Source organism: Falco cherrug, chromosome 2, assembly GCF_023634085.1.
Source record: "Falco cherrug isolate bFalChe1 chromosome 2, bFalChe1.pri, whole genome shotgun sequence".
Lineage (NCBI taxonomy): Eukaryota > Metazoa > Chordata > Aves > Falconiformes > Falconidae > Falco > Falco cherrug.
Genome location: NC_073698.1, coordinates 6,336,667 through 6,408,755, shown reverse-complemented (window position 1 = coordinate 6,408,755; position 72,089 = coordinate 6,336,667).

Genomic DNA, 72,089 nt, shown 5'->3' with positions numbered 1-72,089 from the left:
CATTGTCCTTTCCTTAGTTCCATGCACCAACCTTTGAGCCTGTAGCAAAATCCTGTGTCATGTGTCTTTCCTGTGGTTCAAGACACATTTCTAGGACCATAAAGCAAACCCCTTCAAGGTCAGTGGTCATCTGTCGCTTTATTTCCATGCACCATGAATCACTGCCCTGGGGAGTCCCTACCAACCCAGCTGATATCCTGAAGCCTTGGCTTTGATTCCGTGTAGTCCATTGTTCTTTTTTAAAAGTGCATACAAGATTCAGGTTATTAAAAATAAAGTCCAATCTCACTGCTTTGAGCTAGGACAATATGTCAGCTAATTTATAAAATAAACACTGATTGATAAAAGTAATAAATAAACTGGAGATAATTGGTCTCTGTTTCTATCTTATTTGAACCATAAAATCCAATTTACCATTTGCGATTTCAAATTAAACTGGGGAAATGAGACTGTATGCAATCACAACTGCTCGTGTTCTATGGCCGGCATGCAGCCTGAAACTCTATTTTCTTATCTAAAATATGACTGGTGTCTAAGAAAGACCCTTTGACAGCTGTCACTGAAAATTAAAAGTCCTTGACAACCATGTCCCTGTTTATTCCAGCAGCAGTGACATGGTTCAAAGAAGATTAGGTCCAGTAAATATGACTTGAAAGTAAGACAACTTTGTTAGGATTGCTTCAGGTGTCTTAACGGAGGTGCACCAGTGACCTTTAGCCATAAGGAGACAATATATTACTTTGTGTGTGCTTGATATGGCTTATTACAAGTTTGAATGAGTGCAGAATAAATCTGTCCTAACACCTCTGTGCGAAACTCCTCTGTGGACTGTAATGAATGTTGTTCACTGTCATAATCTAAGACAATAGGTTTGGAAACCTTGCGGTAATGCATGTTTAGTGACTCCCTGAAACTTTGCACTTTGAAAACAGTTTTATAACAGGATCTTACAGTAAAAATCAAGGGTCTCTCAAGGGTCCTCTGTATTAATTATAGCCTCCTCACCCCACCCCAAAGAACATGGCAAACAGTATCCTATTAAGTACTGCAAAATTTAACAACTGGATTATTCTGAGCACCAGGCCATAGGTGTGGCTTTGCAGACTTCCATGAGCACAAGGGCATTGTGCCCTTATTCAGAACGGATGGATAATTTACAGTGATAGCAGTATGCTACTTTTTTTAGCTTAAGCGTAGCTTTGTGCTGACTATACACCTTCTGGTCACCTCAGTGAAAAGCCTGAACTAGTCTCTGCCTGCTCACAAAAGCTGATGTGAACATATTCACAGAGACGCATCTGAAGGCAGCAACAAGCCATGTGACAAAGCGGGGCAAGTTTCTTGTAGCCTATTGCACAGCAAGGGAAATTGAGTGTTGATTGTTCTGCTCTAAAAATAAAAAATAATCTGCATTAGTGAAATATTTAAATATTGTTTTTTAATAAAGGAGCATCAAAGCTGGCATACTACATTTTAAGCCTTTCTTTTTGAAAACCTGCATTTTCCAGAAAGGAGAGGAATTTATTTTTTTTTTAACCTCATCTCCCCCTCATCTTTATTGCCCTTCCAGCTCTCCACTGTTGGGAAGTATCTGAAGATGACTCGTGAATCTGAGCTATCCAAAATACGATTACAGTATCTACTGTTTTTAAAAGTAAACAGTAAAGATGTGTTTCTGAAAATCTCCAAGTATACAATGTGTATGAAGTTCAAACTACATACAATAGATCAAAGCAAATCAGAACAGTGATTTTCTCTTTGCTATTTTATATATTTTAGTTTTAGTTATATGTTTTAACTATCAGCCAGCAACTCTGAGCATTGCAAAACTATAAAGATATAAAAGCACCCAGACCATTTCTTGCAAATTCACACTGGTAAGTAAAGTCACTTCATAAGGCAAGAGATATTGATATCTCTACCTTTAGCTTTGTAAAGAATGTGGTTAAATTTCAGTGACATTGTATTGAAAGGCTTCTTCAGACTTTCCCTAAGTATTTTAGAAAAAGCAGTTTAGCAAATGCATCTCACTTTCTTATAATGAGGCTATAAGAAAGTAAGAGGACATTTGAAATAGAGATAGGACAGGAGTGTACTCAGCTATTACATTTGAGCTTAAATTAAAAAAGAAATTGTTCAAGTACAATGGTGAATCATATGTCTTTCTGAAAACCAGGTTTCTTCTTAGAGGCATTCATCACATGCTTAAGGATCCTTATAATCAAAATGGTGAAGAAATTAAATTCTCACTAAAGTATATGGAAATGTAATATCCCCAACATACTGTATTATTTCTTTCCACTCCATATTTTCCTATGATATTTTAGTACATACATTGACTGGAGGCAATAATTTCTCATTGACTTAATAGTTTTTGTAAGAATATGTGACTCGGCCAAACCATGATGTTGACCTGAAAATATATGGCTATTAGAATATTCTGGTTTTAAAAGTTTCGTTAACTTCATAAGTGTTGGCAGCCTGAAAAGAAACACATAGATTTTTCTGTCTCCCTCAGAAACACCTTCCTTGGACACTCACTTGTTCATTGTTTGAATAAAAACTCATTTTCATACCATTGCACAAAAATATCTTGAATATTTTCTTTACTGGTGTCACTGCTTTTGGTTCTTTGACCTTAGATTTACTTTGGCATTGTGTAGCAGGTAGTACCATTGTTTCAGACCAACAACCACTGCCATTTCTTGGAATAATGTACAGGCATGTTGCTCGTTACTGACAGTATATATATCTTTCCAGCAGGGTACAGGGTTTCTACTGTGGAATTCACCATTATTGGATATTTTCAAGACTTGGCTAGATGGAAGCATGCTTACCTAGTCTTGTGTTGGGAATAGCTCTGCTTTTATCAGGAGGCTGGGCTAGGTGACCCCTGGTTGCCTGTTTTAACCAACATTTCAATGGCTGTTACCTGTTTTCCTTTTGGTTCTATCACTGTTGGTTAGACAGTCTCCTAGAGGCACATTCAGACACCTCTAGCTGACCAGCTTCGCCAGGTCATTCAGCTGGCTCATCTCCTTCAGCTCCATCTTACTGGTGAAGATAAGTGGGATTTACCAGAGCAATTCATCGAGTTAAATTTTGGATGCTGAATCTGGAAGTCTCTGAACCCCCTGTTAACTATAAACTGTAGGAATATTAGGCAGGCAACATAGCTAGATTAGATCCTTCAATTTCAATGTTGCGAATATTTCCCATGTCTTCAAGTACATCCATTCCCTGCCTTTATATTCCTAGGACAAGAGGAAATGGCCTCAAGAAGAAATAAAAATGAAGAAATAAAATGTGCCAGGGGAGGTTTAGATTAGATATTAGGAAAAATTCTTCACCAAAAAGGTTGTCAAGCACTGGAACAGGCTGCCCAGGGAAGTGGAGGCATCACCATCCCTGGAGGGATTTCAAAGACATGTAGGTGTGCCAGCTAGGGACATGGTTTAGTGGTAGGCTTGGCAGTGCTGAGTCAGCAGTTGGACTTGATGATCTTAAGGGTCTTTTCCAGCCTAAATGATTTTATGGTTCTACGATTCTATGTAATAGGAACAAGAAACCTGCCACAAAGATACTAATTTTATCACACCATAAGACTGTCATGGGGCTGGAAGTTCTAGTGACATAAAGAAAACCGTTTGTAACAACATTTTCCCATGCCTGTCTCCCCTTGAGTCAGATCTCAGAAAAGAAATTTTTTGTTTGTTTGTTTGTTTGTTTTGTTTAAAAGTATATCAGGAAGTCCTGCACAATCTTTAAAAACATATCCACAAAACATCAGATTTCCCTGGTAGAGTACTACTGGTTTCATCAGGTAAAAGAAGTTATAGTTAATGACTTATCTGGCAGCACCTTATTATTTTTTTTTTTCCAATAGGTACATTGCTCAGTTATCAGAGCTTAATTTTTCTGGCAATAGAAGAATCACAACACATGGCATAAAATTTCAGTGATACTGAATGGGTTGACATAAAAGCTGACCAGAAGTTATCTGCAACAGTTACAGGAACTTAGCACCTCAGGAAGAGTTATGAAAATGAATAAAAAGTTGCTGCCACTGGAAAATACATTTATCTAGGGATTTGCTACTATTTCAGTGTCTGGGGACAAACTGTGAAGTCTTCCAGTTATAAAGCTTTGTACGTGCCTGACTGCCAGGCATGCTGACTATGGCATAAAACCTATCTATAGATGTTTTTTTCCCAAGTTCTCATAAAGCCTGAAGACAGCACTTTTCCAGCTGATGGTGCTTATGCCCTAGAGGAGGCATCCATCATACCATAATATGCTTTTCCTGCCTGATTTATTTCTTATTCATCTGGCAATTCATTCAATCTAAACTTCCATACTTTAGTAAACAAATTACTATCTTTTAGCCTGTCATGGCAAATTTGTTTCACTGTCCTGGACAATTAGTTGATTTGGACAGTATTCAGGCTAGTGGCCTTGAACATCCAAAACACTATGTCTTACAAACGTATTTTCTGCTTCCCAAAGGGCAGCCTCAGACGTCTATCAGAATTAACAGCTTTCTTCATGTTTGATACAGATTTCTCTCATATATTTCCTAAATTTCATATACAAATCATTAATGTGGCATCATTGTGAAGCTTATATTTGTCTGTGCTGCAGCAATCACTACAGGTTCCCATTCACCCGAGAGTGTATCCAGCAGAGAATTTATATAGCCACAGGATAAATCATATTTCCTGCAGAGCAGTCTCTGCAACACAAAACTTCTTTAAAAACATCAGCAGATGAATAACTTGCAGCTTTGCTCTGAAAAAGCCCATAGCAACTGCAGCGACATGCAACCTGCGCTATAAAAGTGCTGTATTTCAGCACTTCCCTGTATTCCCAGGGATTTCCTAAATACTCCAGGGGAAAATGATGTGGGATACCAAGATGGTGATATTTCCTTGTAGAAGATATTCAGTGTCTTCAAAAGGTGATACATAATTTTGCCAAAGCAGGCAGAAACAGAATCTGAACAAGAATTGAAGTATCTTGATTTCCCTCATTTCATCTTTGTTATTCTCTAAGAACTGACACGGCAATCTCATCCCAACACGAGTGAGAGTTGGTTCAGAATATACACAAGCAGCAGAGCTAATAAAACACTGTTTCAGGTGGAATTATATAACGATTTACCAGATTTTCCCTTCCTGACTGCAATATCCCCAGCTTTCCCAGCACCTCCTTTCTCCATTACGTTATCAGTCCCTGAATACCTCTGCTCCCCTGAGGCACCCCTGTGCAGCAGCACAGCAAATGCCGTCACAGGCTCTGAGATAAGCTGATGGGTCAGCTACCTATTGACGGGCTTGATAGGAAACAAAATATCTAAGCATCAAGCTTCTTTTGCGACTTTTCCCCCATTGCAGTCATTTCAGAGGTACAAAAGCTGAGGTAAACGATCGCAAACTTGCATCTTTCTTCACAGCTGCACTTCTCCCCCAGACCTAAATATGTACGAACTCTCCACTTTGAGACTGAATAATTCGAGGGAGAAGACTGGCCCTGAGCAGACAGTGCAATTGAACCCGTCACACTTCCTTATGCAATGTGGCTCATGGTAGCAAATCCTTGATTAGTTTGTCCATCCCCCTGTAGCTATTCTTATCCTTTTTTTTTGTTTGTTTGTTTTTTTCATGCCGAGTACAAAGAATCAGTCATTATGAGCTACATTGCACTAAGTGTCAGACAAGAAACATGTATTTTCCTTAATTCTACATTTTATCACTCATTTCCAAGATGTTTGCCTTACTGAGTTTTAAGAGGAAACTTCAAGCAACTTCCTAGTAAGCAAAGAGGAAATCTGAAAGACTGTAATTATATCCATTTCTAATCACTTAAAATATACCTTGATGTCAGTTTAGGAGGGGTTTGGCTTGGTTTTTTTTTTAGTGTGGGTTTTTTTACCAGTTCTTTTTTGACAAATATCTGTGAATTGCACAGCTCAGATCCTGAAATAGTTCAGACCCACTGTTTTACACTTGTCCTAGTTCCTATTGCAGACCCTGTCACTTCTCCCTGAAGTTCTCACTTAGCGCATCAGTTTGGCTTTTGGCAGGTTTTAGCTGCTGCCAAACAGTCACTGAGAACTACTTTCAAGTGTGGGACTGATGTCTAACTGAGAGCATTCAGGAAAGCAATTGATGCAAGGCGTTGAATCTTTGTTACATCTGTGTAAAGACTTACAAATCTTATAAATTTTACAGTGAGAGATAAACTAAAGGAGAAAAAATCAGGCAAAAGTCAAGATCTGGAAAATCTGAGGTTCATGCGTACAAGCAATTTATATGAGGGGGGCTAGGTATACTCTTTAATTTTTGTACTTGCCCAACAGTACAAGGGAAAACCACCTGGAGATGTAAGAAAAATCCAGCCAGACTGCCTGAGGTCAGCACTAGAATGTAAATATTAAGAAAGAAGGGATAAAGAATGAATGCAGATACCAAATTGGATCTGACACTTGGTGTAGGAACTTCTGACTTAAAGAAACAATTAGCACATTCAGTAAGATTAGCAAGGTAGTGTTTAGAATTGTCAAGGAAAAGAAGAAACTCAGAAAACACAAGCAGTGACCAGAAGCTATTTAAAATGAATACAAATAAATTCCTGCGCACAAGAGCTGATCCATTTCGTAAAAAATGTCCTGAAGGCATGATACAGACCATGAGCTATAAATTATATTTAACTGCTGCGAAGATCATTTATACAAACACATCTGCAGGCAATTTCACCCTCAGCGCCAAGAGGGAGAGACCTTTGAAGAAGGATCAGATTCATGTCCATGTTCCCATTTGAGAAGGAAGATGCTGCAGCATCGCACTGCAGTGTTCAGAAGGGACATCATTACTGTACATGGGGATGCAGCTGCATCCCCAAAGCTGAGGTCTATATCAGCCATAGTTCAAGAGGGCAACCAAAGCTGAGGTCTGTATCAACATGGTTCAAGAGGGCAACAAAAGCTGAGGTCTATATGAGCCACAGTTCAAGAGGGCAACCAAAGCTGAGGTCTATCAACCATGGTTCAAGAGGGCAGCTCTTCTCTACGCTAGGTTGGCCTGTTCTCACAAGTCAGTCTTGGGCATGTTGAGTTATGGCTGTGCAAGCTTTTCCTAAACAAACATGGGCTTTCTCTTTTCTCCCTCCTGGATTTGTCCCTAAATCAAGCAAGTATACTACAGCACTGGAAAGCGAAGCTAATGCATTCTCTTTCAACAAGCGTATTACTTCAGACTCAGTGCTGTATTGGCCAAGGTTAGACAAATTCCAGTTCAGAGCAAGCTACAGTGGATGTACTTTTTCTGGATTTTAGTAAGGCTTTTGACACTGTCCCTCACAGCATCCTTCTGGACAAGTTGTCCAGCTGTGGGCTGAATGGGTTCACAGAGTGCTGTGTGAAGAACTGACTGAAGAGCAGAGCTCAAAGGGATGTAGTGAACAGGGCTACATCTGGCTGGTGAGCGGTCACCAGTGGTGGTGTTCTAGAGTCATTTTTGTTCAATATTTTTATCAGTTATCTGGATGCAGGAGTTGAATGCACCATTAGCAAATTTGCTGCTGATACCAAACTGGGAGATGCTGTTGACTCTCTTGAGGGATAAGAGGCCTTGTGGAGGGATCTAGATAGGCTGGATCACTGGGCAATTATTAATGGCATGAAATTTAACAAGAACAAATGGTGGATTCTGCACCTGGGATAGAGTAATGCCAGGTCCAAGGATAAACTGGGAGAGGAATTGGGGTGCTGGCAGACAGCAGGTTCAATATGAGCAACCAAGAGGGCAAACCAACATGGTATAACCAGCCAGTCAAAAGAGGTGATTATTCTGTAGTTAGTGTTGATGCAGCTTCACCTGGAGTGCTGTGTGCAGTTCTGGACCTCACACTTTAAAAAGAGGGTTAAGGTCCTTAAATGTGTCCAGAGGAGGGCAACAGAGCTGGTGACAGCACTGGAAGGCATGTCCTGTGAGGAGCAGCTAAGGGCTTTGGGTTGGTCTGGTTTGGAGAAAAGGAGGCTGAAGGGTGACCTCGAGGAAGAAGCAGAGAGGGAGGTGCTGACCGCTTATCCCTGGTACCCAGTGATAGAACATGTGGGAATGGCTCAAAGCTGCTTCAGGGAAGATTCAGGCTAGATATTAGGAAACTTTTCCTTACCAAGACAATGGTCACATCCTGTAACAGGGCTCCTAGAGAGGTGACCAATGCCTCAAGCCTGCTAGTCTATAGAGGCATTTGGACAATGCCCTTAATAACATGCTTTAACTTTTGGTCAGCCCTGACGTGGTCAGGCAGTTGGACTAGCTGATCGTTGTAGGTCCCTTCCAACTAGAACTATTCTATTCTAGGCAAGAGACACGTATCAAAGCACCTTGCAAGGGATATTTGTCCACTCTGCAGAAGTGAATGCAAGAACAGCATAGATTAAAAAATCCTTTGTGCAAAAATATTTGAAAAGCAATAGAACAGCATATCACAAACCTTGCCCTCATCTGATTCTGGCCCAATGTATGTGAGGTAATCCACTTCTAAGAGCATTTAGTCACCAAAGGTGATTTTATGTTAATGCTTTGGGAATATAAAAAGGCAACGTTTGAAAATAATGATAATAAAAAAAAACAACCCAAAACAGAAAACCCAAACCACCCCAAAATCAAATTATGGGAGCATGATTATAAACCCTTAAAAAAATCAGAAGCTATGGATATGATGACCGATCTGCTGGGGGGCAGGGGGCTCTGCAGGTGGTCTGGGCAGGCCGGGCCGAGGGGCCGAGGCCAGTTGTATGAGGCCCAACAGGGCTGAGTGCCGGGCCCTGCCCGTGGGTCACACCAGCCCCCCACAGCGCTGCGGGCTGGGGGCAGGGGGCTGGGAACTGCCCGGCGGGGAAGGGCCTGGGGGGGCTGGTCGGCAGCCGGCTGGGCATGAGCCCCCAGTGTGCCCAGGTGGCCACAGCGGCCAGCAGCGCCCTGGCCGGTGTCAGCAGCAGCGTGGCCAGCAGGGCCGGGCAGTGCCCGTCCCCCTGTGCCGGGCCCTGGTGCGGCCGCCCCTCGAGCCCTGGGCTCAGCGTTGGGCCCCTCACCCCCAGACAGACCCGGAGGGGCTGGAGCGTGTCCAGAGCCGGGCAGGGGCTGGGGAAGGGGCTGCGGCACAGCTCGGGGGGGGCAGCTGATGGAACTGGGGGCGTTTAACCCAGAGAAAAGGAGGCTCGGGGGGGACCTTATCGCTCTCTACAGCTGCCTGACAGGAGGCTGTGGCCAGGTGGGGGTCGGTCTCTTCTCCCAGTAACAAGCGATAGGACAAGAGGAAATGGCCTCAAGTTGTGCCTGGGAAGTTTATGTCGGATATTAGTAAAAATTTCTTCCCTGAAAGGGTTGTTGAGCATCAGAACAGGCTGCCCAGGGAAGTGCTTGAGTCCCTGTCCCTGGAGGGATTTCAAAGACACGTAGATGTGACGTGTAGGGACATGGTTTAGTGGTGACTTGACACTCCTGGGTTAAAGGTTGGACTTGATGATCTTAGGGGTCTTTTCCAACTCTGTGAGTCTAAGATTCTATGAACAAGGATATGATTTGAACCAATGATCTAGCAATCCAGTTTATTTAACAACACAGACGCAGAACCACTATGTAAGTTGGCATTTCAAAAAATGTTTGCATCCCACTACTCACATGGCAAATATTCAGTTGATGAACTTAGGGAATAATTAGGAAATAAGTTAATTTTTTTTTTTTTACTCTGCTTAAATCTGCACTGTAATATGCAGAGTTTTTCAGTCTCTCAGTAATGTGGCTTCTGAAACAGCTTCCCTCTGTTTACCCAGTAACTAATCCTTTGCATTTTATTCCAGATTTCTTCCTGTATTTTCTATGACATGTTCCTTCAATGCAATTTTCACCTCCAAAGCACTGAAGTTCTTAGAAACCTGTATGGTGTAATTTATGTCTCAGGGCTGCGAGCGACATTGAGAGAAATATCTAGCATTAATAATACAATCATGTTCAGCAGGTTAACGGCTCAGACAGAAACACAGATGAGTGCTTCGGTACAGAAACCCACTGTATTTCATGTTCTCCTGATTGTTAATAATCAGATGCAGCCTCGGTTTGTGAATCTTGTGATTTAGTGTTCAAGCCTAGAGGAAGAATCATATCTACAAGGAGAAATCTGTGAACCTATCTTTCCTCTTTGGTATAGTATAGAGTATTTTAAATTTTCTGTAAAGCTATTCTCTTGGGATTTTATGTTTAGAATTGCTTTGTCCTCAGTGAAAACAATGCCTTTTCCATATAATCTGCAGTTCTGACTATAAGAATCTTGAAGTAGTTGTGAAAGGAGTGTAATATGCACTTTCTTGCACAAAGATTCCAGCAGTCATTCCCTGTGATCTTGCTCTCTGGATACAGTTTTTATCCCCCTATTATAAAGTGCATATACTCCCTCTGTGTATTATGGATACAATCTAAAGCCCATTGAAATGGAAAAACTCTCACTTGGCTTCAGACAGGTCCTCTATCTATAAAGAAAAAAGCAACTACAAAAGAAAATGGCTTTATACGCTCATTTCTGTGCAGATTTTAAAACTCCACAATTCCAGATTGTATCTCCAGTTTCAAATGTAGGTGTGGGTTTCAAATTAAAATTATATATGCTGCCCTGCTTTATTTACGTGGTGAACCTATTTGCTGCTGTTGATTTGAGCAAAGGTGTGTGGAATGGAAAAGCTGCAAAAATACTGTTTACAGAAACTGCTCCTTTGCTAGTACAGCCTGCAAACCTTTGCCCATCACTGCGGGTTTATTGGTACAAACTGCTTGGCTGTGCCTCGCTAAGGCACAGACTCTGAAATATCTCTGCATTCCTGTGAGTTAGATTCACTGGCAAAAATGACATGGTTGGCTGTCATTCAAGATGGACACCAGTAGAAGTTGGTCTCCTCTGCAGGTTTTAACTGACAGGGTGGAAAATGCACTAAAAGGTGAAGAATTTTTCCCTGGAAGGTCTGCCACAGATTAAATCCTCTGTGATGGAGGCTGACCAAACTGCTTCATTTGGGCATCAGTCCATCATGTTTGCAGCTATTATATTCTATGGATCTCAGCAAGTTCCAGTGAGCATCTCTGGCTGATCTGCAGCTGGTTCTGGGTAGAAGCTCAGGATGCTACTTCTGCATGGAACTGGGATGCTGCACGCCAACCCACAAATGTCTCATGCCCAGACATGACCACAGAGACTGGATAGGAGTTTTACTGAATCTCCAAGTCTCTAGATGCTTTGGTTTACCATTCAGCTCTGACTGGCTGAAATGGAAAGGACAGAAAGATTTTGCAATTTTTCTTAACAAAGCTCTTTAAAGGTATGAGAAAAAGTGTATAGGTCTGGACAAAAATAATAAACTCTTTGCCTGCAGTTCCATGCCTTAATTTCCTCACTGCTGTGAAGTCTTCAGTAGGTGTGACCACAATCCAGCAAGCAATCTCTAATTTTGGTTTATACAAATGGCTACTCCTCCAAATCATGGATGCTTTTGCCTTCTCATAGTACTGTTTTCCCCAGCTAATCTCATAATGAAATAGAAGCCTAATCTGTAAAAACATCCTTATAGTCCTCTGTCCTAGGTATTTTTTTTCATTATTTGTGCGTAATTCTGAGCTTTCTTCTCACTGATCAACCTCAGATTTTTCTAAGATCTAATATATATATATATGTAAAATATATTTCAATGGGGGGATTTTTTGCACTCTCCAGGCCTTTTAGATGGACTCAGCTTTCCTATTTTTACATGGACTTCACCCAGTTTGTTGTCCCAGAGTGATCCTGAGGAGTCATTATGGCTTAATACCCTCACATTACCCCTGGTCTTAGAGACATCACATAGTCATGATGGAAAATGATGGGCTGCTACAAGGTCTGTTCAGGCGTGTAAACCATTACATTCCCCAGACTATTTGCATTAGAGGTATATTTTATAAAGCTTTTCAAAGGTATTGTAAATACAGAATAGTACTTTTGGAAGATTTTTATTTAAAATTTTTCTTTAGATGTAGCCAAAAGAAGTTGAATGTTTATGATAGTTTGGTATCTGAGTGAGAAATGATGGAATGGAAAGAAAATTTAAGTGCAGTATCCTGCAAATTATTGTCTTTCTAGTTCTTGGATAGGGGTATAGCTTTTGCTTTGTTTGGCTTTAGTGTAGCATTTAGACCTGGTAATAAACAGACACATAGTTGAATGAAAGCAAACTTTCACCATGCTGATCTACTACATTACATTTTTTTTTCAGTAAAGCTGTATCTCCTCAGATGCTCACAGATGCTTTCCAGGCTATCTGCTGTAACTTATAGCATTAGTAGTTTGGGCGAATTAAGTTTAGAGGGTAAAATATAGCACATATTTTTCCAGAATAGAACAGTATTGACCTTGGATGGCTTTCAGACTCAACACATTGATGGCACAGTGCCACGGACAATCATACTCCTCTAAAGCAAGGCAACACTAGGAAACTTGGAAAAATGCCTTCACAGAGGGATGCATAAACTGGAGTGGTATCTACGGAGGTTTTACCTCTTTTTAACTCCTGCTTTCTCAAAAATATGAAACTCACTCTGCCTTTGAAATCCACAAAAGAGAGACTTAAAAGAAACACACCACCACCCCTCTCCCACCAGAAAAAAACAGCCTGGAGAAACACACAGTAGCAAATAGGAAAAATGTACAATTATAGACAAAAATACAGTTAAAGCTGGATTTTGATGGGTTCCTCATAGCATTTTTGCTCCCTGCTTCCCTTGGCCAGCTTTCTAGGTATCTTTGGTGACCACACCTGCAATCTGGATTACAGTAACAGCAAAGATCCCTAGTTGTGGAGGTATAATCACATGTTTGGGTGGTATTTTGTAGTCACATATCTACATGACCAATGATGCTGATACCCCTGTAGTAAAGAAACCTTTTCACACTACAAGGTGTAGTGTGTATATCCCATCCACTACCACTGCAGCTGCCTCAATTCCTGGACATGTAGCATAGCTGTCGATGCATGGGCAAATGGCAAGACAAGACACTGTACTTCACACTGCCCTTAGGAAGGAGGACCCTAAACAAATAGCTTCTATTTCCCTACAAAAGCTCAGCTATTCAGGTTTCAACTGAGTGAATGTAGGCTACTTTTCCTTTAGGACACAGTCAAAAAGTACTTCAACTTAATTATATTTAACAGAGTAACAATAAAATGTTGAGCAAGCCTGCCCTTCATACAGAAGGGTAACAACAATTCTTCTGGCAGCTGATGTCTCTTCAGTTAGTTAGGGCAGAGCTGCTCCACCCAAGAAGTCTTCCTAGCTATATATTTAACTCAGCCTGGGAGTTCTTCTTAGCAGTTCCTAGATCTAGGCATACATCCTACCTATGTCCAGCTTTCGTATCAGGGCAATACCAGAGCATCAAACCTTCTCCCTTTCCCCATCCTCAGGTTTTCAAACCAAAGACGCCTAGACCCAAACGACATACAAAAGAATTATCATCCTCCAGAAGGGCTTCAAACTGGCCAGCATCCCAAAGCATGCCATTGTGCCTCCCAGGTATTCCTGAAATGGACCCCCTTTTGGGACACTTCTTCAATGCGATGAAATAGGTCATGCTGTGCCACATCCAACTCCCTCACCCTGAGCTGGGACACACAGACAGTTAATTTCCTGAGGTGAAAATCATACCCTTTGGCCATTTCGCTAAAGAGCTGAGCCAGCTGCTTTCCTGATCCCTAAAGTCTATATACTCCATTAGAGTGAACTGGATATCTCCTAATGAGAAATGTTGTATTCATACTTTAACTATAAAAGGTCATGGCTGATAACTTTGACAGCTTCTGCTATTCTACCATTAAATCTCATTGAAGATTGATCTACATGCAAGATAAGAAAGTTTCTAATCAAACTCCTGAGTTTTTTAGGGGATTTTTTTTATTATTATTTATTTGATTTGTTGATTTTTTTGTTGTTGGTCTTTTTTTTTTTTTTTTTTTTTTCTTCAGGGAACCTGTTGCCAAGAATAATTCATTTATCATGAGATCTTTAGAGCAGTGTCTCATTTCTAGTCCCTGCCAATCTGCATAAGTCATGCAGCAACTCAGAGCATGAATCAAGGGGCAATAGGCACTGTAGTGACGCTGTGAGGAAAAGAAAAATGTATTGGGCATGCTCAGTGGATGTCTTTCACGCAACTGTGAACAAACAAATCAAGCAGGACACTTGATTAAACAGCACAAGTGTGCACTGCAAAGCAAATTATGATAAATTGCTAATATTGATTACTTTTAACCACAAGGATGAGATTGTCTGTTGTTTAAATTTAGGAATGCAGCCAAAAGATACCTTGACCTCACCTCTGCACAAGGTACCAATACAAAATTAATTGGAGCTGTCATTCAGGTAGAAGTCACAATTATGTGACAGTTGATTTATTAATTTAAGAGCTAGCTACAAGCCAGATGCGTTCTCCACTGGTACGTGATTTTTTGTGGCTTAGTTTGTTAATGCGGAAAACCTCCAGGATGTTGAAAGTGTTTGTTTAGTGCCTGTAAAAAATCTATATTTTATATATATATATATATATAAAATTTATATTTTTATATATGCATTTTCATTTGAATTAATACACTTCTGATCAGCAATAAACCTTTTCAGCTTGGTTTTTGCAATTACATTTCGTCTTTATTTAATTCTGCTTTTATTTTGCTAAGTAGCTTGTCCTACTGAATTCATAAGCACATAACCAACTGGGAGCTGTTCGAGTGCTTCTGCAGTACGGCATTTGCAGCAGTCATCTGAAGTCACAAATACTGTGCCTGCTGGTACTGTTTACTGTATGTGTTGCACTCTAAACAAAAGCATGTACTGTCTGACCTGAATTCTCAGGAGTCTTGAGCTGCTCTGTTTCTTTTCTGATTTTGCCCCAGAAAACTGATCTGTTGTGGCTACTCCTAATCTGCTATGTGTGGACACAGATACTGCAGCGTAGGTGGCAGAGCTTACTCTTATAGATATTTCCATGTGCATATATGCATATATATACACCTAATGTGTCTAAAGGCAAATTATAAACGTTTTTATTTCATTAACTAGTCATCATTCTTTTTTTCTCCAAACTCTTTGCAGTCTTTGACTGATGTCTTTTGTCTATATTCACACAGATAGACACATTTTATCTGGAATTAATGGAGAATTTAGATTATGTAGACTAATAAAATTGCTCATGCATGAAGAAATATCACACAAGAGGCTGCCTATCAAAACCGAAGTCACGGAACCCCTTTTCTGACAGATAGGATTTTAGATATTTAAATAAAGGCATTTTAAACATGTCTCCTCTTTTTTCCTTCGTTTTGTTTTGTCTGGACATGTAGGACATTGGCATGATGATATACAACTTGGTCCACAGTGTTTCTATAGGGCATTTCGTTATGTGCTTAGCACCAGGACAACAGGACTGTAGTGCTGCTGTGTGTGGAGTATGATTGTCAATGGCCCCTACCAGATCATACAGCCATGCCTGCTGATATATCAGAGTTGCATTGAAAGCAAGGCTCTAGTGCACGCAGGACTCAGGGTATCTTCATTTCGGTCCGGTGTTTCAGGTCACGTGCCTGAAACATTGAATCCTGTGTTTTTAAGAACCTTATGTGATCTCAGTTTCAGGAATTAGATTGGGGATCTACTGGGTCACTGCACCTGCTGCTGGTGTCTTTTCCTCAACTTCAGTGGTTTGTAGCATCTTAGATATTTATGCACTGTCATATGAATTTCTCATTGAAATACTGGTAGGCTACAAACAACGTTGTATAATGAAACCTCTGGGACCTCCTGAAGAAAAAAATAAAATAAGGTAAAACACTACAGAGTACAATGCCTTAACATACTGTAATGTACATCATACTAATGCCAAGGCTCCACAGCAGAATATAGTGGTTCTGCCTTCAGGCCAAGAGAAATGCTGGACCTCCCCAAACCACATTTCCCCCCCCTGATCTTAGAAAAAGAAACTAAAAAAAAACCAAAGAAAAAACCACAAAACCCAATCCAGCACTGAAATAAATGCTTGGGGAAGGGATCCTACCCTAAAACTCAGTTGAATAGAAATGTATAGCTAAATGTGAAAGACTAGCTGGCAAAAGACAAATCAAAGGAACATTATATAAACTAATAATTTTCCACCTTCTTTTCCTTTTGTTCAACTCATTCTTGTGCTATCATGTACAACCATCTCTCTGTAATGCAGCACTTTGCATATTTTAGTACCTGAACATTAAAAAAACCCAACAAAAATGTTACATCTGAAAACCTACACTATTTCTGCCCCTTTGTCTGCCAATGTACCTCCCCTATTAAAAAGTATCATATGTGTACAACCACAGATATAGTTCAGATTTTCAAAATGCATCTCCCGAGTTTTTAATATGAGGGTGGGGGTGGTAGGTTTTTTTTCTTATTCTTTTTTACCCATCTCTTTCCCTTGCTCCCCTTTTCTTTCCTCAGTGGTGGGTCTACTAAAAGTAGAGCTTGGCAATTACAGTGCTAAAAATTCTATTAATGCAGTATTCAGCTCTGTTCTACTGATAATTTTAAGGTTCAAACTCCTGAGAATTGTCAGGGTTAGAAATAGGTTTTCTGTTTCATTTGAGAGCTCGGAATTTCAGCTTTTCAGATATATCAACTGTTATGCAGCATTTATTTAGAAAGCTGGCAGGTGATGAAATATTGAACCTTAAAACAGGAGTGACATTTTGCTTTATATTAAAAAGGACTGATCCTTCTATTTTTTCCACTCTTCACCAATACCCTTCTGTCGACATGAGGAGCATTATTTCTCTATTTACACCACAATGATAGCATAGAATCTGGCCTAAGTGGTTTTAAATGTTTTCTATAGGTTTTTAAAAAAATCAATACCTGGTTTTTTTTTTTTTTTTCTTTCTTATTGACAGTAGAGTTAGATGCATGATATCAAGGTAGCCTGGATTTTACAGGCATAGAAATACAAATTATGGTGCCAATACATTTTTAAAGACTCTACAAAAAAATTCTAAAATAGCTTTTCTATAAAATGTGAAACTTAAGCAAAATACAGGGTGGGGTTATGAAGCTTTTTATTGGAGGAATTTTGGTCTGGCCAGGGTAATTCACTTGGCCATTTCAAATTTGTTCTGATAAAACTTTTATGTCATCACATAACATTGTTTTCTGCACAGAGAACCAGATCTGTGAAAACAGTTTAAGATGCAAGCTATTCTTGATGAAGGATTATAGGTGCTATGTATCTGTAAACTGGTGTGATGTTGTTTTATTATCATAGCTATTAATTATGTGAGGAATTCAAACTTGGATCAAGGCAAAAGTTTTCTTGTTTGGAAGATTTTTTTTTCCTAAATTAGTATATCCAAAGGTACTTTTGAGCTACTTTGAAGACTGTATACATATATTCCCCTATTTGCAAATGGGATGGGAAAAAATAAGAAAACAGACAAACCCCAGGTCTGACACTAAAAGGAAGGAAAATGTACTCGGATACAGCCCTTCAGTTCAGTTCCAGGTCTCTTTTTGTGGAGTTAATCTAATTCTGTCACCTGTCTGACAAGCAACTTCACCTTCATAGATTTATGTCCATCCTCCCATCTAAGTCTCTTTAATCTGTCCATGTTTTCATAGAGCTCAAGGGCTCATTCCTGGGGTCTTTACCGCCACAGTTAATAATAATAATAAAAAAAAATTGTTCACACTATGAAAAATAATAATAATAATAAAAAATTGTTTCACACTATGAGTGTGAAATAATGAGTAAGATATATAACCTGTACAACAGGACAGAATTTACTGTTAGTAGGACAAAACTCATTTACGGTGGATGTCTCACATCTTGGCTTGATTAAATACTTTTTAAAAATAACGGTGATTTCACATTGATTCACTGTTTGCAAATCTAATTCAATCAGCTGCAAAAGAAAGGGTTCTGATAACTCAGAGGGAAAGATATATAAACTATCTACATTGTTAGAAGCAGAGATGTGAATCCAAGTTCCCCTTTCAGTAATATTAACATTAATGGGCTTCAGCAAACTCACTCTTGTTTTGCCCAAACAGACAAGTAAGTGCAATTCTGGCCTTTCATGTTGTGTTTCAGCCTGTCGTAGATATCTTTTATGAATCCAGATCATCTGTGATAGCAGCTTATCTAACATCTAAATCTTGGCTGTTGTTTTTATTTTCAAGGCTGAATAATGCCATTCACCAACTCTGTCTCTTTAGATATTTGTTCATCTTAAATTTGTTTCTTTTTTAAATCTTCCTGTTGCGCAGAAAATTGTGTAGCTGGTGAGATGTGGTATGTGTTGTCGTCTGCAAGCATGCAGCAGAACCAGTGAACAATGGCAGGCTCCAGAGCAAGTGGCATAATACAGTTTTAGCACATAACTTTGAATTACTTTGTCAAAAATCGATTTGAGAAAGTCAGCCACAGTATGAGCTCCAGATAGTTTTGAAACATTAAATCATTTTCACACTCTGTTATATACAGCCATAGATATGGTCTTCTATCAGTGGCATTTAACAAACATTAAGAGGCAGTTTATTCCCTGGAACAATTGCAACGAAGGGTCATTTGGGCCAAAATATCAAAACAGATCTCATTCATCCAGCATTATAATTGCAAGTTTTTACTCCTCATAATCTCTTGAGCACAGAAGGATCTTGGAAAAAAATAAATGAAATCTGTAGAAGCATGATGCTGAAATGAATAATACTGGTGTGAAAGCCATCTAATGAAGGGGAGGGTCAGATCCATTCAAGGAGGCTATGAACATTTTTAGCAGTGAAAACTCAGTGCTCTCCAAGGAAAGAGGTAATCATGAGAAACGACAGAACTCTTGAGAAATGTTTGCTTGTTGTAACTGTTTTGTGTGTGTTTGGGCAATTATATGTTATAATAAAGGCAAGGTTTCTGCCTTGAGAAGGTCTAGGGCATCCGCTTTTCCTGTTTTTGACTGCTCCTGGAAGCTTCTGAACTGCCTCCTCCAGCAGCAGTTCCCAGGGACAAGTGTATGCAAGCTGACCTTCAGCTGTGCTTCATTCATTATTTCCTCTCCCATTTTTAGCCTTGTCACTTCCTGAAGTACCGGAGATCATCTGGATGCTCCAGACAGATTGCTACCAAAGAGGACAGTTTGTGTACTTCATGGATAGTCAAAGGCTATGCAAAAATACTGGCAATGTGGTCGCTCAGAATTGCCGTTTTCCATGTTTTGGAGGAAATGCTGTAGGATGAATGACCTTGATGAAAAGGAAGTATTGCATGTTGTCACATTGCTTGAGAGTATCCTGCTGTTGTTTACAAAATAGGGTCTCAGTACTGAGGTGCTGTGGTACATGACACCTCTTGTGGGTCCTACAGTATTGGATCCCTTTCCCGTCTGAGAGTCTAAGAACGGTTGTCTTGAGGTAAGTGCTTAAATATACAGGCAACTGGGGTTATTTTAATACTTAGGCATTTTTGTGAAATTCACTATGTATTTTGTGGATTTCATTAGCGCTATTTCACAGGGTCACAGAATCACAGTTAGGGTTGGAAGAGGCCTCTGGACACCATCTAGTCCAACCCCTGCTAAAGCAGGTTCTCCTGGAGCAGGCTGCACAGAGCCACGTCCAGGTGGGTTCTGAATGTCTCCAGAGAAGGAGACCCTACAGCCTTTCTGGGCAGCCTGTGCCAGGGCTCTGGTCACCCTCAGGGTAAAGAAGCTTTTCCTCATATTCAGATGGAACTTGTTGTGTTGCAGTTTGTGCCTGTTGCTGCTTGTCCTGTGTCTGGGCACCACTGAAAAGAGCCTGGCCCCGTCCTCCTGAAAACCATCCTTGAGATGTTTGTAGGCATTGATGAGATCCCCCCTCAGCCATCTCTCCTCCAGGCTGAACAGCCTCAGCTCCCTCAGCCTTCCCTCACCAGGGAGATGCTCCAGTCCCCTCACCATCTCTGTAGCTTCCGCTGGCTCCTCCCCAGTAGCTCCCAGTCTCTGTGGAGCTGGGGAGCCCAGCACTGGACCCAGCACTCCAGGTGCGGCCCCACCAGGGCAGAGCAGAGGGGGAGGACCCCCTCCCTCGACCTGCTGGCCACCACGCTCCTCCTGGTGCCCCCCAGGGTCCCACTGGCCCCTTGGCCACAGGGCACACCGCTGGCCCACGGGCACCTTGCTGCCCACCAGCACTCCCGGGCCCTTCCCCGCAGAGCTGCCCCCCAGCAGGTCACCCCCAGCCCCTGCTGGTGCCTGGGGCTGTCCCTCCCCAGGGGCAGGACCCTGCTCTGGCCTTTGCTGAAGGTCACTCGGTCCCTCTCCGCCGGCTCTCCGGCCTGCCCAGGCCTCGCTGGATGGCAGCGCAGCCCCTGGGGCACCAGCCGCCCCTCCCGGTTTGGTATTGTGACAGTAGCGTAATTTGCATCAGAATAGTAGCAGTAACTACTATATAGCTATATTTGTCCTGGGATCTCAAAGCATTTTACAAAGATGGCAAACATCCCTGTTTCTGTGGTCTGTCCTACATTGTGCTGTTCAGAGGTGACAGTACTTGGGGCTGAAAATGTGGATAATGATCTCATCTAATAATGGGCACAATTACGAAAAATTTGATAATGATCACTAGAAGTTTGACAACTGGTAGATCTGGAATTTTTTTTAAAGGTTATATGTTTTTAATGGGAAGCATCATCCAGAAAAAATGCTAATGTATTGGCCAAATGTTATTTAAAACTTAACTTATTTATGAGTAAATTTGTGTTTGGTTGTAACTCCTTGATATGACCAAAATAAACAGTTGAGACTTCACAATAACTTTGTTGTAGGTCTTCAGTAATTTATAAGAATAATTTATAAGAACTTAAAGGCTAATTTAGTTGTTAGTTGTTGCTAACTCTGCTAAGTATCAGTAATAAAGAAAACCCCTTTAGCGGTATCTTTAAATGGCTTACTTTTAGTAATTGAAAAATAGAGATTAGTAGCTTACCTATTTACTCTCACAGATGAAAGATATTGTGTGCAAAATTATGAGATTCACCAGAGACACTTGACCTGTAATCTCTTGAAGTGTCTTTAAATGCAAGATTTCTAATAATACAGGGAAACAATTAAAAAAAAAATTAAAAAGACAACCTATGCTGTAAGTCTTTAGTATTAATAAATGTAATACTTTAGAGAGTATCTTCTGGGGACCTGCTGACAGTTTTCATGCAAGATAATTGCAGATCAAAATGTATTATCCTGTTAACTTCAGCAGAGGGATTTTCTGTTTATTGATGCAGCTGGTAACAGTCATAATAGAAGGTTATATGAAATTTCTCACTTTAAATTTCTATTTCCAGTTATTATTTATTTGTTCAAATGCTGTTTGCTTGAGCTTGAATTTCTTCACCCTGGACATCTGCTATGAACTTTTTATCTGCAGAAATCTCAGTTTTCAGGCTCAGTAGAAATCTGATGCAGTACATTATGTATTCATTCTTTCTTTAATTCTGTTTCAATCAGGCATGGTCCTTTTCAAAATGTAGAGAACATGCAGAAAACCCCCTGCTTTCGGCTGCACAGGGGATTTGCTGATCCTGTGCTCATTATCCTATGTCCTGCCTTTTGGGTGGCAGCATGGAAAAATAATCAAATCTGACATGAGTGCAAAAGAAGATCTAGAGTTGAAGCCAAACATGTGGCCAATGCAGATGTGGCTGCAGAGCGAATTGGGATAGAATGCCTGACTGAAAGTTTTAGTTGTGATTTATGGAAGTGCTGATCATTCGCAACTGCTGCTGAAGTTAATGGATTGCTGCCATGAATCTATAAAGCTCCAAACAGAGCAGAATATCCTAAAACCAAACAAAATCTAGATAAAGAACAGAAACTGGCAATTTTTATGTTGGTGATTTGTTGTTGTGTGTGGTTTTTGTTTTTTTTTTTTAATATATTCCACCACTCAGGATGAGCTGTAGAAATATTTTTTATTGTTTGCATTGCATTCTGCAACTGCAGTAGTGAGCACCACTGGGAAAGAAATTGCTGCTTTTGTCCTCTAAACCACTTTGAATAATGTGAAGTGAGCAAGCTGAATGACACTTTGAGCTTTTTCTCTACCTGATGTTTCTGAAGTACAGCTATTTTTCCAGCTGTCCTGAATGATTAGGAACAGAGATGTGGGGAAAAGGATGTAATTCCTTAGTTGCTGAGGAACTCATTTTACTGTTTCTTTACACTACGTTTTACTACACTGTCAGTGGAGATACAGATGTTAAATTGAAACCTGAAAACATTATAAATATTTATTTCATAAGTCTGATGTCTGTCATCAAGGTGTGAATGCTACATAAGCAATCAAATTCTTATTAAAAAGTTGCACTCAGGTGAAATGTTGCACCCAACTGAATACACTCCAGATGTGTGAAGATGTACAGTAAACTTTAGGTGACATTCACAACCAGATGTTCACCCGCTTTTGCTCTGCCTTCCATTTGCTCCCAGAAGATGCCCAAAAGTTTGCTGGTGATCATGAAAAAATCAATATAATTTTATTATGGTAGAAATCTGTGGGGAAATATGCAAAACACTGCAACTTTTGCAAGCTTTTGTTCATATTCAACTGTGCATTTTTAACTGCCATGAGGATAAGTGACCAAAAAACCTACCTGCTAGTGTTGCACTTGTAAACTGTGGGCTTCATACTTTTTTGATTTTATTTCTGAGGCTCAATGGAAGGGAATGAACAATCTCTATTCTGCATCTGTGAGGTGATCTAATTAATGCTGGAGGAAGAAAGCTGTAAATGTAGAAGTTAAAGACTGTCACATAGATTCAGCTCATGGCTAATACATGAACAAAGCTTGTGAGTGCTTGGAGTCCTGTGTCTCAGTGTATCCTTTGTTCATGGTACGATATACAAATTTTATTTCAATGACTTTGTTGAATTGACACCTAAGTTAGAGTGAGGCCATGTTAAGGTCCTAAAGCTAATCTTTTGGAACCGTGGTGGTTTTGGAGGGGAATGGAGGATTTTCCCTTCTTCTCAGCCTCTGAAGATTTAATGTTTCTGATTTAATGAAGACTTAAGATGACCAAATGCTGACATCTGTATATGCCTTTTTATCACTTGAGAAACACAGCAGTCCTATGATTCTATATCTATCATATCTATCATACATAATGATATACTATGTCCGAAAAATTTGGCCAGATTACACACTGGAAGAACCTACTTTCCTCCACTGATGATAAAAAAAGCATCTGGTGGACATCCTGGGCAAAGACACCTACTTTTCAGATGTCTATGCTTAAGCAGGATGAATCTCTCCATGAGTGATATACTTGACACATCACTGGCTGCTTCAATAACCTTTAAGTATTTTTAATACTATTAAAGTGTTTTCTGTACATGAAGATTTTTTTTTTTCTTCCTGTGATGCTCTCTGGAAATTGTTGTTTATAATTACTTTTAGAGACTCACAGAGCATGAACCTGTTATTTAAATCTTTATAGTATTTTGCGGATAATACAGAAGTTAAAGCAGCTTTTCCCCCGCCTCTGTGACTGAAACAGATTAAACTGGTACTCAGAAAAAGCAGAGAGACTGAAACATGGCATTAGCACAGTGCCTACCTCCATGTTGCACGAGAAGAGGGAATTGACCCTGAAAATTTGGCACAAGCTCATTGCAACCGCTGTGACTAATGCCACATAAAAATAGAGGCTGATGTATTTCTTAAAGAACACTACTCAAGGTTTATTTTGATTTAAACCAGAAGAGGTAAAGGAGATGAAAAATGCAAGATACTGGTGACTCAGCATTTTAAATAAGCCCTTTTTAAAATGAGGTGAGGAAAAGAGGAAAGGAAAATAACAAAGATTTGAGCTACCGGGAGGAGTAAATACCTAAGGATATTTCCAAAATATCACCATTAAGTGACATTAGGTTTGTTGGAAATCTCATACAGGTCTGGCCATTTGTATTTTAATATGAAATTGCCCTTTTCAGGGCACCTGGATGAAATTTTGCATTGAGACATCTCATGTAACCAACTTCAGTTCCATAAAATTACTTAGTCTGCTGGGGAGAAAATGCTATTATTTATTTATATGACACTATAGAACATGAGATGAGAGAATTTTCTTTCCATACTGCACGTACCATTAAACCCACAAGAAATACATTCTAATTTTATGCAATGGTTTTACTGACATTCGTAACGGTTTGACTGAACAGTCCTTGAAATAATTAAAGGATTCCTTATAGCTTTGTCTGGCATTTTACTAGCCAAGTATGCTGATGTTGATGAAAACATGATTACAGTGTAATTATGGTTACTATTTCTTAAGTTATCAGACATTAGAGTTCTGTGAAAAGAGAAAAAAACCCCAGAAACAGAAGAAAGCCTTTCATCATATGCGTAAGAAGTGCTTATATTTCTAGTACTTTATCTGAACACTAATTTTGAGGAGTTAGGTTTGTTCAGCACTTTGTGTAGTGAAATAGACAAGAATTTTTCTAGATTTAGGGCATTCGGCAGAACTCTGGTATTTGCATTTTGATATTTTCAGTGTATCTTTGAGTACACCTGCTAATCAATATTTTTTGCAGGTTCTCACAAAGAGGGGAAAGCTGAGCACAAGGGGAGGCAGGTTCTGCTCTTCTGTAGATCTGTATGCCCTAAAGGGCGGGTGTTCCTCACAAACCCGATATGCTTAGTCTTGTGTTGTACCAGAAGGCGCTTATGCCCACTGAAGAACAGTATACACAATATTTTTTGATCCTGCCTTTTCTCCTTTTGCTTTAGCTGACTTTTCCTAAGGGGTATGTCATCTGTGTTTGGGCACATGGAGTAAATGTCAAGGCACAGGTAGCCTTTGTAGAAGGAAACATTGACATTTCTAGCCAGTGACAGAGAACAAGGATGTTTGTTTTTACTTCCAATGAGAATCAAGAATTCAAATGAGAAAAATATAAAGACCTGATTAGCTAGTGTGAAATCTATCATCCATCCACACACATGTATACTAAAGTTTGTATGCCTCTGCCTACTGATCTCATCTCAAGTTTCACCAAGATTTTCTACAAATGCCCATAGCCTCTCTCATCTGCACTCCACACATGGGCTGGATCCAGTGTGTCATGAACAACTGGCTCCCACTGCCATCCTTGGGCTTCCTGGGTGAAGGTGAGGGTCACATGGCAGGAATGATCCTGATGACATGAAGTTGCACAGAGCCCGTTGGCACAGAGTGACCATTGCAGCTCAGGCTGAAGTCCAGTAATCAGCATAATTAAATTTAAATGAACTATCACAGGGAAAAGTGAGTATTGGGAAATCTTTTCTTGGTTCACCATGCTAACAGAATTTCTACAAATGTTTGGAGATCTAATTCTTATATCATAAGCTTTCACATAAGTTTAGATATTTTAGAAAATTCATGTTTTTTTATACTTCTGCTCGGGGGACATTCTTTTACAGCTTTCAGGATATCTCAGAGTATTTAAGATCACTGAGACTAACCAACTGAAATGCAAATATCTGAGACATTAACTATACCCCATTTATACTTCTAAAGGAATTTTTAGAGCTTCTTCATATATTTTATTGCATATCATGTATCATAGATATGATTTCCAAATGCTTGAAAGAAACATTGGGACAGTATTTTAGGAGACTATAGGCTAGGATGTCTCTACATTGTTGGTCTTAAGAAGCTGAAATATGAATTCTCAGTGCTTAAGTAAGTGATTTTAATGCAAAACACCTTTTTAGGAATATTGTAAATGCACAAAAATTGTCAAAGGCTTCCTTATAGCTGAATTATAGCAAATGGCTCTACAAAACTTCCTGCTATAGAGCAGAAGGAGGATTCTTACAGCTCCAGTAAAAAAGAGACTTTTTCCATAGTTTCTAACTTTTCTGAAACTTACCTTTGATGACTAAGGGATGAAAAGGAAGAGCTCCCAGGGTGGGAGCTAGTTATAATGGTTTCTCTTATATTCCCTGAGAGATATAGGCACTTCTAGAGTATGATTTATCTCAGCCAAAAATACACATCAAAACTAGGTATATTTAAAGACACCTAATTCTTTTCATTGGTGTAAAAGGAATATAGGGCAACTAGCTGAAAAGTAGATATCTACAGTCTAATGGTCCATATGAGAGGAGTGCTGGCTCCAGTGAGTGTAAAAGCTTTGTTTACCTTGTCCCTGGGGGGCTCCAGGGAGTCCTTATTGCGTCCTTTCAATATATAAAGGAGGCTTAGAAGAGAGATGGAGAGAGACTTTTTACCAAGGCCTCTAGCGACAGGACAAGGGGCAGGAGTTTTTCAGTGAAAGAAGCTAGATACAAGGAAGAAATTATTTTTTATGATAAAGATTGTGAGACACTGGTGCAGGTTGCCCAGAGTAGCTGTGGATGCCTCAACCCTGGAAGTGCTCAGGGCCAGGCTGGAGCAACCTGGACTATTGAAAGATGTCCCTGTCTATGGCAGAGGGGCTGGAACTTTAACGGTCCCTTCCAAACCAAACCATTCTATGATATTATGATTCTGGGATTCAGCTTTTAACTCTTTGTGCCTTCAGCCATACTTTGCTACGGCTGCCTGCCTGGATGAAAACAATAATTCAGCAGTGCTGTTACATCCATGAGTATTCTGCTTAGAAAGATGCTCACATGTAAGGTGTTACTTATTAAGATCTCAGGAGGCTAATAGAGGGTCTCACCTGAAGAAAATCTGGTGAGGAAGATAGGGTTGGTGGGATCATCTGAGGAAGTTTGTGACTTGACTGTAGTCAGTGAAAATGTTGACAGGGATAATTTTTCAGAGACACATGAGAAGTGTCCAGTTATTCTTATCTGGGGAAAATAGCTCTACTGAAGGCAGTGCTACTTTATCACTTGGCACCAGTTGAAGTTCTGGCCAGTATAACCATGAATTTTTTGAAACTCAGTGCCATTCTGTTGGGCACTAGACTAAATGCAGAATATCCTCCGGTTGCTTTTGGTTATTTTTTCAAAAAGGAAAACCTGTGACACATACATCTGAAGGCCCAAACATCTGAAGACCTTCCTATGAACTTCAAGTTACTTTGTCACACACCACGTGGGGCTCATGAATAAACCAAGGTGACACATTTATCAACCCAAAAGCTTGGAAATGAACTTTAAAGGCAAGATTAACACATAGTGCAAAGTGACTTTGCCCCATGATGACACAGATATGCATTGAAGTAGAACATAGTAATAGTTTTTATTGAATGTGAAAAGCAAGTAACATTTAGCTTCCTTAGACAAGGCGTGAAAAGGTCAGCTGGAAGTTTTATTGATGGTGCTTAAAGGAGAAGTTTGCTTGCTGCAATGCAAAATTGGAGCTTGTTTGGACAGAGGAAATCATATTAAAAAAACAAGTCCTGTTCCATAGAACAATTACATTCTAATCCCTCCGTGTATTTATATTGCTGTTCAGTGTTCTATGCCCATGTCTCAGAAGAAAAGTCTTTTATGATATCTCTTTGGATTTATCTAATACCTGAGTTTCATTTATTACACATTACTGATTTGGTTTGAATGGGTGATACATTCCCATAGGTTTCCAGAAAGCAAGAAACACATTTTTATACTTATCACTTATTAAGCACTTACTTTTACTGTCTTAAACTTGTCTTGGAAATACAAAGCTTATGTAAGTGTAACATTTTAGACTGAAGATTTAACGTCTTAGGGAACTTCACTTTATGGTCCATTATAACCTCAGTGTAAATGTATGTCATTAAGCCCACCTGACAATTAACTTTCGACAGTTGTTCTCGAAGAGACAGATGCTTTTTAGTGAAAAGAATCATGAGCACTACAAATGTCTGATCTAATGGCCATTACTAATTATTATTAATACAGCTAATAATAATAGTCATGTTTGGAGTGATTTTCAATGAAAGTATTTAATGATTCATGGAATGTTTGTCTCCAGCAGCCTTTGTGAAGCAAACATTTTAAATGATGGATGTTTAAAAGATGATACACGTAAGTCAAGGGACTTGATTATGGTCATAAAATGTGACATACAGAGAAATGGAAATCAGGGGAGAAAAGAGATTAAGGCATTGGTCTTGTCATTAGGAGACTAGCTGTCTGGATATGATTATTGGTGTGAATTTGGGTGCTTCACTGTTTCTGCTCTCTTGCTGCAAAACGGAAACGATAATCTGCTGTATTATTAGCACATTAATATATAGGGCAGGGTTCTTTACTGTAACAAAGTAACTGGGTACCAATATAGTTTAACTGTATAATCTCGACCTCCTGGTTTTAGTACAAACCTGTGCCACCCTTTCGTTGTGCAGAATACATGAGGAACCTGACCATTCCTCCGGAGCTCAATTCACAACAGCACAAATTTTGTTGTGTTGCTTGGGGCTGCCACTAAATTTTTTAAACACTGTCTCATTCTGCAAATTCCCCCTGCTTTAGTTTCAATGCACTTTTAGTTTATTGCCCAGGCTCATAAAAAATCTAACCTTTAAGTATATTAACCTGTTATTCATTAATAGAACATTTTATTTTTGTCATTTTTAATTTTTTTTTTTAGATCCAATTTTGTACCTGCCTCACTGGTTGCAATCTTCCTGGCCTCACCAGCCACTGATAACCATTGCCTCTCTGAGTTTTGTGTTTTCTCTGCTCCCAGTCACCAACATTCCTAGCTCTGGTTCAGCAGTGACCACTCTGTCAGTGCTTCCCCCAGAGAAGCTCCTCAAGTCCAGGCTCACCTCCAGCTGTTCCAGGAGAACAAGAAAAATAAAGACTTTTAAAAACTGTTTTCCATTACATCATTTTTATTTCCATTTATGAAGAGAATGATGAGCTTTAACAATATTGGTTTCTGATGTTGACTGAAGGAAAGAAAAATGAATTCCCACTTTCATTTAAGACCATGTTTATTCTCATTAGCTTCTTGTGAACTATGCTTATCAGTGATAACGGATGAGACTTTGATATTACAGGTTTTCCATTTAGATTTTAGAGATGGGCTTTCACATTGCCCTATGTGTCATGTCAGACTGTAAAAACCATCAATAGACCAAAACTTTTTTTTTTAACTGAGGCTATGCTGAGAAAATCTATTTGGGTTGTTGAATATGTTAACAATTTTTTGTGTAAAATGTATAATTTTACACAGGTTTTATTTTATTGAATATATATTTGGAAAAAAAATGTATTTTTTCCTTCAATCTGGAGCTATCTGTACATAATATGCTGTAGGTACTAGACACAGACGATAGACTTGAACCAGAAAAAGGGTTGAGACAGCTTAATGTACAGCTTGGTAGAGAATGTGCATTTGGGACTCTGAACATACTATGAGATAATTGAAGCACTGGAAACTATTGTTAGTTAAAACTCAAATTGTCCTGTTTTGCTAACTAGGTTGCCAGAGGCAGTTTAGCTGAATTAAATAATCCCATGTCCTGAAACACTTTTGCAGGCTTTAATTTCACTGGCTGAGGTACCACACCACTACTCTGTAGCTCCTTCTGGCTAGGCTAGTACAGAAGCCACCCAGATACCTTTGCCTGGCACTATGTTGTGGTATCTAGACAGATGCCAGGGAGCAGATGCTGTTTTACCCCTCCTCTATTTACATATACTTCAGATTATTAAAACTGTGCAGGATCTCTTCTGAAGCATTCAGGGGCTTTAAAAGATCAGGCCCCACAACCGTGCTTAATTGAAGCATTTTGCACTATTTACACTTCTATGGTCTTTGCAGGATGCAATTCAGAACGAGTGCATACCCCTCTACACAGCTGAGATGTAATTTATACATTTTCAGTAAATCCTGCACCTCCTCATTATTATCAAAGATGACATTTAAAAAAGCCTGGCAATGCAAAAGCTTCCCTTCTTTCCTGAGTAGCTGAGCGAAAGGACATGTTGGCCTGGGTTATTACTGAAGCTTTCAACATTAATTTGCAACATTCTCAAGTGCTTTTGGGACACTTTTCTCTCACCATATAATTTCCTTCTTTTCCTTCTTGACTCCAGGTTCTCTCTCCTGGTCACAGTGACTGACTTGCTACCATTTACCATTGAGTATGTGCTTGGTTCAAGGGACAAGAGGTCCCTAAGCCAGCTTTTCTGCCATTAAAACAATTTCTCACCCTTTTTCTATCTATGTTTGTGTATTTATTTTCAAGATAAGAAATCCCAACCCCCCCCTCAAAGCCATTGAGGAGGTGGGGGGAAGTAGTCCAAGCTTTTTGTTAGATTGAAGTGGTTGCTTAGAAGACACATGTAAATTTATCTTTTAAATATATTGGTGCACAACAGTGCATCATTTTTGCTTTTAAAAACATCTTTTATGTGGTAGACTCATATCCAATACGGGTTCTCACCTGTTGTTGGTTAAGGAGTTCTGTAACAAGCCTAAAATACATTCCTACTTTTAATATGAATAGGAAATACATATTCTTAATACAGGGAACTTGTTTAAGATACATAAAAGATCTGCTTCAGGTGATGTTGCTGTTCTCAAATCTGTAGTGTTAGGAGTGGTTTTCTGTTTTCTGGTTGGCATATATGAATATATAGGTTCCTTGATTTCGGGAGAATTAAGGTCTCTGGTGCCCACTGAGACTTTGTCCCATCCAGGTGTGCTTGTGACATTTAAAAAGAAGCAAACACAGTCACAAGGCTTTTTGGTATGTCTTGACAGAACAGCCAAAAGTTTTACTTGAATTTCTTGGACAGATAGTCAAAGTTACAACCAATTCCCTGTTTTGGAATGAAATAGAGATTATGCTAAGATATCCTGAACAAATATTTCCTAAATATATGGAGAGACATGTATTGTTAGAATAAAAAACGGAACAAGTGAAAAAATTATGATTCACCTCCAGACAATCATGATTCACAATTTCACAGTAATGACCTACTATTACTCAATATATTTTACAAAAGAATTAGGGAGGAATAATTCCAGTGTGATACCTCATGAATGATGATCGCATTGTTGCCATGCAATGCCAGTCTCAAGCAAAACTGTCACCATGTTGACTGTGGTAGATCAACTACAGCTTTCAGTGGGACTAGAACCAATATCGTATTTTGGTTATCTTGACTGATATATTAAGTTGTATTTTGTTTGGTCTATTTTTGCTCAACATTCATTTTTTCCAGGAACTTCACTGAAAATTTTGATTTTTGCTATTAAGTGGGTTACTAATGAGATTAATATATGAATCTTTATGTGAATCCATCCATGTGGACTAGGGTGCACATGTTGTTCATGTCAGTCTGCCCCATTTGAAATACAGAAGACAAAATCACAAATCACTTTTCTATGTACTTTATCGCAGTTCATAGCCACAGGCAAAAATAGAGGAAAAAGGAATGAGCTTACGTGTTTGTACCTTAGAGAGATAACACTTGGTTATTAGACCAGATGGTGAGAACTGTCATGTCCAGGTTCCTGCTGAGAATTCAGCTAAATAAAATAATTTTTTTTTTTTTTTTTTTTTTAAATCTAACAATGCAGTTTTGGCTGTTGTAAAGGATATGAGGTTTGTCTCATCTTAATTTATGCAGGATTGATAGAACAGTATTCATTTCCCAACTATACCATATAGTCTTTCACATATATTTCACATTTTTTTTCACATGTATTTCACTTATATTTTTTCAAAATTTTTTCACATACTTCAATTCTGAAATTTTGTTTCTGACTGCAGACTATAAAGGGAATATATAATGCTTTCTTTTTCACGTATTTTGCTCTCTAACCTTATTCAAGGATCATGTTTGGAAACTTGGGTCTTCTTTTGTACAGGTAAACTGGTGTAAATCTGAGTCTTGATTTTTCCTGGATACTTTGAAGGATTATCAGAGTAGGCGTAATAGGAACAATGATAATAATAGTACAAAAAAGAGCACAATGCTTCTATGTTACGTCTGTTTAACCCTTGTCTCAGCACGACGGTAAGCATAGGCACCCAGGCAGAAATTTCAGTCTTACAGTTCACATCTAAGGTTGTTCCTCTGAGCTTGCAGTGGAGGGCTATAAAGACATATTTATGTTCACCTGACCACCCGCATACAAGTTATGAATTGTTGACACCGCCATCACCTAGTACAGTAAAATCTGCCTGATAAAGAGCATTCGGTGAGCTGATGACACATACATTTTTCCTACTGGTAGGTGACTATATATGATGTGAGTTTTCTTTTTTTCTTTTGTTGTGTAATATCCTGCGGATGCCACTTTTGAAAGGGAGCAAATTCAATAAAAAAAAAAAAAAAGAAAAGATTAACAGGTCTCTGAAAGCAAAGAGACAGATAATAGCCTTGGAAAATATATGTAGATGTACTTCTGGAGAGAAAGAAAACAGGAAAAGGACAGTTCTTTGTTTGAAAGCTTTGCAAGAAAAAAGGACATGAAGGATTCATGACTCACAGCAACATGCTGACATTCAGAAACACAAAACCTGAAGTAGCCCATGAAGGAAAACATCCTGACAATAAGTCTTTTAGCATTCCAAGGTGTAATCCTGGTCTTATTGACATAATTCTGGTTATTACGCTGGCATCTTTCCTAATGCATGGAGTTTTAGCTACGAATCCAATTGGGATTCAGTTCCAGAATTAACAACTTTCCAAAGGCTTTACTCTTGACGGTATCAGTTGTCATTTGTTTGCACTTTAAGCTATTTGGGACCACGTGGGAGTAACTCAGGTGCCTAAACAGAGGTATGTAATGACATTTCTAGGTACGCTAAGAGGTATCCTGGTGTATCTGAGGCACTCACATGGTCTGGTAGACAAAACATGAGATTTAGGAACAATCCTTTACGCATTCCCTAAGTGACAGCTGGAAGCAAAAGCATCTCAAATGGCACAAGAAACCTAAGTTTACACAGGCAAATCGACCAAGTCCCTAAATCACTTCTTCCTTCTTCAGACCATGTCCATCCACCCATCCAGCACACACACACACAAAGTAGTACCCTTGGCAGAGACTGAACAGGTGAGCTGTTCTGGGGTGAGACAGTAAGTTGCTGCCACTTACATGGAGACCTATGAAGTGGTAAGAAATATTAAGGACGTGATCAGATGGGGACAAGTGATCAACCAGGGTCATTCAACAAAGCAATTTCCTCTTTTCACAAAATGTTACCAACCTTCAGCTGAGCCTAAATAAATCCTTTTGGCATGCCCTTAATGAAATGAAATATGAATTGAGGTTTATTAGTCTAAAGAAATTATAATTTCCTTCTGAATTTCACTTACCCATTTTTACTTTGTGTTACAATAGATGGCAAGTGTGCACCTGATTAGTGCCTGCATTTCAAATAAGGAATGGTGACTTAAATCTTCTGGCACTGACAGTTATTTTCAAAAGTGGGAGCAAAACATGGGTAGCTTTCATCTTCAGGTGAAAGCACACACTGTTAAAAGGCATGAATAAGCTAAACCTGTGGTTATCCATGGCCTGGTGATAATTGTGTTTGCCATTTGTATTTGCATTCTTTTTGCTATGCTTTACATGAGCTACTTAGTTGATTTTGGTTCCATGCATTACAGCAAGCATAAAATGTATCTGTAGTTATTTGTGTCTAAAAAATTGCATGTATAAAATTGATGCTTAGTTAAAGATGAGTTGAAAATCTTACCTCTAGATCAAATTTAAAATCAGTGATGCACCACATGAGAAATACTGCTCTTAAAGTGTTCTGTAGTTACTATTATATGTCTTGTGGGGCTTTTAAAAGATTAATTTTCTTTCGTTCTTTGGTTCAGTTTTTTGGAAATCATGAATTATTATTTTGGGCACAATACAGATTCATTCCAGCCGATATAATTCAGTAATTTCAGTAACTTTCATGGAGATTGTTATGCTCAAAATCTTGTTTATAGGAAAAAAGTAAGCACATTTTTTATGTATATGTATAAACCCAAGAATTTATTGTTTGTATAAGTGAAATCTCAACAGTCAGATCCAAGAATCATAATTTATTGATAACTAAATGTTACAGAATTAAGCAGTTAAAACTGTTATACACACACTTCTCATTGTCTACCTCTTGTCCCGGTGTTGTGCTCCCCCCTCCCCTGCTCCCCTCAGTCCCAGGGATGGCAGTTTCATTCTGGTGGTGGTTGCCTGGGAGGATGTTAGAGCAAATAGTATCTGGAGGGCACTAATGCTTGTGTAGATGGTTTCTTCTTCCTTGCCCTAGGAATGCCTGGGCTCCATTTTCAGATTTAGCCAATATGTTTTTACGCCTACCTCTTCATCTGCCTGCAGCTCCACATCACTTCCATATTCACTCTGCAGGGTACCTACGTCACATACGACTTCACTCTTTTTGTTACCCCTAAACTCAGTTTTGCCCAGCTCCAGATGTGTATTTCTTTAACTGACCATGGGCAAGCTGCCTCAAATGTCAGTCTGTGCCCATCTCTTATCATCCCCTGCCTGTGCTCCTCTGTGCCATGTTCTGTGTCTCCCCTTCTCAAGGCCTCTGCTGTCCTACCAGGCCTGTGCTTCTCCACACTACCTCATTGTGTTAGAGTCGTAAATACCTCATTCTATGCAGAATGACTGGTGGTTGTTTCTGTTTATATAAAACTATAGTTGTACCATACCGAGATAAACAAAAGTGTTACGATTTACATAGAGACAGACACCTGGGCTACTAGAGAAATTGTTGTCACAGCTAAATCAAGTAAAGCAAAGATCAAGCAGGTTGGCAAAAGTTCAGTCAGAGCAAGGCTGACAAGTCTCAGTCCTGAGGCCTTGCAGGCTCAGCACAAAGCTTATGGCCTATTAAGAATGGAGATGCCATACTGCAGGGCTACAGGGCTCTAAGAACTATCAACATCTGTTTTCTACAGCTAATTTGTAGTGAAATATCTCTGCTTCTAAAGAACGAAGAGTCAACTACAGCGTTCAAAGCATAAACTTCCATGTTATGAGGAAGAAAAAAACCCTAGTGAATAGATAATGGAATACAGGTTTCAATATTGTCCTATATTCTTTTTTAAATCTATTTTGTAGCTCTGGATGAGTCAGACTCTTTCTATTAGCAGTTGCAATATCTGGGAGCTCAACAGACAGGAGGCTGTCACAGCTACCTCCTTGTTCCCAGCTCCAGCCAGGAGTCATGCCGAGTGTGTATTCCCTATATGTAGACACAGGAAGACATGTATACAATACACGTATGCACACATACCCATGACCAGGAACACAGGCAAACACTCACCACTCACACAAACACAAACAGCATCAGCACTCTGTTTCCTGATGTGGCTCATCAGGATGAAGGTCTGTTAGTGGGAAACACATCTACCTATATGCTTACGTGCAATGTGGTTCCCCCAGCAACTGGGTTCAGACCCTCTGCCAGCCCACCAGCCAGCCCTAGACCCCTGTCTCCCCTTTTGGTGGCACCTGAACAGATGAGCTTCCAAGCTGCAGCCCCACTCCAGCTGCTGATTGAGACCCCTTCACTCAAACACACGTGTGCACAACCACAGTGGATCCCTCCAGTAAACGGCCAGAGGCAAGGCTACCAAGTAGTGTTCCCTGGATCCTCATCTCTCTGTTTGCCTAACGCACAGTGCCTGGTGCATCCAGACAGGTCTCCCATTTGACGCCCAAGACCCCACAGTTGCTGGCTGGGGCTTCAGACAATACCTGATTTCTAAGCATCAAATCCTCCTTGCCACCTAGTCTGGCTTGCTGGCCACTAGTGATCACCCACATCACACACCCACATGGTGCACAGGTGCTCCAGTCACTCCAGCTGCTGGCATCGCAGACACACGGACCCCTATGACTCCCGGTTCCACCCCATTCACTGGCACTTCAGAGCCCCATACCCATGCACATGTGCAGAACAGAGAGCCCCTCACCCAAGAAAATAGCTATAAAAAGAGTTCCATGAGAAGACAGGACACACTGCACCTACCAGTTGCAGGGGGCCAGACAAGCACACCGACTAGCAGCCTGTTCATATGCAACCAGTCTTTTTCCCCCCTCTGTTTTCCACATTTGTTTACTTTAATCCCGGCCTTCTCCTACTTTTGGTCACCCTCCTAAATATTCCATGGTAAGTCTTGTACTTTTTCAGCACCCCACAACATGTCCCACGCCTCCCCCAGTCTGTAAGGTGCACTCCCATTGACTCATGGTACTGGGTAAGATTGTGACATTATTGTACACAAAATTATTTAACCTCTCTAAAGTTCTTTATAGAAACAAAACACATTATTATCACTCTTCTGCCCTCAGGTAAGGTTCCAGTTATATCAATAGTTCTATAACTTCATCTATGTGTAGTTGCCTTAGGCTTCCTTATCTTATTTGTCTTGTAGTATAGAATTAGGTGCATGGGAGAGTCTCTCGTCATCGGTGTTTTAGCCTCAGACCCCAGCAGAGGTGAACTGAGATGCCAGTTAATAGGATGCTGACAACTCAGCTGTTGAGCAGTTGGATTATGGTCAAGCCATAGGGTGAAGATCAGAGGATGAAGATGTGGGTAATAACAAAAAGTAATAAAGAAACATCAGTTTTGTTATGAGATGTAGGTGCTGGTGGCTAATATATAATGCCACTTATTAGGGTCAAGGTCATCTATCCAGTATGTCAGCCAGCACCATACTTTTGATCTCATTTTCAATCTGCAGCTAGTAAGTAAAATGCTAGAGGGATCAATTTTATTTAGTATTAATTACATTGTGGTCAAGTAATTAAGGACCTGAAAACTCTTAACAAGGTGTAAAATTATCTTTAATAAGCTTCCATTTCTGCTCCTAAAACAGCGTATATCGTAATCTCTCAAGAGACACAGAAGAAAACCAAATATAGATTAAAATTTCTTATTTGGTTTCATTTACATTTGGTGCATTAAATATATGTTAGCCCCTGTGTGCTAAAATATTTGCCCTTTTAATTGCCCCTGATTATGAGGTGAACTATGCATTTTATAAAAATGTATTTCTACCATACATGATCTGAGAACTTCTCAACATTTATTGCAGAAAGTTAGTTACACTAAAAATGCTTGACTGTGAAACTGAAGTTACAGAAAACATTATACTTGTCAAAGGAATTAATCTCATGCTGACCAAACCTTCCTTCCCCCATCATTTTTCATTGTTATTCACTTTAGATCTTTGTCACCCATCTAAATTCCAGTGGACTGCAAGGTTAGGTGTAGCATAAAAGTTTTGATCCATCCAATACCAATTTTTGTGGTGGTTTTTTTTTTTTTTTTTTAATGTACGTATTTTGATTGTCATATTAATCACTTTTCAAAGAGCATTTCTTAGCTTTGAAAGGAACTGTGTCCATTTTCTTCAGTTCAATAACCTGAAACTGCCAAGAGTGAACTGCTCATCTCACTGTGAATAAACTGAATTGTATTTGTTATTTCTGAGGCTGATGATGGCTTCTTTTCCTAGCAAAGTGCAGCCTTTTGTGATAAAAGAAATATTATGTATTTAACTGTCTATTATGCTTTGTTATTTTCTTTTCATGAGTGGGTTGATTATCAATGTACATCTCATGAATGAGGAGGACCCTCTATGGCCATTAATGACTCCAAGAGGAAAGAATAATATCTTATGCAGCACCTTTCACATGAATGCTGTTTATTAGTTCTGCCAAATCTATTCCTATATCCTTAATTATTGATCAAATCTCTATTTTGCTAGGTGCCTAAAAGTGCAGGAAATAATGTGCCTTTTCATGAAGAATTTTATACTTTTTTCTTCAGCTCAACTGTTCTCAGCTTAGCCTACCACAACATCCAATTAAATAAGATAGTGACCCAGCAGAAGAGTTTTTTCTTGAAACTTAGAATTGCTAGAAGTTTAGGAAAGATATATAAGTTTATCTGTTGCCATACACCATAGGTTTTCCCCAGTCAGAGCTGGATGTCTTCAACTCCTGACCAATGAAAAATGTCAGACGTACATCAAGTTTTGAAGGGCGTGTTCTGATTCTAAAATAGAGCCTTTGCCATGATTTTGCTGACAGGCTGATGTTTTAAGTTAGTATCATTGATTTAGCATAGCTATCTACCATCTGCGTGGTTCTCAATGACCAAATAATGGCAGCTTTGTTTGTGTTTGTCTCAACAATAAAGTTATTACAAAAAACTAAAAAAAAAAAAAAAAAAAGAAAAAAAATAAACCAACAACCCCCAAACACAACAAAATGAAAAAACCCACAACTAAACAAAAAAACCCAAACGCCCAACAACAGAGAGAAGAGAGACATGCTCACTGGAGGGCTAACTTGTTTGTTTGTGCAGACATGGCTAACTTAGCAGCTAAATGACCAGGAATATAGTCATGACATAAAACCAGCCTATATTATGCCGTAGGTATTCAGCAGAGGCTATCAAGTGGGAATAAAGGCAATGGGTGAATGAGACGAATAAGGTGTCTCCACTTTTAGAAACTATTGTTTCTATCTGATTCCATGGAACATTACTTAGTTCTCCTCCTCTGTGTTCATCAAGGTCCGTCTGCCTTTTTTTCCTTCCCCTCCACCATATTATAACCTCTCTGGACTATTAAAGTCAAATGTATTAGAGGCTAGATTCTGGATATATTAGGATAACCTTACTTTTTATGCCAAACAAACCTTAGGGCTCTGGCATAGATTGAAGCATTGTGATATTTGCCTTTTTTGAGGTTACCTTAGCCATCTGCCATGCACGTTTCAAAGCAAACAGAGCTGCAGGTAGAACCTTAGAAGTGATTAAAAGGGCCCTGATGGAACAGTAACGCTTACATTCAAGTGTACCTGGCAAGTTATGATATAGGTGATGGAAGTGATGCAGCATCCTTTATAGCAGCTGGAGAATCCAGTCTTGTATAGAATTGTCGACACAAACATATTGTCAGTAGTAAACCCCTCATGGTCTTGGGGATAAGAGTGCTTCTAGAAATAGAAGTAAATATGGTTTTCTTGAACTGAGAATTCGTAGCATAGGACCATCAGTGCAGATGTGTCCAAAATGCAAAGAAAAAAAAAAAAAAAGCAAAACCTCAGTGAATTCGGGGTGAGATGTTTCTTACCACGTGTCAGTATCTCAAGGCAAAGGTGAAGATGTCTGAAGGTGTTGTACCATCATTCTTTTCTTCTTCTGCGGGTACATATATGAACTACTGTTTCTTAGACTCATTTGTGATTTGCCTAAAAAAGAACAGTGTTTTGGAAAACGATATTATTTAAAAATCCCTATGGACACAGACGCCAACTGTAATATATGTGTGTGAAGAGATATGACTTGTGAATTAGTACTAAGAATAAGACAGCCATGTACATCAGTATTCTTTCTAATGCTCAGACAAAGCAAACAAAACTAAATAATGCAGTGAACTTCTTTCACCAGTTACTACAGCTACATACAGATTGTTAGCTCAAAGGGAATAGAAGGGTGGAGGGAAAGAGGGGTAAAATGTTAAATGTATATTTTAGCGTATTGATAGGGATAAGAAAGATGTGACCACCCTAGTATGCAAGGTCAGAATTCATGTGAGAAAGAATAACCCCAAGGAGCGTGCTGAGCCCATCTCTGGCCAGTCCCCTATTAAGAAATGTTGCTGGTTTTTTTGTTTTTAAAGTGCCCGAGATAATAAACAGGATCACATCCTGAAGATGAATTTTGACATACTGATGCTGGGAACAAAGAGAATTCCAAATTCTGAAGCCACGGTTATATTTTTGATCAGATTAATGATAGCTCTGAAACGATAATAAAAATAACCTAGGAATTTGACCGATAAAGGTTTTGTCTGTTTCTATTACATGTTTAGTTTAGTTAGCGCTTCTGGCATACAGCTCTTTTGACACTGCTAAGATATTTGCAGGCTGAGCTCAAGAGAAGAAACATCTGCTGATTTGATCAGAGGAGCATATGGTTAGCAAATTAAGATGTGGAACCATGAAGCAGTAATAAGAAAGCAAAAAGATTGTGGGTTTTGTCAGAAATGAAAAGTGTACAAGGTTCTCCAGGAAAAGGGGGAAAAAAAATTACAATCTCTTTTTTGGCAGAGATTGAATCACAAATCAGATTCTCTACTAAAAATGCTTCACATATGTAATAGTTTCAGCTTTTCTCTCTTCTTTTTCTGCAAGTGGAGCTTGTCTTTGCGTCAAAAACCCCTTAGTATCCCTCTTCCAAGATGTAGAGTATCTGTATGGTAAAGGCTCTAATGTATGCATTTATAAAAAGCTATCGAATAACCAGATTATATTGCGATGTTTAAACAATAGAAAAAATATAGAGAGAGGTAACAGCATTTTAAGCTAGCATCAGTCCTTCAATTAGCTATTTTCACAAAACACATGCATAGCTACCTATGCCTCTCTATGTTTATATAAACAAACTTCTGAGATGAGTAAATGATAAAAGGCCTAGTAGGAATCAGCTATTTTAATATGGAAAAGAAGAAACCAGTTATTCAAATTGAAAAGGTTATCATGTCATAAACTCTGTTTCAGAAGCTCAAATGAAATATTTCCTTCTGTGTCTTTGTATGTTAAGTACCTTCCCTTGGATTTCTTCTTGATTCACTTTGGAATTAGTTTATTTAGAAGGAAATTCATAGCGCAGATTTGGTATCAACAATTTTGTTTTCAAATCTTGAACTGGTGGTTTGTGAAATTATTTCTTGCCCTGCCTATGGCAGATTCCCCCCCCCGCCCCGCCCAATTTTTTTCCCTTCAATATTTATTATTATGCTTTCAAAACCTGTTAATCCAAGTGCCTAGAAAGCTTTCTAGTGTACAGTACGAAAGTGAACATATAGTAATACAAGATTACTTCCAGTTGCTATTCGCAACTTTTTGAAAGTCTCCTGTTCTTCTGAAAACCTTGAAAACTTTTAAAACTTTAAACTAGTCTTGCCTGTGAAATCAAGTGTTACATTTAGAGAGACAGATTGATCAGAGGGAGGGAAGAACCAGACCCTTCAGGAATATTCTTTTTATGTTGCCATAAGTAACGGTTCTCTTATCTGTTAACTCTGAGTTTACTAGCACCGGGGAAGAAATTCCCTCCAAAATAACTTTCACTTAAGCATATTTATGTGAGAAATTCTATGTTTTGGGGATCTTTAATGTCAGTGTAATATATATATTTTTTAATATATATATAGCTTTTATGCATTTTTTATTTATATGTATTTATATATATAGATATAGCTTTTATGCAACATCTTTTCCTCCATGTGTATAAAATGAGATTTTTCATTCAAGGAAGGATTCCTGCCTGAATCTCTGATCTTCCCTAAAACACTGAGGGTTTTGTGTCACATGAAGGAAGGATAAATATGAAACAGTAATTATTAACCTCTTGAGATGTGAACTGGGATAGATGATACAGAGTTCAGTGATCTTTCTTTTTTTTAAAGATATTTCATAATAAATGAGACGAATTACTGCATAGGAACCTCCACTCTCTGTTCTGTGCAACAACAACCCACCCCAGTTTATCGCATCATATAAATACAAGAGATCCAAAGCAAGAGAGTTGAGTGACTAGAGATTTTGGGCCTTTTAAATAAGTTAATGGTTGTCTGTCTATTTTAAGAGCTGTTTATGTCTGCACTGATCATGACGGATCACATTTTAATAATTTAAATGGTGCTTTCTCACCTGGTTGATGCTAGAGATGAGCAGAATGTAAAACTCAAGGTTCACGATCAAACGTTGCTTCTGTAAATTAGTCATTTCCACATTAATTTCCCCAGCGTTCATGTAATTTGAAAGTTGCCTGTAAAGTTAAAAGTTACTTCCATATATAATACATTTTTTATATAGCTTTTTACAAGACGATAACTCTGTTCTGGAGATGATAAAAGCTGGATAATCTTGGTAAAACCTACTCCGTGGGATGGAGTGCTAAGATTTGTTCTTCATTTCACGCTGGGACAGGTGCCGGTTTTCGATGCCTCTGTCCATTCAGTTGCACTGTATGAAACACTGAAGGAACAGGAGTAGAAACCAGCATGAAACCAGGTGGCTAATGACACCCTTCTCATGCTTGCATGGACTGAAACAGAAGGTTTCAGGTTAACATTTCAATCAAGTTGAAAATCATAATGGGAATGAAACTGCAGATCTGTTGTAGATACTCTAGGTGTTCTGTTTTGACGTTCTGTATAGTTTAGCTTGGGATCTCGCACTCCTGTGATCTGTCAGAGGATGTATGTTAGGAACATGCAGAAGCTACAACAGCACTGGGGTCTCTCTACCCTCAGATGCCAAAACAAACTGTCTTTTCTGAGAACCATAGACCCCAGAAGCACTGGACGGCAGCTCTTCCTGAGACTTCTTTACTGAAAGGAACTCAAAAGGGACTAAAATAATTTGACAGAAATCTGTAGAAATAACTGCAGACTGTTTCTTCTTCCAGGAAGGTCCACCAGATTCAATAATAAGTTCCTGTGGATTTCTTGAACCCGCCTTTCATTCAGTAGCATGTATATTACATACACTTCAAGTAACTCCAATTTTCCCTGACCCTTTTTTTCTACCAGCCTTCCCAAAAGGACAAAATCTCCCTCACAGAGCTGACAGTGGGTGTTCTTTAGGCTGAACTTGGTAGTTAATGTTTTTATTTTATTTTTAAGCTTTCCTCTTAAAAAAGATAAAGTGTAAAAAAGGTGTAAAAAAAGGTAAAGTCAATATTGCAATTGCAGTAACAGACATACGGAATTACTTGTAGCTATCCAGACCTATGTAATTTAACAATACAACTAAAAATGAATTGTATCATGAAATGATGTTGTTTCTCTCTTTTTGGTCATTTTATGACTAAAAATACCCATTTTACTGGTAAAAGAAAACACAAATTTGACAAATTAAAATTGTGACAAGGTTATTTATAGGTTACACATCCAGTTTTATGCTCTTTTGTTGTTTTCTTTGAACAACTGGAGAACAAAAGGGACTGGTTTGTTTTTTGACCTTGTTTCCATGACACCATGGGAACAGGTGTCCATCCAGTCATTCCTCTTCCAAGCTCACAGCTTAGCAAAGTGCACTTCCATGTGCTGAAGTAGTTATGTGGTCCCTATCTGAAGTGCTGAAAGATACATGATGTAAGTTTATTAATTTTACTGGTATATTACCTTCATTATTCCTAGCCCAAAATTGGTTTATGTAGTTTCAGTTTGTGCCTTCTGGATCTTGTTATGTCTTTTCCTTCTTAGATTGAAATACCTTTGCTATAAAAATTATTTCTCTCCTGTAGACCTTTACAAGCCATGATCAAGCCACCATTTCTCTTCATTGCTGGCAGGTATTTACATGACACTATAAATGTGAAGAAAACTTTTATATGCCGGTTGAAAAACAATGTTTATATAAAAGCTTTATTGACACAGAAGATAGCTCTGCTGTGTGTTGGCTCTACTGGCCGATCTTCACAGGAGAAGACAACAGTAGTCATTCAAGAGACTGAAGGACTACTCCATCCCACGTTCAGGAGTTGAAAGCTGTACAAATCCAAACTATACATAAAATTCATATTTCTAAAGATGATGATAAGGAATCACTGGCAGGGACTCTGAGAGAAGGTGGAAGTTTCTCTGTCACTTGAAATGCTTGCATAGAAATGCAGAGATTCTGAAAGGACCCAGGTCAACACATAGGTGAATTGTTGGCAATATTCCCTTTAACCCCTATGGTTCAGTAAGAAAATGGAATAAACAAAAAGTAATTATGAGTCAAGAAAATGGTAAGAGGAAAAGAGTGGAGAGATTGTTACGTTAATGTCAGTATTTTTTGAAAACTCAAAGAGCTGCTTTCATTGAAACATCTCTAAAGCAGTGAGTTGGTTAAAATATAAACTGTATGGTTTATGTGATTTTTTTGTTTGAGACCATGTGAAAAAAATCAGAAAAAAAGTCTCATTGCACTATAATAACACCTTATAAAAACCTATTAATCTCCCTACCCTCTAACCTGTGAAATCTTCTCCAGAGGTTCAGAAACATATGACAGAATACTTTGACACTCTGATGATGCTGCATTTGAAAAAGGGGAGAACGTGACATACAAATCTTGGCTTGTTTGGAAGCTTACTAGGGGATCTTCAGTGCCAGTTTTTCGAAAAATGCTGTATAGTTAGTTTGTCTATTCAAAGTGTTTAGAGGTTTTTTGTTTTGTTTTCCTTTTATTATATATGGGAAATACTTGCTTTTAAAATACCTGGTGGAGAATAACACAATTTCCACATGACCCCCAGGTATTTTTCCCTTGAAGAGTGTATACAGATGATAAAGAGTACGTTAGAAATATAACTGCATACAGTGGTTAAGTAATAAGAGTGAAATTTGAACATCGTGTGTGAGCTACTGCTATGCTTGTCTTGCACAAGATACAAAGATCTAGGTAAATATTCAAAAATGCACTTCAGATTCTTCCGATAATGAAGCACTTACCTATTTTCATCAGTGAACATTACAATAATATTATTCCTGACTGTCATACAAAGGGTCAGATTTGCCCTTGCTACTTTATATATACCAAGCTATTGCTGATTTCGAACAGGAGTGTTGACACATTGCATGAGGAAGATGTGGACCCTAAAGGAACCCTTGAATTTGAGCTTGCAGTTCAGAAAAGCATCATTAGTTAAGCCAACAATTCAGTATGCTGTAAACTGACGTCCCAAGAATTTTAGGGTAGGTCTTTGGTTCTTTAAAGCTTAAATGCTATTCTGGGTGAGGCCCTGAAAACCATCAAATATGGCTTTGCATTTAAAGTTCAGCCAAGGAATTTGATCCACTCAGTAAATAAAACGCAGACTCTCATCAAATGTAGTTTATCATCTGGAATGAAAATACCTCCAAATTTTAAGTTGACTTGCTTTAGGGCTTTTTTTTTAATGGTGATTGGTGACATCATTTATACATAGAGATGTCTTTCGAATGTCAGAAAATACAGCCTTCATACACCAAGTAGAGGCCAGGTCCAAAAAAAGGATATTAATGCCTCAGGTTTAGGAAGAAGTTAAAAAAAAAATAAAATTCTGCTGGTCTCTTTTAAACATCTATTTTAGGATGTGAGATGTCTGTTACATCTTTTGGCTGTATGGGAGCCTAAGATTATTATTTTCCTTATAGAAGTCTACATAGGAGCAAATGCATCCTATACTGGCAGTCAGCAGGCACCTCTCTGCATTTGTGCTTCTCTATGTTTCTGTGGGTATCCACTGGTTTAAGGATGAAAAGAAGTGAGGGATTACAACTAGCCTTAGCCCATATAGAAACATCAACTGGGGTAGCCCATTGAATAATGGGTCCAGGGAGAAGCAAACCTAACCTCACCACTGGAAGGACTAAGATCTCTGCAGCGCATAGTACCAAGGCTACTGTCACTTAAAAATATCAACACTATAAGATGTTTCCCTCCTTTATAAAATGGTTGCTTTGCAGAAAAGCCCTCTGTCTTTCTCAATCTGAAGCTTTCAAAGCTCCTGCCCAGGTCTTCTTGCACATCATTGCACTTCCTATGGAAGACCACTGTTCAGATGAACTAGTCCATGAGTCCTTTTGCAATCAGAGAGTGATCAGAGGCATGGAGTGCATGCATGAAACAGCGGGGAAACTGCTTTTTCTGAAATTCTTCTTAGGAAATTAATTTAGATTTAAGTGGACCAGAAGGGACAGAAAAAAACCGGAAGAGGGACCATGGCCAATGAATAGGGCATTCTTCAGAGAGAGTAGAGCTCTGAGTGAATTAATCTGGCATGGTGTTGTGGGTAGCTAAGCCCCATGCAGCAGCTTGCTCTGTCCCAGTGTCATGGGGAGAGAAGTTTTCTGCGAAGTGAGAAAACTTGTGGGCTGTGATAAAAATAGTTCGATACTTAAAGCAATGTAAAACAAGGAATTAATTCACTACTCCCTGCTGGCCGGCAGTTGTTCAGCCATTTCCAGGGAAGCAGGGCTTCCTCACATACAACAGTTACTTGGGAAGACAAATGTTGTAATCCAAACATTCCCCCCTCCCTCCTCCTTCCCTCTGCTTTTATTGCTGAGAACAATGTCATATGGTGTGGGACATCCCTTTGGTCATTTTGGTCACATATCCAAAACACACCACCATACGGGCTGCTATGAAGAAAATTAACTCCATCCCAGGCAGACCCAGTACACTTAAGTAGGGCCCAAGGATGTGCTTGGGGGACACCAAAGTGGAGGGTTTATGACACACTCTTCTGGTAAACATTTGGCTTTTCTGACTCTGACTCTGAGATGCTGAGCTAACTCAACATCACAGGTTTCACATCAGGATGCAGGCAGCCAAAAAACATTAGTAAAGGCAATTTATCACCATATCTGAAATTCCTTTATGGACCTGCCTTTAGGATATCGTTTCACAAGATGCTTGCTTGGCATACAAAGGCACCTTAGGATATTTCTACAGTCCTGTCTTCTTATGATGCTGTTTGCCTCACTTGCTCTTGTGCTAGCACAGCTGCCTGTGGGTTTGCAGCTAACTGCCTCGCTGAGATGAGCAAATTAGAAGCAGGAGTGGGGGCTGACTGGGGTTGTGAACTTTGTGCAATAGTTTTGCTGCCAATGCTATCATCTTCCGAAACTGCAGACTATGTTTCTTCTTCACATAGGCTCAATAAAATTGATTGTGAGTTTTAAGTGAACTTCTATTACTATAATTAGTATTTCAATCTCATTTATAATTATCCATATGGCTTTCCTTGTAGCTATTCCCACCCCCCCAAAAAAAAAAAAGGTACATTTAACTAATTTAGATATCCTTTAAGTGATTATCTTGCTTTTGAAAAGCAACAAACATCTACTTTTATCCCAAATTCTTCAACACCACGTCACTGTTCCCTTGCCATTGCATGCTTCCTTCTTGACACCAGATATACATGCTCCCCAAATGTTAGCTAGTGACAGCTAGAGTATGTTAGAAGGTACTTTCCAACAAAATACCTTAGTGAAGATGTTTCAAGTATTTCTCCCCAGTGCAGCCTGTTTTTGAAGTACTGTATTACTTAGGTGGGAACATTAACCCAGAGGATAAGCTTCAAAATAAAACTGAACTAAAAAGACCCCTCAAAATTCCTCTTATTTTGGATGACCTATAGGAACTGCTGGTAGGGGGCTGCAGGTGTGCACTGATTTGACAGGTTATTCTTGAAATGTCAGCTGCTGACACCATCAGGCAGCAAACCACTGCACTTGTGTGTACCTGATGAAGGTAGAGAAATACAATGAAATAAAAGAGTTTCTTGTTGTTAATTCTTGAATTATGTAACATTTATAGATTGTTACCTTTTGTAGTATTTGTTTCTGAAACCCGAGTTGCTCTCAGGAATAGATGCTTCCCCCAGGAATAAGACTTTTTAATCAAAGCCTTTGCTCACAGGAACAGTTTATTGATAACCAGAGGTCATTACTGAATCCTTTGTAAGCTGCTTGATCCATAGAGTTAGACACAATTTGAAAAGTGCCTTTGTCAAAATTATACTCCGTTGTACACCTCAGAGTGTTAAAGAGCTTACAAATGTTGTTAACAGAGGCTCGAGTAAAGATTAATTTTAGTCTGATGATGAAAGTACCTGCATGTTCAGCTGATGTGATGTGAGCTTGAGCTGTTCTGCTTCTTGTTGTCAGCTAGTGTCAGTATGGTGATAATTTTTCATTGCTTCTTCCGAAAATGCCTGGATTATAAGTGTGTGGTGAGAAGATCAGGACCCCAAGTGATCTCCATGGCATTAACACCAATATGGAACATTCATGCTCACACAGTGAACAATTCCAGGATTGCACCAAGATCTGGATCTGCAAGGGTGTCTTGTGTTATTTACTAATATTAATAGTATCAGCAGATGTAAGTATTGGAGAACACAAGCCATGATGATCAGAGTTTACAGAGTAATTTGATTCCCGCAGAACATGGCAATTTATTCTTCTCTCTCTCTCTTTTTTTTTTTTTTACAAAGGTGTTTTACAGAAAACAGAGGTTGGGTATTGCTACTGTTCTGATACTATGACTTGCAGAAGCAATGTGCCATCTGACAGTCTGTGTGGTATGAGGTTACTAAAATAAATCAGTGAGATGAATGAAATGAAGAGAAAATGGTGAGACAAAAAAAAACAGAGGAAGAAGGAAAGCAAGCCAGAGAGAAAAGTCCCTCAAAAAGGGAAATCAAGTGAAGCAAAGTGATTTCTTCTAAAGAGATCTACTAAGGGAGAAAACTGGTTAGTGATTCTTCCACAGTGCCTCTCTACTCACAGGCAAAGCTACACAGACATCATCAAGGTCTACTTGTAAATTGATTAATTGTAATTTTTTTTTACTGAAACCACACTTCTATGGCAAAAACCCCAACCTGTTATCACAGTTCTTGGCAAATGGTTTTTGAGAGTTTTTAGACTGAAGACTGCAGCATTTCATAGCTTTGCAGGGGGAAAGCTGCCCTTGTAACTACAAAAGGCAGTTAAAAGTAAAGTAGACAACCTGAATGCCTAGAACCAGGATGATTTTGGAGTCTGCAGCTTCTGCTATCACCTGTACCTGTGGGTTTGTGTTATTAGGTGCTATTACTCTCAGAAGAAACAATTCTTTTGTCTGAATAACAGCATCAAGAAGAGCTAAGGCTGCTGGACTTGCAGGAAAAAAGACGCTAAGTTTCTTCTATCTTTGGATATGTAGCTTTTGGTCTTTTAAGGTATGCAATAACATTAGGCAATTAGGCAAATGAAATTGGAGATATGCGGCAACTGATTTAAAATCATAATCACAAATAGTTTCAACATTACAAACGAAATAAAAAGGAAAGCTATATATAAAACAAAGAACATAAGTAATATAATTTTATGACACCATAGAATTTTTTTATTCCAAGACTAGGTCTTTTTATGCCATTGCTGAATATTATCTGCACAGTTTTATGAAAAGCTGGTTCAAGTATAATACTGTAAGCTGGCCTTCATGTCCTCCTGGTTCAGTTGGCACTTCAGACCTAGGAAAAATGGAGAGGTCTGACCAAAGGTTGCCACTTCGGACGTATTTTGACGTCTTTGCAGTGATGTGCTTATTGCTACATTTCCATTGCCTTCAATCTTTTCCTGTTATTTCATGGCTGGCTGCGTTACAAACAGGCAGGTACTGAGAGAGGTGCAGGTTCTTTCCCTCACTTTTCAGCTTGGATCTCTGCTGAGTTACATTATCTCTTTCTGACTAAGTTTACCAATCTGAAAGGAAAGTGGTAATAATGATAATTAACTTCCTTTATAATGCATTTGCACATGTGGAGGTGAAAATTGCTCTGTCAGTGATAATGTTTGGTATAATTTTCCTTACTTGGTTGGGTTTTTTTTTTTTTGTTTGTTTGGTTTTTTTTTTTTGTTTGTTTTTGGGATACTCATATCAAGTTGGGCTTTTAACAGTTTTCTTAGTCATTTATAATTTGTATTCAAATCAGGAATTAGTGACACTCTAAAGAAGGTCTTGAAGATTTCCATTAGATTAATAAAAAGAAGGTGGCACAATATTCTATAGCAGTTTTCCTCCAGGGGTGCAGAAACAAGAATGTTCCTTTGTTTGTGTTGATGTAATGTGATCCTGAAGCAAAATGTTTCTGAGAACAAGGTTTGGTTTAGGGGTGAACAACTGGAAGGGTTTATGAAATAACATGTAAAAAGTTCAAATCTTCTGTATGTAGATGTGAATATAAAAGCCAGACTATAATCTCTCTTGGGAGCTTCCTTGACTGCACCTATGTTATATCTGACTTGGTTCTGAGTCCGCTTTGCAGTCTCGATCTTAGGATGTCTATAAATATTCTGCCTATGTATATAAATCATATGCTTATAGGCACTTTCTGCTTTATACACTTTTCTCAACTGCTAGAAGGTTAAATAGTGTTCATATGTCTCTTCTAAGAGAGTGCAATACATAGAAATGCTTGAAGATTTTTGTTTCATTTGGACTTTTAAAAAAATCTTTATATTACGTCTTTATTACAAGCACTTTTTGCTTGCTTAAAACAAACCAAAAGAAACCCCCAAACTTCCAGAAATTCAGAATCTTCTTCCAGCTACTATTGCAAAACTTCCCTTTCATTGCATCTAAAGATGCAGCATTCATCTTTGCCACAAGAGCACTTTTTTTCATTTTTGTGTAACTACCCCTTCTGGACACTGTCATTTCATTGTGAAAGTTAGCAGATGCCTCCTATCTCAGAATTTCTAACCTCACTATGGTCACCTGGCTTAGTAGGGGCTGGTATTTAACTTCTGACAATGAAAATAGACCAAATGCAAATGCCACACCTCAGCCTTGGGGACTGGAGTCAGGGAAGAATGGAGAGGAATTCTCCAATTTCTAATTATACTCAGTGTCTTGTAGCAATGCAGCTGATGTCTCCACCAGATCTTTCATGTAGCACCTAGGTCTACCTGGATTTTGACATAAAATAGCAGATTACAGAAGGCTTCTGTCCTTATATGCTGTCCATCTCTCCCCTTTGCCATGATAATTTGCATAGGAGAGAGAGAAATGTAAAGGTAATGTGTAGATTACCAGCAAACTATTAAATACATCAAACTCGATGTCAGAAGAAAGAGTAAAGTTGCAAATTAGAGGGACATGTCTCTGAAAGACAGAGAAAGAAGGGCATAGTTTGTTGGGGTTTTTCCCCCTAGGATCTGTCTTACATGATGCAGTTGTGTTCTGCCTTGTACACAGTGCGGGACGTCCAGAGTCTTCCAGCTCAGGTAATTCATAGAATCACAGAATCATAGACTGGTTTGGTGGGAAGGGACTTTAAAATCACCTAGTTTCACGTCCCCTGCCCTGGGCAGGGCCCCCTCCCCCCAGCCCAGGCTGCTCCCAGCCCCGTCCAGCCTGGCCTTGAGCCCTGCCAGGGATGGGGCACCCACAGCTGCTCTGGGCAGCCTGGGCCAGCGCCTCGCCACCCTCATAGTGAATAATTTCTTCCCAACATCTCATCTAAGTCTCCCCCCTTTCAGTTTAAAGCCATTCCCCCTTGTCCTATCACTACCTGACTTTGTAAAATGTCCCTCTCTGGCTTTCTGGTAGGGTCTTTTAGGTACTGGCAGCTGCTCTAAGGTCTCCCCAGAGCCTTCTCTTCTCCAGGCTGGACAACCCCAACTCTCTCAGCCTGTTGTCACAGGAGAGGTGCTCCAGCCCTCTTATCATCTCTGTGGTCCTTGTCCGGACTTGCTCCAACAGGTCCATGTCCTTATGTTGGGGGCCCCAGAGCTGAACACAGCACTGCAGGTGGGGGCTCATGAGAGTGGAACAGCAGGGGAGAATCACCCCCCTTGACCTGCTGGCCACGCTGCTTTTGATGCAGCCCAGGATACGATTGGCTTTCTGGGCTGCAGGTGCACCCTGCTGGTCATGTTGAGCTTCTTGTCAAGCAACACCCCCAAGTCCTTCTCAGGGCTGTTCTCAATTCATTCTCTGCCCAGCCTGTGTTTGTGGGTTGCTCCAAACCTTATGCAGGACCTTGCCAGTGGCCTTGTTGAACTCTGTGAGGTCCACACGGGCCCACCTCTCACACTTGTCATGGTCCCTCTGGATGCTGAAGTTTCCAGGAGCCCTTAAGCAATGTATTGGTTATAATTTGCAACATTCTTTCCCTAATACATTCTAGTTGTCTTTTGGGACCTGATTCATGCGCTGGAAACAGGTGTGTGAGCTCTGGTACTCTAAAGCTTCCCAAAAGCACTTCTCCACTGCTGATTATCATAAAAGACATTTTCCCTGAAAACCTGAAAGGATATATTTTGAGGCAATTGGCCTTTTCATACCTTGTGGCACCATGAGCTAGACAACATTTGAAGCACAATTTCCGTGTAATTTAAGATTTCCTTTCTAGTTGTTTCAGAAATTTTTCCTCCTTTCTTTTATTTTTTTTGCCCCCCTTTTTTTTTTTTTTTTTTTTTTTTTCACCCCCAGAAGGTCACTTTATTCTTTGGAGTCAAGGGGACTCCGAAGATTATCGCCTACCCTTCACTTTCTGTCCTATAACCTGTTGCCTCCTGGCTGGCTTTGAATAGTCCCTTGTAACAACTCAGTACTCCTGAGTGATATATACATTTTCAATTGCTGTCCTGATGCGTATTAAAAACTGGTTTTGGCACTGGTCTGACAAGCTCTGCAGCATGGTTGTCGTTGGTTTTTTTCAGTAAGATGCAAATAAAAATCACTGGTATATATCATAAAATATATGAAGTGAACCAGCTGATAAGACAGGAGTGTGGCTTTCATAAATTCCAGAGCTCATTCAATTATGTGTGGATTTCAGAATTGCTTTAAATGTATTAGACAGTGGTGTTTAAAACAATAAATTCAAAATTGCCCTAGAAACATGATCTTTCTTAACCATCTTAGTTAGAATAATTTTTTTTTTTAAGGGCATGTACTGATAGGACAAGGTGTGTTGGCTTTAAACTGAAAGAGGGTGAGTTTACATGAGATATTGGGAAGAAACCCTTCCCCGTGAGGGCGGCGAGGCGCTGGCCCAGGCTGCCCAGAGCAGCTGTGGGTGCCCCATCCCTGGCAGGGCTCAAGGCCAGGCTGGACGGGGCTGGGAGCAGCCTGGGCTGGTGGAAGGTCCCTGCCCATGGCAGGGGGGTGGGGACTAGGTGATCTTTAAGGTCCCTTCCAACCCAAACCAGTCTATGATTTTATGATTCTATGATTCTATGAATTAATTATCTATTAAACACAACGCATGTTAGGCAGGTAACAGTCTGGGTACTAGGAGTTTATTAATTTGATGTGACACTGAGACACAATAGTAGCTGCAATTTAGGAGCTAATATTTATAGGTCTAACTCAATCAAGAAGTATATTCAGCTTCTGTGGTACGCAAGAAGAAGCAACTCTTACAGTTTCTAATAATGCAAAGCTGTTCCTTGTTGAATCCAGGGTGCTCAGGTAAATATATGAGAAGACCCATTCATAGCCTAAAAATCTGACAGTCAGTTAAATATCTTGAACTGCAAATGGAAAAAACTGAATGGACAAATGGGAGATGCTCTTCCTTGAATTTCAAGTATCACTAAGATATATGAAAAATAATGCTCAGCCCTTTAACAAGCTTTTTAAACCACTAATGAAATCGTTATCTATGCATGCCTATTTCCAGGATAAACACTTTAGTTCAGGGATGTGCAAATCAGCTACTGGTCTTGAAAGAAAGATTTTAATGAACATTCAGAGGTCTTACACAGAGATGTTCTGGATGTTACAGTGAAACTGTACAGCACTAGATATGTGGAAACCATCTAACCTCAAGTATAATACACTTCCATCTACTTCAATGGACTTTAGATCAGGATCATGAAGTCATCGCCAACACGGCTTATGGCTTTGCATTTCAGAGCTATTCTTCCTAGATCAGGCATGCTCAACGAGTGAAATTGGACCAAGTTTTGCAATGCGATACGAATTTGCAATTTTGTTTGTTTGTTTGTTTGTTTTTTAAAAAAAAACCCAAACCAAACCAAAACAAAATGGTTACAGAAAGTGTATCATTAACATCTGAAAGCCAAGAACTGTAATATAAAAAATATCTGCAATGGATGTATTGACATTTAACCTCACAGCTTCATTAAGTCTTAACTCTGTACATAGAAAAAAAATTAATTACATGGTGCTTTAAGTCTTCATAAAAAGGTCAATTCACTAGTACTATACTATGTAGCAGCAGAGGTTGGAAAGGTAGTGTGCTCTGAGTACGAACATGCTTTTAATAGTTGATTGGGGCATATCATAGGGGTTTCATAGTGCATGCTTAGTAATGAGATTCAATTATTTCCAATGAGAATTTTAAGCTCCCTGAGAGACTCGTCTTCTGCTTACTGTAAGCAAAACTAATCTTTGCGAATATAAAAATGACACTCACCTTTTTATTGTGTTGGCTTAGAGAAAGGTCAGATCTCATAAAGATCACTCTTCTTGACAAATAACACTTAATGTTTCTTTTCCTCCAGCTTATATTATATTGTAAAATCGGATTCTGTTGCAATAGCCTAATGGTACTTGACTTATAAAAAATTGGTCCAGTACATCTACAGTATGTATATGGAAGCTTCTCGATTAAAATATTATTTCAAATAACACTTGTGGGTGCTGAATCTTTGCCTGCTGATACAGAAAGTCCACCAAAATTACTAATACATGAAAAACAGAGGGGGAAGTTCTCCTCAGCACCGAGAAGGCATTCAATAAAGCTAATAGCAAAACCCTATGTCGTTCAAGGCATACTCCCTGCAGCAGCAGATCATCATATGGAATATATCTACCTGATGTAATTTGCAAGCATTAAGGGTGAAAAAAACCCCTAAAAATCAAACCAAAAATCAAACCAGAATAACATCCCCACAAAGTCTCCTTTGCTAATTTGACAGAGGGAAGGATGAGCTAGTGGCTTATGATTTGGGATATTTATGTTCAATTGCCCATTCTGCCATCAACTTCCATTGTAACACTAACTCAGTTAAACTTGGATCCCCAGAAAAGCTTTGATGTAGGATTACTTCAGGCTAGAAAGGATGCTGATACAAATGTGCCTATATGCCTGAAACAAGTGAAAGTCCACATAACTGCTTACATTAACAAGTAGCGCAGCCCCGAATAAATTATTTTGATTGAGAAAAATGCTGAGCACACATAGTCAACACAAAAAGTGTTTCCAGTAGTGGTAAATTCAGATTAACGCTAGATTGCTCCCTCCTGTGATCTTAAAGCCAGGTAGTAGCTGGCAAAGCCTCCAGGTGAGTTTCATCCTGAAAGATTTTAGTGTGTCTACTCTGATGATAAAAAAACACATGATAAACAGAAATGCCTGGAAATCTGCTTCAAAGTTCCTCATCCAAACTAAATTATTTATATAGATTAATGTAATATCATTGCAAAAATGGTGAATTATAGGTACAGATATATTAATAGGAAGGTCAGGATGTCAAAGGTAATTATTCTGCCTTTATTTTAATGGCATATTTTTGCAAATAAGCTGAAATGAATTTAAGAATAAAAATACAGGATTATCAAAGAGTTTTAAAGTAATTATTCTGCCTCTGAATTGTTGTTGGCACAACAATTGGCACTTGAATACTGTGTCAAATGTTGGTAAACATACCTCAACGCAGATGCAGACAAGTAATAGAGAAGGCAGGGGAAACCATCAATTACCAGCAAATCAGAAAATATGACCTAAAATGAAATACTGAAATGAATTGCATGTCTTTTTTTTTTTTTTTCCTGAAGAGTAGAGCAAGCCTTCTGTTGTACAAATGAATTAATTGTTCTCCATGTTCCAAAGGAGAAGAGGAGGAAAATACTATTTTTTTACAGGAATTTCAATGATAAAGATTGTATTAAACTATTGGATAGCCAGTATCACAACACTGAGAAACTTTTCTCATTAAAGGTTTTTAATAATAGGTGTAACATAATTGTCAAGGAGGTTTTTACATACTTGTCCTACTCTGTACAAGGGACTGGCTCGGCCATCCTGTAGATTACCTAGCCCTACAATGCTAAGTACTTAAAGGTAATTCAGCTGGGAATGAATGGACTCTTTTAAGAAATCCTTCAGGAGGTGGAAGTAGTTGTGAGGAATACTGAAATCTGGATCAATAACATGGTGGAGCCATGAAATCAATTAAAACTGCAGAATCCACAAGCCTGAAAATCAGGCCCTGCATGTGTAAAGATGCAACCCAGAGCAGAAGTACTGGCTTATTTTGAAGGTTCGGTGTAAATGCATTTCCCAAGCAGAAACACACAGAAATGTAAGACTGAAAAGAGAAACTGAATCTTGATTGCACCTCCTCTTTCCCACCAGCAGCTATTGACTTTTAAGTTGTTGATCCTTTATTCCTTTGGCAGATTGGCTTCATATGTAAAGAGTATGTCCAGCAAACTCAAGTACCAGAACCTTTCAAGAATCAGAATGTTTAAGTCACTGTCAGTTCAATCTCCAGCCACATATCAGTTATTTTCTGACCCCAAACTGATTATCTCCCCTCACTTGAGAGTTCCTCTGGACTACTCTTTTACATGTGTAATTATTACTGGTATGGTATATATTATTTTTAGTTACGAACATCTCTGAAATTTGTTTGGATTCTTCCCTATGCTCAGAAAATGTAGTACAATTCTGTTTTGTTTCAGTGTAGGAGCCCTAGTTCCTTCTTATTGTGTCCTGATAATGTTCCCCTCCCTTCACTAAGGTAATTGCTTCCACAATGCAGTTTGATGAAAAGTGATTTTAACATATACATGCCAATTGTGAGCTGTCCATGCTCTTTGTGTTAACTAACCAGAGAGAAAATATTTGATGTTTTGAAAATAAGAAAAACTGAATTTCTCAAGGCTTCCTTATTTTCAGCTTAAGTCTAAATTTGCTGAAATGACAGGACAGAATTCCTGCTTCCAGGCCACTTAACAAAAACGTCTTCAAGTGTAAAGCAATATTTCCCAAAGCCTATAGAAAGCAGAAGTGTGAAAAGCTGCTCAGAGTGCTAAAAGATGCATGCCCCATGGACATCCTTAAAATTAGTCAGTTTAAACACCTGAAGCATGAAACAACATCTGCACGGGTTGTGATCAAACTCAAATGGAAAAATTAAAAGGAAAAGATGTTGCTGTTACTCTGGAGGAAGCAGAGTGTTCAATAAACAGAATACAGATTAATTTCCTTTTATCTGCTCCTTTCTTCTTCTGCTCATCTGTTGAATGCTCTTTGCCAGCTGAGCTGATAACCCATTAGTATTGTTCACTCCATGGCAAGATCATCGTGATGTCCAACTGCTGCCCTACATGTGACAAGGGTCAGCCATAAGTGCATTTCACTTCTGGGGGCTCTGTACAGATTTCTGTCAACCTGTAGGTAAACCAGCCTCTGGCAGCAGGAGAGACAGGGATTTATCTCCATCCAGTCCCCCCTGCCAGGAGCAGAGCAGCAAGCGAAGATGCCTTAGCATGTGATGTCCTGTCTGGCCAGTAAAGAAATGTTTTAGGAAATGGAAACGTCTAATCATGGAGTCAGTGATGTGAAGCGCAAGATGCACACAAAAACACTTCTAGCAAGCGATATGCTATTAAATTCTACGAATACAGCTCTAGTAAACCTTATGGGATCTCAGAATTCATTAAGTGCTCGTGTTAGAGCAGAATTCCTCTTCAAATGACTCAAAGCAAAAGTGAACGAACGTGGTAACTTATCTTTTAGCCTGATCTTGCCAGGGGTTCTGTTATTTCAGAACCCTTGGATTTCAGTTGGAATAGATGCAACTTAGCTTGTTAGGATATGAAGTTTGTTATTTCACATATTATATTATTACTGCAGGCAGATCAAATTATTTCTAGAACACCTTTAATGAAAAGTTTGAATCTGGGAATATGTAATGGACGCTGCTCCTTTTTCATCTGTTAAAATTCTTAAAGAACACTTTTACAACAACCTAATTTTTCACCTTGGGTCATATATACCATCCATACTACTGACAGAATTAACCTTTATATTTTAATACCAAATCATTGCCCTATTGCAGCTCAGTTTATGGAAAAATAGCTGTAAAAGGCAAGTCTCTGTTAATCGGTTTAATAGGAAATAATAGGTCACAAGGTTTACATCAGAATGTGAGAACAGATTTACTAAGTTGGACTACAGTTCATTTAGTTCTAGTGCACTGTCTGTGGCAGTGGCCTAGAAAAAAAATGTCTAAATATAATAACAGAGGAAATACACAGGCACAGTCCTTCCACTGTATCCTCACAGCAACCTGAATTCCGCATCTTACGGACTTCTGGGGCAAAAGCAAGAAGGGTATCTTTGTTTTTTAGCAGCACTTGTGTCTTTTTTTTCCCGATTAATTTTTCAAATTGTTTTTTGAATTGATAGAGACTTTTAAAGTCCGCAGTATTCTGCAGCAACAAACTCTCTGCCTTAACTCCAGATGTGTGGAAAAGCTGTTCCCTTCGTTGTGTTACACATTTAATGTACCTGGCTGCATAATAAAAAAAAAAAAAATAGAGAAAAATATAGCGAATGGTCACTACCTTTTCACTTTTTAAGCTACTCTATTTCATAAGTACTATCACACCCTTCACCCTCTCTTCTTCAGACCAGAGACTCATGGTTTCATTCTATATCTTTGATCATCTCTGCCACCTTCTCTGAATATTTTAATCCATTTAATTGTTGTTAAATAGATATAAACAATAAAGCTACACTAGAGATCAACCGCCAGGTACAGAGGTAGCTGATGTTAACCTAAGTGAGAGCTCGTGACCTGCTGGAAAGTGGCCACACTACCATTTCTTGCACAGCACTGCTGTCTCTGGTGCTCATGCTCTTTTTTTTAAAAAAATACACTTTTTTTCCCTTCTGCAGTCGCGACTTCCTTATTCCTTTCTAAAACTAAAAACAGGCACTTGTGGGAAATATAATTAATTGTGCTATTGCACAGCAGGAGATGTAAGTTATCCTTTAAATTATAGACAAAAGACCAAACATACTCTATGGCTTTGGTTTACTTAACACTATTATTTTGGGCAACTCAACAGGGTTCGCATTACAGAACTGTCAGATACAATCACACTACTTCTGCTAATTGTCTTTCAGTGAATTTTTAGCACCTGAGTGTTTTGCCTAAACCACTGCATGCTTTAAGAAAATGATGTATTGCAAAAGGAAAAGCATTGTAGCACCTGAATTTGTCGTCCAAAGCTGAACAGTCAACAGCTTATTTATAATGGCACTGTCATCCTTCAAACCTCGGTGGAACCCTTAGTTAGTGAATAGCTATTTTGGGAGATATGTCTCATGCTTCTAGTCTGTGTAAATCTGAATCCTACTTCTAGTCACATACAAGGCATTTTCATGATACTCTATATTTGCATTGCAGCCACTCCTCATGCTTCTATCAGCTAAAACACACGTATGAGTTTAAGTTTTTTGCTCTACGCTGACATTTAGGGTCAAAGGCGGCTTCCTCGACTAGGAAGCCTAGCTCAGGTAATCAAACCATACAATGCATTTCAATAAAAAGTCCATTGCTCTACTTTTATCAGTTTAAAACAGGTAGGAATACCTGCCGGCCTACAGCTGCTGGCTGGACCATAGTGTGAACATACAGTAACTGTAGTTGGTGGCCTCCCACTCCTGTACCTAGGTAGATGAACAGCTCTCAGGATGTTCTTTGTGGTTGCTAGCCAGTGAAAAAACATGTAAACTTTTTTTTGCCGTATTTGTATCAGCTGTGTTATTTCTAGAAGTTGAGTAAAAGTCTGCTCTAGCAGAGACATGATGGCAGCAAAGCAAGAAAATAAGCCATCAGCATTAGCCTTGGGCTTCTCCCTGTCCTGAAATCTGTAATGTTCAGGATTGTTTCTGTAGCATAGTCCTTTGCTACTTTCATCACAGCACACAACCTAAATCCACTAAAATTAGTGCATGCTCCATTGACCCTGGATGCATTTTGGATCTGGCCATGAGGCCAAGCTAATTTTCCATGTATTCTTTCCTTCTGCAAAGGCAACAAAAAAAGGGGTTCCTCCCTGTGTTCTCAAAATGATGCCGTGCAAGCGTTCCATAGATACACTACTGTTAACCATAAACATTTTATAGTGCACTAAAGACCAAACGTGTTAAAAGAGGCCTCCCTGGACCACTTCACAATGCATTCAGCTTTTGATGCTTCAAGAACCCTGGTACCAGGCGTACCTGCATTTTCAGGTGGCTCAGCTGACTAAAGAGTAGATGCTGTTAATGCTGCAAGTCTGTTTCTGTGGCAGTTCATTAGTCAAATTTAAGAGGCTTCTGCAAAAGCATGCTGCATTATGTTGTTCTACAAGGTAGTAAATGCTCTAAGACTGCGTCTAATAAGAGTCAGGAGCCTTCTCCTTTTGCCGCTCTCACAGTTATGCCTTTTTTACAGTATCTCATGTCAACGTATTAAATAGAAAACAAACATCTGTGAGAATGCTTTGGTTTATGCCTGGATAGTTACTTTTCTCCTTAGTAGCTGGTGCAGTGCTGTGTTTTGGGTTTAGTCTGAGAATCGTGTTGATAACACACTGGTGGTTTAGCTGTCACTAAGTAGTGCTTACTCTGAACCAAGGACTTTTCACGTTTCCCGTGCTCTGCCAGTGAGCAGGTGCAGGAGAAACCGGGAGGGAGCAGAGCCAGGACAGCTGACCCGAGCAAGCCAGAGGGATATTCCATACCATAGAGCATCATGCTCAGTGTGTAAGCTGGGGGGAGCTGGCTTGGGGGCTGCCGATTGCTGCTCGGGGGCTGGCTGGGCATCGGCCAGTGTGTGTGGCGAGCAAATGTATTGCGCATTGCTTGGTTTTGTTTCTTTTGGGTTTTGTTTCTCTCTCTTTCTCTTTCCTTTTCATTACAATTGTTGTTGTTATTATTTTTTATTCGATTCTTAAATTGTTCTTATCTCCACCCATGAGTTTTACCTTGTCCCAATTCCTCTCCCTGTCCTGCTGCAGGGGCGGGGAGCCAGCGAGCCATCCCGTGGTACTTAGTTGCCATCTGGGGTTAAACCACAACAGACATGAAGCAGTTGCTATGAAGGGTAACCAAACTCAGACAATTCACATAAGCTTTACCAAAACATTTTTCTGATTTTCCATTATTTTGGCATTCCATGGGACTAATATACAAAATGATACATTTATATCTTCTTATTACTGTGCACACCATTCAGGTTGCGTGGCCTGAATCACCTCTTCGCGTAGTTTTGAATGTAGCGTGAACCTGAATCTGTTGCAAGGATTGGGAGAAAGCTCGTCTGAGGCGAGTTTGAAGGCACTGACTGCATCGAAGCTGTCTTGAGACCTAGAAAATCCAGTTCCAGCTCCTGGGTTTTGTTACATGACTTTGAAGAAGCCATGTAATCCCCTTGGGCAATGGTTTGCCACTAGTAAAATGGTAATTGTATTACTTTTGTTGTTTGTTTGACAAGCTGTCTAGCCTGATGAAACTAAGCTTTTCTGGGTAGGATCCTAAAGTGCTCCTGGAGTTTATAAGAAAGAAAAGTAAATTGTCTTAATGTTTGGACAAACTTTATTAACTATTACCTAATTCTCTGCATTAACCTGAGGTTTGTGATAGACCCATATTCACTAAAATAAAATAATAAAATAAATAGGTAATTTTCCACTGAAGTCTCTACAGAGTCAGAGAAACTTTTGGCATACACTTTATATTAAAGTCTTTACCACCCACCTGTCACTCACAAAAAGCATATAATTTTGACAAATTATGCAAAAAAACCTAATCACATTTTAATTTTCTAGTCCTTGCTTAGTTAAACTAGTGACATATGCAAATTACCCACTGAGACCTAAATTACTTCTTTCAAAGGATAAATAAATGCCCTTTCGTATTTTCAAATATTATTAAAAGAACTTCTTGATTGACAGATAAGAAGTCAGCTCTGGGATGTAATATCACTTTTATAAAAGTGAATTCATGTGCCTAGACATAAATGTCCAAAGTTTCACAGCATGGAGAAAAATTTCGGAGTTTGAAACTTGCTGAAACTCAGTCAAAGTATTATGGACTGGAAATCTTATGATAGCTGACTTCCTTATAGGATTGCTTTTTTTTTTTTTTTCTTGTTTTCCATCCAGCAGCAATATAGGAACATGATTACAAATCTACACCCAGGCCTGCCCTTTAAAAGAATTGCTCTCAAGTAAATAAGAAGAATCATGGGTATGACCTTTAAAAGATAGCATATGACCAATTAGGGAGAGATTTTCTAATGCTCCCAAAAGCAGAAACAACTGCACGGAGCTGGAGTCTGGAGATAAAAAATTGTGACTATGATCTTCAGTAGTGCCTGGACAAAGTTAGAAGAATGGCTGTTCAGAGGTGAGGGATGTCTGCATTAACTAAATCTAGGGACAGACCAGACAAGTTGATTTTTCACTGTTATTTAAAAATGATTAAAGTTAAATTAAGAATAATAAACATACTGAAGGAGAATATGGTTATTGTGGCCAGTAGTAAAGGTATGGCATCCTGAGTGGGAAGGCTGAATTGTTAGTGGAGGTTTCCAGTTAGGGACCGAGCAAGTTCCTGCTGGAGTGATTTGATTTCAATCCTGATTTCGATTTGCAAGTATGAAGCATAAATTAAGTGTGGTGGTATTGGTGCATAACCTTCTTCTGAAAATAGTCTTGCATTGACCTCTTTGAACCTCGCCTGCCCTTAAGAACACTACAGAGCTTTCCAAAATTCGGTTTAGTTCTTGAACCAGACACAAGCTGAAGTGTTCTTCTTTGCCTTCCTTAGATGTTGACATCACACTTTTAGTGCATTGGACCAGGTACCACCACAAAAGACTTATCTGAGTCAGATAATCTCACAAAAGCTCAGATATTTATCTGTAGTGTGAATTCTACTTTAACTGGTAAATTGGAGAAAACTCTTCTGGCTCAGCAGACGATAAGTGTTAGGCAGTACTTACCTTCCTTGCTTCCCAGACCATTTCAATTTAACAGAAAAATTCAAACAGTCCTAGGAACAGAGGCAGACTCTCAAAACTCCCTGATCTCAAAAGACTTTTATAACTCTTCAGCTGCAGAGTCTTTCTCCCTCTATTTTTTTGGCTACCTGAATTCTCTATTCCTTTCTGCTTAGGAGCAGGAGTTCAGCAGGAAGGAATGGAAACTCCCTGCCCTAAGCCAAATCTCTGCTTTGCTGATTCATGGATTCTCCTGCAAATTGTTTTTAAATGCCTGGAGGCTGTGACAGGTTGAACTTACACCTCTTGTGTCCTGGTTGAGCAACCTGAGGGCACAGGGAGCCAGACTATCACCGACCTGGAAAGAAAACAGATACAGCTGTGTTTTATGGGAGATCTGATGGTAATAATTCTTGGCAGGGTACTTTCAGAAATCTTTTGCTGGATTGAACCTTTTGGAAACCTCAGGCATCTAAAAATGTGTTAAAATATCCTTAAAACACCAGACAGTGTCTACCACCTTCCAGAATTCAAGCATTTTTGAAAATGTGTAGGTTTTGTCTTCATCTCCAGCTGAATTAAACTCTGGGATAGGGACAAAGGCCTGGCCAATTTTTTCCCCCGGTTTTCTATCTATATGTATAGCCTCTAAACTGGAGGCATTAAGAAGATATTTTCCAAAGCGTACGTTTGTTTAAGACAATCAGGTCTTGTCATGATCTGTTCCTGGCTCATTCACCATAGCCAAATCCCTGCTGTATTTCAACAGTACAATTTTATTCAGTGCTTGTTCATCAGAGACAGAAGAATATGAATTGAGGCTGTCAATATAATCTGTGCCAGAGACGAGAGGCAAAGCTAGGTATTGACGGTGCGATAGTGAAATGGATTCAGAGCAGGTGGGAATATCAATTAATATGTTTTGTAGGCAATTTTGCAATCAGCTGTGTGGGCTTACATGCTAAACCTTGCCTTGCCACCAGCTCCAACTGCAAGTGCTGGTTCTTACCAACTGGGGATTAAAACATTATTCTAAATTTCTCCCTGAAACCATCTGCCTTTTCCCTTCACTATAGAGGAGCAAAGAATCTCTTACATGGAAGGGTATATGTAAGTACGGCATTCATAAGGTGATCTGTTTCTCTTTATTAAAATATATTGATAGAAGCACTGGATTTCCAGTGATCATTTCTTCCTATATCTACCCTCTTTTCCTCCCTAGATCACCTCAGCCTAAACCATTCCTGACAGAGATCTGGTTAATCCCCTCCTCGCTGTATTTACTGACAGACATTTGACGGTCCCTCAGATAAACTATGTCAGTGACTTAATGATAGCTATGAGGCAATGATATACAGGCACATATTTTTTAAAAAAATAAAACAAAACAGAATAAGATAACATATTATTTAGCTCTCGTTGAATTTTGACTATTTCACCCATGGTGGTGGGTCTACTGTACATTTCATAGACTGAATAACAAGTTTGTCACTGTATACACTATGTTACGTGTTCTTTTCTTTACAACAAACATTTCCAAAACTCTGAATATCTTACAAAAACAGTATTTAACTTCTGGAAACCTGGTTTTGACCATTTGATTTCAGTAACAAGATAAAAACTGTAAAACGGAGGTAAATTTATACCATTTTAATTATATGAAACTCACAACTCAAATGATGCAAAAGCCAATTACTGTAATGCCACCCCCAGGAAATACAGATAAAAATCTTAAAATGTCCCTTTAACATTGTAACAGTATTTCATAGTTCCAATACTAAAAACCAGAGACAATGTTCATTTCTCTTAAGATACAGCTGTCTGTAAGAAAATCTATAAAATCTTATGTAGGCATCCAAATACGTTTTATGGGGCCAACAAGATGAAAAATGTTAGACTATATGATTATTCCAGTTTCAAAATCTGTTTTGCAAACTGCTGAGTACTGTTTCTGCTGACTTCTGAGGAGACTCCTGGGTGCCTGGCATTTTATAAAGCCGATAACTGTGAAGATTCGAACAGTTAAAGCCATGGGAGCTCAGCTTAGTTGGTAACGGTAAAAATGCGAACATGCATCACCTATAATGTTATTATCAGCAGCATGCTTTGCAATAACAAATAATGCAGCTTCTTTTCTAGGGAGAGCTAGTCACTGTGACAAGCTGTGCATGAAAATTAAGCACTGATAACAGAATTTTCTGTTCTCTAAGGAACTTACAGTAGACTAGATTGTGGGACTGAATCTGAACTCAAGTGCCACAGAGTAAGAAAGGAAATGTAATCTTTCATAAATCAAGTTAAATAAAAATAGACAATTATTACTTTGAAAATTACATCTGACATTTTTTTCATTCTATTGAATTTTTCTTTCATTGACATGTATTTTCAACACCTACAATCAGCAGCTTGGGTGCTGTCACATACATCTCTCAAACCTTATGGACAGTCTAACCCCATGATAAGTACAGCAGTGCAAAGCACCAGACCGCACATCAGCTCCGGCTGGACAGATGATATTCTTCCATACTGCTGGAGCCATCAGGCGTTTCCTCTTACAGCCAGTTTCCAGGGCATTGCCTTAGCTCATACCTGTGACCTCATGCTAAAGGGGATCAGATTCACGTCAGCGTTGATGGGAATGTAGCACGCAAACAACTGCTTCAGTGCTTTTCAAGCCAGAAGCAGGCGCAAAACCATGTTGCATTCACTAAGGATCCAACTTAGCAAGTGATAGATTACAGTAGCTACTAGGGATTGCAAAGGCTCTGGCAGGGTAGCTGGGCAGAAAGAGGATCTGGGAGAGAGAAGATTGTCCTTTTGGAAGATTGCCTCTGGATACAAGCACAGACGTGCATGCAAAGTTGGCAGAATGTCATCAAGTTGGAGTAGGGCAATCCAATAAAATAAAAGATGGATATACATTTCCATGGCATCTCTGTCAGTGAAAGGCTAGAGTACATGGGGTTGTGCTTATGCAGTTTTTCAACAATGAACAAGATCAAAAAGGAATGAAAAATATGAAAGAAAGGTTTGGAAAATAGAGCAGGAGTTCATACTCCTTGTACTTTGAAGTACATTAGTGTTGATCCATCTTACCAACTTTAGGCACCTGTATGGGAAGAAAAAAGCTTACTGTTTGCAAGTGAGAGAGAAAATAGCCAGATGTCTTCAGAGGGAGTTTCAGCCCACCTAGGATCCTACCTGGGCCTGGAGTGGTCTGTCTTTTACTCTTCAGTGCATTAAGAGCATCACTGTTCTAATTTAAAAATAATAGAATCATTTAGGTTGGAAAAGACCCTTAAGATCATCAAGTCCAACCTTTAACCCAGGAGTGTCAAGTCACCACTAAACCATGTCCCTACACGTCACATCTACGTGTCTTTGAAATCCCTCCAGGGACAGGGACTCAAGCACTTCCCTGGGCAGCCTGTTCTGATGCTCAACAACCCTTTCAGGGAAGAAATTTTTACTAATATCCGACATAAACTTCCCAGGCACAACTTGAGGCCATTTCCTCTTGTCCTATCGCTTGTTACTGGGAGAAGAGACCGACCCCCACCTGCCCACAGCCTCCTGTCAGGCAGCTGTAGAGAGCAACAGGGTCCCCCTGAGCCCCCTTTTCCCCAGGCTGAGCCCCCCCAGCTCCCCCCGCCCCCCCCCAGAGCTGTGCCCCAGCCCCTTCCCCAGCCCCTGCCCGGCTCTGGACACGCTCCAGCCCCTCCGGGTCTGCCTGGGGGTGAGGGGCCCAACGCTGAGCCCAGGGCTCGAGGGGCGGCCGCACCAGGGCCCAGCACAGGGGGATGCAGTGTCACTGCTTCAGGCCAAGTGGGTGAATCTGGGCAACTCTGTTCAAATCCTCTGCTGAGTCAAGAGACAGGACGTCACCTCACCAGCTCTGTGGGATAAATAGCAGTGCCAGAAAAAAGTATTTTGCCAGGGATTTCTGAAGTCAGCCAGGAGAACATCCTACCTGACACCATCTGTAAGCATTGACTGTGCATTTTACTTTTTCTTCTTTCACCACAGTTAGCGTATCTATACAGCAGGCATATCTCAACACTATTTTATCCATTCCTGCTCTTACACAGCTATGTTGACAGTTTAGAAGGAAATTTTATGGTATCTTACTTCTCTATAGATATACAAATGTTCGAATGCATAGCCACTTAGTCATAAGTTAGTCTTATCTGGTTGCAGAGGGTGTTATTTGAAGGGAAAAACCCCACTGATCTACCAAGAAGATTCTCGATATTAGTATTTTAAAATAATAAAACCTTGCCTCTTCAGCACTAAAAAGGAAAATTTAATTTTCTTTTATTATATTAGAGGACATAAAGCTAGCTAGCTATGCCTCTGTCGATCTGTGCTGACTTGTGTCAGCTAATGGGTGACCTGGCATTGAAGTTTCTCTTTCAGTCCATTAACCACCTCACTATTTGCATTAGTACCACTGACAGTTGAAACATTATAGAAAAGAGCTTTCCCAGACCTTAACATGACCTTTACATTTTGAATTCAGATGCACTGACACAGATCTTAAAATGAGACAGTTTTGACTTTTTGCATTTTCCCTGTTCCATTCTTGAAGTGAACACCTTGTTGGGTGTCTTTGCAAGCTTTCACATACCAAGGGCTGACTTGTCCAGGCAGTTTGTGCAGCCTATGCCCTGACCTTTTTTCTTGCACATAGTGAATATGAAGCAGGACCATGGGATTAGCCGAAGATATCACACTATATCAATCCATGTAGCTCCATTTTTGACAATGATCATGCATGCAGATGTTCTGTAGAAACATCTTCAGCTCTTAATAAAGAAGATGCATGTTTTCATTGGGCGAGAGTGGTTACAAGTGCAGTTTCTTAGTGGCCATCATTTTTTACTGTTCAAATAACTTCCAAAATAAACCTTCCAGCTCATTGGCATGAATTATGAATGTGCCAGCAGTGTTGATTTTAAAATACATGTCAACACTTTAACATCTGAACATCTATGTAAATGCAAGCTTTTAGCAGAATTTCAATTTAACAAATTACAGTTTGTGACTCTAATTTATGAGAACTATGTAAATACCTAAGATTTTTATAGCTGCTCCTGCTTAAATTAATCACAAATTACTAATTATGCCTTTTTCAGCTGCAGGATATGCAAATTTAGTTGCATAAAGAAACGGAGCTTTCAAGAATAGATTGATTTTAGAAATGTTGAGCAGTGTCGGTTTTGGACAGTAGAGTGCAGCCTTTCAACCTGCTACAGACCTAACTAGTCCACATCTGTTTTGTTTGTATTGAAATCCAAAATATGACGTAAAAAATAACATGTAAAATATAAAGTATATTTTTCCTGAGAGAATAATTCATATCCCCATCACTAGCTGTATACAGTCCATGCCTGTACACAACTGCAAAGCAAACACGAGTCAGAAATTTAAAAATATTCTAAAGGATGGGCTAGTCTGTCATACTGCAGCTCCAGCATGCCAAGAGAGGAGGAAGTCTGAGAGACGCCTCACTCACCTAGACCCAAACCAACCTTCTAATGTCAATAGAAACAATCGTTACAAGGGGATTTCTGCAGCCAAATGGACTCTGCCCTGAAGGTAAGTAGGACCAGGAAAGGTCTGTTATTGACAGCTGTAGCTGTGGGGGTTGGAAATTGAGCCTCTGATGTATGCACATTGGCTTTTCTTGCACATTTGTTCTCCTTTCCTAGCTGTCCCACGATCACAGTGTTGGATCTAAATACTGGGTTTTATCTGTCTGTCTATCTATCTATTTCTAATTTTGTGTTGCTGGTCAGAAATTTCATTCCATGCTTCCTTTAAGGAAGTTGTGCTTTCCTACAACTGTAGAAACACTACAGCTTCAAGCTTCCTTCTTTTTTAAAATCATTTGGTTTTCATTGCTTTTGTGATTCTTTGGTAGACAGCTGTATTTTTTATGCTTACAGTTCCAATCAGACTTCAGACAGTCCTCAGATTTCAGCTCCAGTATTTTCCTCACTTTTGGGCTCTATAGCACAAGACAGAGATTAATATATCAGAGAAAGTCCAGCAAAGGGCTACCAAGCTGGTCAAGACGTGGGAGGAGAGGCTGAGAGCTGAGCTGGAGAAGAGGAGGAACTTTCTTGCTGTCTGCAGCTTCCTTGCTACCATGTAGAGACTAAGAGACAGAATCCTCTCAGAGGTGAACAAGGAAAACTGGAGGCAACATGCACATGTTGCAATAAGGGAGAATCCAATTAGCTACCAGGAAAACAAAAGTCACCGTTTCAGGGCATTCAAAACCCATGGCCTAACTTCAGAGTTAGAGACAGTTTTGAAGCTGGTCCTTGCAACCTCTTAATATTACCTTCTAGGATTTGCTCCTCTACGGAGTCAGGATTCTTTGTAAAAGCTATTGGCCAGTGGTACTGGGGTTTAGGTGTTTCCTCTTTCTCTCCCTTTCTCTCCCGTTTTAAATTGCTGTGCTTTAATTTGTAATTGCTGGAATTGTAAGCAAGAGTTGAAATGCTACACAGTTCTTTGCTTATTTTATGCTTGATAAAATATTTAGATCCCTTCGATGCAATGTAGCCATGAGTCAGCAGGTTGCTACTTTAACATACTTCATCATGTCAAAAGCTTGCATCCTCCAACAGTTTAGTGGCAAAGAGGGCTGCCAGAATGTATTCTTTAAATGCAGAAGACACTGGGAACCAAAATACAGGACATACATACACACGTGCAAGGAAAAGATCCATAACCTCCATTCCTCCTCTTCTATTTTCCCACCATGTGCCCAGTGTTCAGTGTTTCTCTGGTGGAAACTCCACATTCCTGCTGATGGGTTGGTTTCTTTCTATAACTGAATCTGGTCCCATAAAGAACAATCATGTTATTTCATCTGTTACTGTAAAATTCATAGATTTTGGGTTTGCCCAGTCATGAGGAGTGATGTCCCACCTGGGCTTAAGCAGAACGGAAATAGAGGCATTTCTGATATCTGTAGAGCAGAATTTCTGCCAATGAATTTCCTTAGCTGATATCCCTAGACTTTTTATATTTTTTTCATTTTTAGAAAATGATGACTAACGTTAACAAAAAGAGCTGCTTTTCACCAACTGATTTGGAATTTCATCATCAATAGCAAAGGCACTGAATTAAGTTCATTTGGAGTTTCAGCCTGAGGAAGCTGTTGTAGAAAACGTGTAATTTTGAGGCTGCAGTGAAGTTTAGAGGGAGGTTAGTGCATGACATCTCCTAAACCTGCTCACTCCTTGGGCTACATCATAAGCATGTAGATGTGCATCGTTCCTCCTGGGGAATATTCTGAGGTCTACTTGTTGAAGATGTGAAAATATCTTTTCACATGCATATCCACATTCAAATATTGATTTTTATGCTCTTTCTCCCTGACTGAATTTTGAAAGACAGCTTAAAAAACCTCAAACCTTCTAGGTCATTCTTTCTTATCTTTACAAAAACACAGCTATGTTGAGGTGTGTTTCAGCAGGCAGCAACATCTGAGTATTGAATGTGTCTATATAACCTCTGCTTTGCCTTAGAGATGCTGGGGAGCTGGGCTGCAGCCTCCCAAGCACCTAGCATTTCTATAGACATCCTACCTACTGAAATCATACAGCTCTTGAAACACTAAGAAGCACAGAACTTGCATATCTTTTAAGTCTCTGAATCTAAGCGGATTCCTCCAGGTCACAGGCTGTAACAGAGATCAGTAAACCTGGATTTGTCATTTAATAGCCCCCCCCAACCCAGCTACTGCAGCAGTAGTCCTTTTACTCTAAAGAACAGAAGAGTTTTGTTGGTGTTGCTGGTTTGGGGTTTCTGGGTTTTTTGGGTTATTTTTGGTTGGTTGGGTTGGGGGTTTTCTGTGCCTTTTTTGTCCCCCTGTGCCAGATGTTTTTTAAATACTTTGTTTCACTGTCTATAGGTCTTTCATTTACTTTTCAGGTCAGTAGACAGATTCTCCACTCAATATTTCATAAATGTTAGCAGTTAGTTAAAAAATTCCATCATGCCATAGCACTGAAGTGATCTTTTTACTTCCTGGCATAGTGTAGTGTGTTGGTTTCCCCCCCCCCCCCCTTTTTTTTTTTAGGAAAAGATCTTAAAAGGTCTTAGTTATAATTTATTGAAAGTAATATGAGTTTCAATTTCTCCACACAAATAGTGTTGTACAAAATATTCATAATAAGCACTGTTTTAAACCATAACTCATAAAATCAAGTCTATCTCCAAATGTATTTTTCATTTATAGCCTGATAAAAAGTGAATCGCAGCTCCAAAGTCAGAACATAACTTGGTTTCATAAAAATATGACCACTTTGTTTTCTGTGCCTGGACTGGGAATAGGTTATAAATATAAGCAAATCCCATGAATATATTCTCCTAGGTACCAGTGTGGGTGAACTTATCTAAATAAATCTAAAAGGCAGATAAATAAACAAGATAACTGATAAAGAGTAGAGGTGTGAGTAAACCAGGAACACAGGCAGAGTATCCATGAAAGCTGCTGCAAGTTCAGATCTGTGATAGAGTTTTAGAGGCCCTTAAAAGAAAACAATCACCTTCAAAAAAAAAAGGAAAAAACAGAAAAAAATTAATAAAAAATAAATGAAAAACAAAAGAAACAAAACAAACAAAAAAGACACACACCCCCCCAAAACTAAACCCTGTCTCAAACTGTTCCTTCTTAATCTGCACTTTTGAGAGTTTTAGCAACATTTTAGAGAATAACACAGTGCAAAGGCGGTCCCACTATGGGCAGACTAAGACTAAAGGAAATTGTGAAGCTGGGCCATGGTGAGTACTGGGACAAACTGGGGGCGATGCAGGGGTGAAGGAATTTGAGAATAACAAGTAACATTTGCAGTGAGTGCTGGAGTGAAATTCATCAGTTTTCTACCTACTGCCATGCTGAAGTAATCCATGGATGTTATGACAGCTTTAAAAAAAAAGGAAAAATACCAGGTTAATCACTTGCAAGACAGTTTTTCCCCATGCCCTGAGAGCATTATGGAAAAATACCCAGAAGCATTTGTGAGAGTGATGGAGAAGTTGATGAAGGCTGCTGTCACTGAAACCAACTTGTGTAGATTATTCCACAGTTGTTGCAATCACATTCTTATTAATATTAATAGAAATATGGATTTGGTCTTATAATGCATATTTAAATAAAAAGTTGATGGCAAGGATACACCAAGCATATCTAGAAACATTAGAAAAGAGCTAAATTAAAGCCTGTGGTTTGCAAGTGGTCACATTTTCCTCCATGCAAAATGAGAATACTGCCCAGCCAAGTGTGAGTGAACCCTGTCCAACAGGAGTATATGGTGTCATGGATGGGGTGATGCACTTCACTCAGAACAGAGAAGCAGTGATACAGGATTTAACAAGGGTTGGTAGTAAGGGTGACTGGTTTAACAGGATTTGATGGCCAGGTACACTTGAGTATTTAATGCACAAAGGACACGGTCAGACAAAACGATCAGGGAGACCCT